Genomic DNA, 68,287 nt, shown 5'->3' with positions numbered 1-68,287 from the left:
CTTTCTAACCTGGTTCAATCATCGATTATCGAACCACTGAACCTGACTCCATAATTGAATCTGGCTCTGATACCACTTGTTAGGATCGCAAATAAGCATGTGTAAACGCGGAAGCTAGCAAAGAAACCTCAAAAGACCACGAGTAAGAAGACAACGAGAAATATATCAAAAGACACAAAGATTTAACGAGGTTCGGTCAATCGACCTATGCCCACAAAGGAGATGAGCAATCCACTATAAATATGAGAGTACAAAATACAAAGAGAAACAACCTCAACCAATTCACTCGGAATACATGGGAGGTTCACACAAGTGATAACGTATCAAGCTTGTGACCCACAAATTCTCCCCCTAACCAAAACTCTCAAAGTCGTTAAGACTATATTGTGAATGCTGATTAAGTTAGAAAAAACATTCCTCTATTTATAGAGTCCTAAACCTTTTCCTACAAGAAAAGAATTAGTCAATCCAAAAACTTTTCCTAAAAAGAAAACCTATTTATGGTAAGAAATCAGGGCAAATATAACCCAACAGTTTGTACAGTGGACAATAGCTTTTCATTGTTGATATATTTAACACTCAAACAACAAAATAATCATTTATTCAAAGGAGAGAAAATCAAGCTTCAAAATAGCAAGTCATCTGATAATTTGCGTTCGTGCTTGTTGTTTCATCTACTATTTTGAGTGTTTGTATTCATGTGTATATTGTAAGAATCATTTCGTGATGATTGAAACGTTTCATCCTTGTGTGAATTTTTGTAAGAACATAGTTAGGTGTAACTTGGTGTCTTACTTGTAAAGTCTATATTAATCAGTCTGGATTAGTATAGCGGACAGTGTTGTATCTACTTATGCTCCTTTTAAGTATAGGAGGTATTAGTTAGTGGAGAGTTTAGCATGTTAACCTCATATTGTAAACTGTGATTTACTGCTACTTGTGAAGTTGAGTAAATCAGTTTGAAAATTTCTGTTATGGCAGGTCGTGATTTTACTTTCGTGAGTAAGGAGGTTTTCACGTAAAGTTACTTGTTCAAACTTTACTTTCAGTATTTCTTTTTTTTGTTTGTTCAAACCGCATACAGGACCAGGTCCTAATGGATGCATACATTCAACATATGGGTATAAATTATTATTTTTTATTTTATAAAAGAACAAATAATATTTTCCCCAAAAACTATAATAAAATTCGTGATGAAACAATACCCAAAATATCAGTCAAAAATAACTTGCCAAAAATATTTATTAAATTGTGGTCAAACACTAGAAACACATTTAGCCGTTTTAGTTATAAGTGAAATACTCTTCATATATAGAGATCACTAACACATTTAACCATTTTTAATTATAAGTTTCACTTAATATAAGTTAAAACATCACCAATTACTAGTGGCTTCATATATATTTAAAAACACCAAATATTTTGAGACAAATTAAACTGTATATAACAATTATTTAGGGTGGAGGGATATTTGTTTTTCTTTTTGTCGATGAAAAATTATTTAGGGTGGAGGGATATAACATGCACATTAATTTTTTATTATTATTTTTAGTTCTGAAAGGTGTATAGGTAAAAAAAAAAACGTTTTTTTAAATAGATGTTCCATTGGTTTATTACTGACCTACCTGCCTGTGGACCCTTATCTGGAACCTACTTATACTAATATTTTTTGCCAAATCATACTTGGCTAAGGAAATTATTTATTTGACATTATAGTGTGGGGTTAACCCGTCATTAAATCGAACCAAATAAATGTTATAAGTTTATTGTCATTGAGTTAACATGATTTCGTTGATTTTATAAAAGGTTTATTTGATTATTGATTTGATTTCAGTTTTTTAATATTAAATTATGTGTAAAATTCATATATAACAAACATAAAAATTATATTTGTATGTTATAGTTATAGTTTGAATATTTACGCTCCATAGTAAACATAAATATATATATTTCGCTATACATATACAGAAAAAAATAGCTGCACAATTCTCTCTCTCTCTCTCTCTCTCTCTCTATATATATATATATATATATATATACATATACATATACAATTTCCTCTCGCTTTATGCAAACACAAACACATTTTATACATTTGTGTTTGTATAAAAGCAAGAGAGGCGAGCGAGACTGCCACCAAACGAGAGTGATGAGCGAGATTCCACCAGGGTGAGAGGAAAAAATAGGAATAGTTTGTTATAGGGTACAATTAAATCCAATTATATTTGACCTATAACATTTAATTTGAATTAATAGTTTGCTATTATATACAATTTTTTCTTAAATTATTGGTTAAATTGAAACCATTAAAATTCTAGTAATTTACTACTGTATCCCTTCATAAATATTAAATATAATCTAATACCTTACTAGTTATTGTATCTGCTCTTTAGCCTTCAATTCATACTTCAAAGTAGGGGTATACAAAATCGAACCAAATCGCAAATCAAGTCAACCCGGAAAAAAAATAGACTAGTAGTTGGTTTGACTTGATTTGGTGTTGAAAAACAAAACCCGACTAAATTTAGGTTGGTTTGATTTTAACTAAAGAAAATCAACCCAAGACCAAACCAACCCGACATTATTTATATAATTTCAAAATTTTATTTTACACATAAATATACCTACTTTGATACAATTTTTAAATATTTCTTATACTTTTTCATAGTTTTTTTCTTTTAATATATTATTTCAAGTTTTAACCTTAGAATTTTGGATGGTTCCATAGAGATTCTAGTCCACATGTATTGTTAATTATAATAAAACTTAAATCAAAATCAAATTAATACTAATGCAAAAAGAAAATCAATTTAACACTAAGAATGACAATATTATTGAATATTTGTTCTTTGATTTTACATTGGTTTAGACAATTGAAATACATAATCTAATTTTAATTTTCTTTAATATTTTAGTCATGTAGCTAATACTTATCAAACTTATTTTAGCATGATTTAGTACTTTTAAATTATGATCATTTTCATTATGACTTGTTATATATATATATATATATATATATATATATATATATATATATATATATATATATATATATATATATATATTAACCATATCATTATTTGTGTTATATTTTAAGAAACACCTTAGATAGTTGTATTTTGGTAGGACTGAAGAATATTTGAATTACAAGTAAATTATATGTTTGTATGAATACTTTCTCGAAAAAACCCGAAAATCCAAAAAAAATCCAAGTTTTATTGGTTTGGTTTGGTTTATAGCTAGATTTAAAAATTCGACATAAACAATTTAATTTGATATTTAAAAACTCGAACCAACCCAACCATGTAAACACCTACTTTAAAGTGACTTTGACTTCACAATTTTATGTTATATAAAATGTTAAATCCAAAAGTAAAGTTAAATTTACAGAAAAAAAAATCATATATTGTTTTATAAGTATTTCTTATTGGTTATATAAAAGATTGAATCGTTAAGGATCAAAACCGTTGAAAAATTGATTGATTTAACATATTTAAAAATAAAAAATTGATAAATCGAACTGATAAATACATAAACCAACCTCAAAACACAATTGCCCCTCAAAAACTTTTTCATATCCGTTCCATTATTTTTGTGAAGGATATTTTTATATATAAATATTTACTTCTTTTTTTTTAGAATGCAATATATATTTTTTTAATATAAAAAATGCATAAAACATAATTTCAAACATAACACCATTTTAATATTATTTTTGCGCACTCTATCGACTAAGCTAGTGCATTCAGTGCTCTTTATAGAGGGTGGGGAGGGTCTATTTGTTTTCTTTCTTTTGAGTATTAAATTTTGAAGTTTGTTTTTAGTCATGTTTCAGAAAGGTGTATAGGTCAAAAGAAAGTATTGTGTTAAAAAGATGGTCTAAGTCAATTAGTTAGAGTAGTTATTACTGAGCAACCGGCCTATCGACCCTCTCTGGAACCTACTTACATAATTTATTTTTATTTTATATGTATGAGAAATATGCCAAAACATAGTATTGGATAAAGGAATAATTATAAAAATTAGTAAATTTTATAATGTTAGGAGTTAATTACTTGATATTCTTATTTTTTTACAAAATTACAATAATTCTTTAAATTTGATAAAATTCAGATACATTTCAAATTATCCTGATTCATAGTGTCTCAACATATTGCTCCGACTAATACTATCACATTAAGTGATATAACAAGAATAAAAAAAAAAAAGAAGAATTTTTTAAGGTTTTTTTTCAAAAGGTAGAAAATTTAAAAAATTTAATAAAATAAATTGTATATTTAAGTCATTTCTTGAATGATTGATGTATTTCAAATATTTGACGTGGGAATCACCGCGTCATCTCACACCACTTGTTTTTTTTTCCTTCTAATTTTCTGTTTTCTTTATCAAATTTCTTTAAAGATGTTCTCCAACTCCACTTACCAATTTTTCAATTTCCAAATAAAATAAACAAAATATTAAACAAATAATGGTAAAATCAATTATTAATCACAAAAATTGGTTTAGATTTAGCAAACATAAAAATCATATTTATATTTTGTAGCTATACGTCGTATAATTGTGTTTTATAATAAACTTTATGTTTGCAAGGACTATCAATATGTATATTTAACTTTATGTTTGCAAAGACTATCAATATGTATATTTCAATATGCATATACAAAAGAAACAATTGTATAATATATTTCGGTATGCGTATTCAAAAGAATCAATTATATAATTGGTGTTAGTGTAAAGCAAGAAAGAGAGAAAGACAAAAGATAACGGGCAGGGAAGATCTGTATTTGTATAATTATAAGTGCATTGGATAAAAATATATGTTTTTGAATTTGCATTTGTATTTAATGTATTTGTATGTACAATTTCTCCCGCTTTATATAAACACAAACGTAATTTATACATTTATGTATGTATAAAGTGAGAGTGGCGAGCGAGACCTAGGAGAGTGGCGAGCGAGATTCTCTGGAGAGAGAGAAAAACGATCAGATATGTATATATATAGTTTTCTTTCGCTTTATCTAAATACAAACACATTTTATACATTTGTTTGTATAAAGAGAGAGAGAGAGGCGAGGGAGAGATAGCGAAATAAGAAAATGAGAGTGACGAGCGAGAAATTCAAGGAGAGAGGATCCTTCGGGCCGGGGTGGCCCAATGATTTGAGTTTGGGTCTTCCATATTGGCAGTCTCAAGTTCGAAACTCCTTGCTAGCGAAAGCAAGGGGTTCATGGATCGAGCTCATCGCCTGGTGCAGGTTACCTTTCCTATGTGATTTACGAACTATTAAATAGAAATGGAGGTTTCAGCCTGTGCGCACCCTCAAGTATAGTGACTGCGGATTTTCCTTGTCATAATAAAAAATTCAGAAAGAGACTAAACACAATAATTTTCTAGGTGTTTGAATTAATCAAATTATGATTATATTATTTAATTATAATTAATAATTTATTATTTTATACAATTTTTCCTTTGCTTCACCGGCAGATCCACAAAAGGATTCACCATTCTCATGTCTCCTACGTCAAAATGACATTTTTTTCACATCCAACAACTCAAAAGGGGTTAAAATCAAAGAACTTGTATCAAAAGAGGTTATAAAATTGTTTCTTATGAACAATTATTTTTTTCACAAACGTCTCATCAAGTCAAATTCTTATGTTTCAATATATGAATCAAACATTATGTAAGAAACAATTTTAAAATAACTAATATAAATGTGAAGTAACTAATATGAACATTACCAAAACACTATAGAAACGACCCCTTAATTCATTTACTGCCCTTAATTTGTGAAACCAACACCATAAAAACGATTTAAAAGTCATTTAAACATTTGAATTAATGATGTGCAGAGGGAAAACAGTTCATCAAATAACATTTTCTTCTTCTGCAGAGATCAAAGAAATAAAAATGACAGCTAATGTAAGACCTTCAAAGGGTAGTAGTAAATGCTTTTGTCAGTAAGTTGCTGGCTATTAACTAAGATAATACAATTGCATCCACTTAATTCCTCCCTTCTTGTGCAACATGAATCCTTTGCTAATTATAACACTCTTTCCTATTTATCATTATTATGCCCCAACCACACACACCAAATCAATTCAAAATCGAAACTCTTTTTTCATAAATCTAATGAGCTAACGTATTTACATATATGTACAAGTCAATTAGTTAGAGTAGTTATTACTTGTTAAAGTTGTGTTGGTTATTTTTCATATTTTAAAAAAGGGAGTTTGATATACCAACACAACTTTAACAAGTTGTATACCTACTTTATACAGGATATATAGACTTATTTCAATGATATGCTAAGCAGCTCAACCGGGCAGGAGGTCAATATCCCTGCCTGGCAGTTTCGAAGGTAACTTGATAATTTTAATTAATATGGAACAACATTGTAGGTCAGAAGAAATTTTATCGTTGGACTGTTGTATACTGTTGTTGAGTATTATGACTAAATTACCCTATCATTTCTCAAACAGCTTTTGCATCACCTCCTTTTACTTTTTCCCCCTTTCACTAATAAAATTATTATAAATTATAATAGTTACTCTTAAAATTATATTAATACTATAAATCTCAAAATTCTGTCAGTGCAACATAAATTGAAAAAGATGAAGCAACATACATTACTCAAAAATTACATAAAAATATTATAAATGACAAACAACTTAAAATATTTAAAAGACATACAAATATTTAATTGGCCCTCAAAAATTTATCAGTGTCATATAAATTGAGACAAAATAAATAACTATATTATTTGAAAATGATATAAAAAGTATTATAAATCATAATAATTAACAAATTTAAAATTTAAAAGACATATAAAACTAAGTTGACTCTTGAATGAGTATCATATAAAATGAGACATAGGGAGTATCATATATGATTTAAAAGTTACATAAGAACTACTACTCTCTCTCTTTCAATTTATGTATATTTTTCATTTTTCTAGAATCAAACAATTTAAGTTTAATCAGCAATTTGCATATGAAATCTTGAACGAAATTTATATATTTCTAAACTACGTAAAATTACTGTGAGTCATAATAATTGATAATTCAAAATGTGTAAAAGATCTATGAAAACTTATGGTTAAAAATAGACTTATTGAATTTCGAAATTCAAAAAATATCACTTAAAATGAAATGCATGAAATATAAATTATAATAATTAACAACTTAAAATATCTAAAAATTATATTAAAAATTTGATAACTCTTAAGATTCTATTATTATACATCACATAATTAAATAAATGAATAATATATATTAAGTATGTGCTAGCTCTCTCTCTCTATATATAAAATAAAAGACACAAATCACCTCATTGATTAACATTTTGGTCCTCATTTAATGATTCGATTTGTCGTTACTAATAAGCATCTTGTACGGTATCTCTAAATTTTGGAATACTATGCAAATATTAAAATTTGAGTACTCCATCTCTACTCTCAACCCAAAAATCGACTCCGACATCCAACTTGAAACTTCATCCTAATATTTGATTCAGGATCCGACTCTGACCTAAATCAAAATTTGAACTCTAATCGTATCAAGAGATCCCACTACGATTCAATCTAGAACTCAAGAGTTAGATCTTGAATAGAGGTTGCGAGTCGGGTTCAAGAGTCATATTGAATACTTGTATAGAAAATCGATACTCGAGAGTTGAGTTATGATGAAAAGTTGAGGTGTTAGGTTAAAAATGTGTTCTTAGAAAATGTTTCCTTACTTTTCTAAGGTAAGTCTTTTTTCTTAAATTTAAGGAAAATAAGTTAATTTTGAAAACATTTAAGACAACCAAACATGAGAAAATTGAAAAATATTTTCGTTATACCAAACACACCAGTATTAATTATTAGAACTCTTAGTATTTATTAATTAATTCGTACTTATCTTAGAGAAGAGACTAATAAGTGCTAAAATGCCCTGATATCAGTTCAGTGTCAACAATTACAATTGTAAATAAGTGCTAAAATGCCCTGATATCAGTTCAATGTCGACAATTACAATTGTAAACAAGTGATAAAATGCCCAACTCCCCAAAATGTAAAATCAGTTTGAAAGGTACATTATTTATGTATCTTCTTCTAGACAAATTAAAATTAAAAGGATTAATTTAATGAGTGGTAATGAAGAAGAGAGCGATCCGTTCATTTCTCTTGTAAGGTTTTAGTGAGTGGTAACTTCAAATTCGGAAAACAGGTAAGAAATTGTGGACTTTCACATCACTCTCTTCCTATTTATATAGTACATACAAACCCTTCCAATTAGTAGAACAAATTCAAAAGAAAAATCAAATCAATTTCGAGAAAAAAAAATATACAATAAATTAGAGAGAAATGGCAAGCATGATGAATCTAGCACCTACTCTTACAAAGCTCCAAAATGCAAGAGCTATCATAGGACATAACCCTTTAAGAACTAGGGTTTTTCTTGGTGTAACACCCAAACCTTTCCAGGTGATGATTACTTTCATTTTTGGAATGTTTAAAAAAGAATGATCATTTTCTTTTTTGGCACACTTTAGTTTCAACTTTTCATGTGACATGTTTAAGTCACAAGGTTAAATGACATTTTGGTGTATTTGATATATTTAGAACCAGACAACTATACGTCAACTCAAACTAGATCATTTTTTTTTGAAACGGAGGGAGTACTTGTTTTATGAAAGGTTACATTTCAAATGATCTAATAGTATAAACAACATTTATTGGCAATGTATGTTAAAACTCTATTTGAAGATTATAGTTTTAGAAATATTATGTATAATTAGATAAATGTGTGGTTAATCAACAGGTAGGTAAACGACACCTAGGGATGGCATTTAAAGATGAGGCACGTAACGCAGCTGAAAAAGGAGCCGATGCAGCGAAACAAGGCGCTGAGACGGCCAAAAAAGCCGCCCAAGAAGTCACAAATGAGACTGCCTCTGTTGCTGATGAGGTAATCATTTACACTCTAACATTTCTACCAGCATGTAGTAGAAACCAAAGGACGTACAATCTTGGGTATTTCTTACATTAGTCTCGTGGCATATGATGAGAATTACGTGCACCAATATGAATAAAATTACATATGATACACATACGTACATCAATCTGATATAAAAGTTTATGTGACAGGCGGTGAGGAAAACGAAGGTGATGGGAGAAAAGGTTGCAGATGCAGCACAAGATATGGCTGGAAAAGCAAAAGAAACAGCACAAGAAGCATGGGGATCAGTTAAAGACACAACCCAAAAAGTGAAAGACAGTGTGCTAGGCAAGGCTGAAGAATCTAAAGATGCTATTAAAAATAATGTGAACCGCACCATGAACAAGAATTGAAAAACTATTGATTATTGATATAGAGACATTATCTCTCAATATTCCTGCACTCTTTCTTTATTTGAATGTTTAAAGGTTTAATTTTCTTTTGTTGAAACCGCAGACACAAGTTTGCTGAGTTTACCATATTTCTGTAGTTAGATATATTACATATATACATACATACATTATCTTTTATAATTCAAGGTGTAACACACTGACACATCTAAAAGGTTGTGTCTATATAATATAAATATAATTATGGTTTTGTCAAAAAGAGTATGATTGAAATTGAAGATATTAAAATGATTTGAATTAGAAATTGGATCATGACTTGCTCAAGTTTATTTTGAGCTCAAATATGCTTAAAAATTGTATTGGGTCATTTGACCTTCTCAATCTCAATAATATTAACATGTTATTTATTTTTTATATCCACAATTTGAATTTTAGTTTAAGATCTTTTTTTTTAAAAAAAGTTATAAATGAATAAATAAATCTTAAAAGATACACAATAGATAACAATTCATATTTTTAATATAGAAATATATTGTAAGATCACGTACTTTTTCTCTATTCTCGCATAATATATGTGGCGTAGTGTGGCATGGGTATATGAGGTGTACATGACTTTGTATCGTATATTGGAGATTAAGATTACAAGTAGGTGACAATATCAAGGAAATAAACTAAAGTTTTAGGTCAAACGGACCCCTCAAACAAAGTCCATGATTAAAGAAATGACTCTCGGGTAGTACGTTGCACGTTTGAAATATTTAAATTGTTCCATACTTTCTGAATAAGCCTATGACCGTAAAACATTCTAAGAAGGGTTTGTTATGAGGTATTATAATAGCACAAGAGTCGTATGTGAAGTTTTGCTACTAGGAAAGTAAGAAACTTCTATTAGCGAAATCAAGAAAAGTAGAGAAACTAAGGTCGGCAAAAGTTTTCAAAGTTTCTCTAGTAATATTTTCTTAACTTTGGTCAAATATATTGGATGTTTTCTCCTAATCTATAAGGAGTTAGAAGGTCTACTAACCATTAAATCAAAGGCCTACGAGTCTATTTTCCAACGAACAAAACCTCGTATCAAACAGACATCGAAGTAAAGAGTTATGAGGGTTTTACTACAGACTGCCCGGGCAGAAATCGGGTTGCGATCCGAGTCGGATAAAAAATATGGTATGTCGGTCTAACTCAACGTTTTAAGCCATGAAAACATTTCATTTTTCCAAAACAGAAAAAAAGCTTAAGAGAGGTTCCTACGGAGTTCTTACATGATGCAGGTTAGTGTCTGACGATTTCTACCATTAAAAGTTGCACCGCCGTTTCCCCCTTTTATTAGCTGCATTTGGAGCTAGTTTTTGAAGATATAAATCTGTAGTTATTGGCGTTTCTTCAAGATTTACACTTGGTTAACTAAGGTAATCGTCCCAAAACTATTGTATGATTGTTTTTATGAATTTCTACGGACATTTCGTCAAGTTGAGACCATTTGGAAAATCTTCCAATTTAAGAAAATTATGAACTGTTTATAGGTACGTACCATATATATACATACACACATATATACATACATATATATATAAATATATACATATATACATATATGTATATATATATATATATGTATGTATGTATGTATGTATATATGTATGTATATATATACATACATACATACATACATACATACATACATATATACATACATACATACATACATACATACATATATATATATATATATATATATATATATATATATATATATATATATATATATATATATATATATGTTATATATATTATGCATACATATATATGTATTCACCACACACGATTATACGTCACACGATTATACGAGCATACTATGCATATATTAGTACTAGGTGGCCAAATGCCAACCATGGAGATTATTTGAGTTTCAGTTTCAGGTGGTATCTCTATTACCCTTTTTTAAGGTAAATATTTATGATTCTATTTTCCACTTTACATACCAGTACATTTTTATTCGTAATGACGTCCCTTTTCATGGAGACACTGCTTTTTGTTTTGTTCGAGCAGGTACAAACAGGGATTCTAATCGACCCACCCCCTAGGATTCAGGTGAGTTGGTAAGATCCATTTTATCTTGGGGTTGTCGGAGGATGTTTACTTTTGTTGTACAGTTGGGTATAGTCGGGGCCTTGTCCCGATAATTATGTCACTCATAGAGGCTATAGTGGACACAATATTCTGGGTTTTCTTTTGTATGTTTCAACCTCCCGCCAATAGTCTTGGCATGTATATATGTGTGTGTAAGTAGGCATGTCTTCAGTTGTGGCCTCGTCGGCTAGGTAGTATATCGTCATCTTTTTTACTTGTCTACCATTGTTGTATGGTTTGTTCTCTTTCAGGTCATAACCGTCAGTGGTCCAGGCTTCACTTTTTAGAGGTTGTGTTGCCCAATTTTTTTTGTCTCACTGTTTTATTTAGCTAGTATGTTTTAGTGGTAAATCGGTCTTATAGGATATTGAGTGTTAGTTACTCCTTTTTTTCTGAAGCGTGACATATACATTACATCAATGCAAATATTTTTTTAAAAAATAAGTTGAATTTGGTTATTAAATTATTCTCAATTGAGGATTAGCTTAAAATGATTTAAGACTTGATTAATTCCTATTGAACCTAATTCATTTTATTTTGATGTCCAACCCTTAGTTGATTGAATTATCTATATTTGGGCTTGTTTTCGACCCTTAATCAAAATAGACATGTACATCAAAGAGCAGAATTATACTACCGCAATATTAGAGGTATAATTATTATTTTACATTTAATTATATACTTTTAAAGTCTGCAATTTAATAAATTGTTGTTAATGGTGAAAATTAAATCAATCGATTATAAGTTGATATATCTAAACAAATGTGTGGGTTTATGGTGATTTTCCCTATATTCGTAAACATATGACAATATTAACATTATTTAGTTTGATTTTTTTTATTTTAAAAAATTAGCGCGCTCTCTCTCTCATCTGGTCAAAGCATACAACTATGTATAATTTGCATACAATTTCTTTTCCATATAATTTTGATAAAATTATATATAATGACAAACTAATAAATCAAATTAAATGCTATAACCACACTTTGATTCAATTGTGCCATGTAGCAAACTTGTTATTTGTAGTTTTGATGATTTGACAAACTTAGGGACCTCATAAAGGTACCGAGTTTTCTACTTGAGTATTGCAGGTGTATTGTTCGAAGTATTGCAGATGAAACAAAACTCAGGGACCTAATAGAGGTACCAGGCTCTCATGATGACGAGCCAGTCAACTGCCAGCTGGAGATGGTGCAGAAAGTAGGTGCACACTTCTCGATGACGTCAGAAAGTGTGACCCTTCCAGCCAATGCCAAAGAAGTTTAGGAAAGTGACTTGCCCGTATAAAAGGCACTTTCCTAAACATTTCTCTCTAGTTTTTGCAACTTGATAAACACTTTTCAAGAACTCTTGCAAAGGCTAATACAAAGCAAAGGCAGAATCGTTCCTAGGACAACAACAACATCTGGAGCTTTTCGTCTAGTTGTTTAGGAATTTATTCTCTTGTTCTTAAATTGTAAACCACTCCTAAATCTATAAAGGAATTGGTGTGTTGTGTTCAAAGTCTAGGTTGTCCAGGTGGGATAGCTTAGTGGGTAGATTGTTTTTCTACTTTGGCTTGTTGAGCAATAGAGGTCTATTGCTTAACGGTAAGATTGATAACTCTTTCTTACGTTTGGTGTAATCGTGTTTCGCTTTTGCTTTTGAATATTAGTGAAAACAATTGAAAATCCTGTGAGACAGGTCGTGGTTTTACTCCCTTAAGCAAGGAGGTTTCCACGTAAAATCATTGTGTTGATTTTACTGCATTTAAATCTCTGGTAATTTTCTGAAGTAAAGTAAGGGACCTGGTCCATTACTCGTTAAGTGAAGGCATACATTCCATCAAAACTGTTTGTCAGTCACCACTCTCCCTCATACTCTCGCTTTCTACTCTCCCTCTCTCGACCACTCCCTCTTGCTTTTATACAAACACAAATGTATAATGCGTTTGTGTTTGTATAAAGCGAATTTTTTTTGTATATATACATATATCTTCGTTCCCTCTCTCCATTATCCCAAATCTCGTTCGCCACTCTCCCAGATTTTTCTCGCCATCTCCGCCTCTATCCCTTATACAAACAGAAACGAAATGTATAAAATTGTGTTTCTGTTTGTATAAAGCGAGAGAAAATTGTATATACCCATGCAAATACATATATCTTCTTCCTATACACTTATAATTAGACAATACAAATATTCCCCTGTCCAGTTTTATTTTATCTTTCTCTCTCTTTCTCGTTTTATACATAAACAAAATATACTATTGATTTGTGTACAACTGCTTTCTTTTGTATATACTATAGTTTCTTTTGCATGCAACTAATTTATGTTTTCCTGTTAAAGTCTCAATATGAAGTTTCAATAATAGTTATATCTAATCATCGCCAAACTCCTTTAGATTGAGATATAAACCCCAAAGAATATTTTTAATGGATGGTACCAACTAACAACACTGAGTTTAAACAAATAAATAACAATTTCGAAAACACCAATTATTTCCCTTATTTGAATTCAAAGCTTTGAAACTTTTTGATGGTTGTTAACGGGTCTTTAATTGCAATACCTTCAATGTTTGTTCATGTGATTTTGTTCTAATTTCGCCATTCCTTTTAATCTACGTGATTTGAAAGTGAAAAAACGAACTCTCACTACGATTATAAGTCATCAAAGCTTTGAAGTTGGAATTTTTTCCCCATAAATAATGAACTTTTGAGTACAATTCACTTAATCATGTTCTTATTTAGAAGATAGGGGGAGAGAAAATGGAGGTGATTGGACCTAAAACGGAAAGACTAAAGCCTAATGACTTACTAATAAAGATGCTCATGGGGTGGCTCGATTTGATTTTATACATGTTCTAAATTGATATCAAACTAACAAGATATCAATTATATTTGATTCGACTTAACAACTATCCATTGGGTTATCCATTAATCAATTTATGTAATATAAAATTTAAAACAAAACAAGAATAACTTTTATGTATTCCATCGATAATTTTTAGTCCAATGACCTGGAACTATCGGATGCTATCGTTGCTTTCGGTGGAGAATATGACTAGTATTACAGAATGACAAAAGTCTCACATCGGTGGTTACTGATATGAGTGAACTTCTTATAAGGCTTGGACAATCCTCCTCTCTTTGAGTTAGGCCTAATACCTAATTTTACATGGTATCAGAGCGGAGGCAGTCTCACCTGATGTTGGGACCCCCAAAATCAAAACGGCCCACGCACCAGATGCTAAACATTGACGTGAGGTGGGGTGTTAAAGAATGATAAAGGTCCTACATCAGTCGTTAAAGATATGAGTGGACTCCTTATAAGGCTTGGTCAATTCTCTTCCTTTTGAGCTAGCTTTTGGAGTGTGAGTTAGACATAAGATCTAATTTCACATAGTCCACCCATCTCTTTAACCACCGATGTGATACTTTTGTTATTCTTTAACACCCCACCTCATGCCCAGTGGCCAGTGCTTAGCATTTGGTGCATCGACAATTTTGATTTTGGAGGCCCCAACAGCGGGTGAGATAGACCCTGTTCTGACACTATGTGAAATTAGGTGTTATACCTAACTCACACCCCAAAAGCTAGCTCAAAGGGAGGAGGATTGCCCAAGTCTTATAAGGAATCCACCCATTTCTTTAATCACCGATGTGGGACTTTTGTCATTTTTTAACAGTTAGTAGCCAAAGGCAATTTAGTTGGGGTGAGAAACAAATAGAGATAAATATGTTAGCGCAAAGGTATTAGAGTAAAATAGTATTATTTATCCGGGTTGCGCATTATCAAGTGTGTGGTCATCTCATCTAAAAGTTTAAACTGTTATAGATAATATACTTTTATTATTTAATTATATTCTCAACACATCCCTGACGTGCATCCATACCTGATTTTTTTCATGGGCCAAGCACGTGCAAATTCTTTTTAATTTGTGTGGTGATGAGATTATTATGCCGTAATTTTGCTATGTTTAGAAAAATCATTTATTGAAATGTTTTAAGTATAAAACAATTTGAGAAAAATACTTAGAAAAGAGTCGCCACTTAATCTTTTAAAGAAATTAAGAAACTTAGTTTAAAAAGATTTTAACAGATTAAATCTTCATAAGTTTAGAGAAAATGGGTAAGAGGTTCTTATTTACGCTTCAAGAAGGTTTTTAAGGAATTTGAAGCGCCCGCTACCATGCGGTTATCCTACGACTTAGGTTAAATACATTTTTGACTATTTTTTAAGAAAATGATTCAACATAATATAATAATTTACAATATTCGATTAATTGAAGAAAATAGATTAACAAAGAACAATTTTTATCTTTTATGAAAATGAGACCTTAATTGAACCATTTAAATTAAATTACAAGTAATGAAAATTTTAACATAACTAGATTAACTAATTTTTTTTGGAATTATTTTGATAATAATTTGAACCAATTTGATTAATTAAAGCTTGAAAACCATCTTAAATTAATTGAAGAATGAATAACAAGGGTTTTGACTAAATATAACTCATAGAAGTATAATAGTTGATAAAAATGAGATCTTATTTTTTAAAAAAATAAACATAAGGGGAATTTAGTTAGGCTAATTAACAATTTTAAAGTTAGTTTAACAAACAATAAACAATAAATAATCACAATTAAATAGTTTAAGAGAAAGGAAGATATTGAATTTCGGCCTTTCTTGGGCCATATTCCCTGCTACTTTTGAAATTTAATCAAAACCCCTTTTCTATATACTTTTTGTATATCAGTGTATATCAGATGTATACAACCCATTTTCTGCTTTCTGATACCTGTAAATCGTCTCCAAAGACTCTTTCATAGATTTATCAAAGTTAGCTTACTCGATAAAAGAATCTTGAACCTTTATGTCCCTGTGGAAATGCAAAAGGAGGAAATAGAGTCCAGGATGAACTCGAGTTGGTGTCACATGTATTGAAAGAAGAAGAAAAATGTTAATATGATCCAATAAAAATAAATAGCAAAGAGAGTATGCCAAATTATAAGAATATACATGTTGATTCAAGAAGATTAATGAAAAACCCAATAAGGAGAGATCATAAAGAGACATACTAGAAACCAATAAATTCCAACGAAATGTCTAATAGAGGCAACACACATTGAATACCAATACATCAATATGGTGGTTAGCAATATTCTTATAAATGGGGAAAAGAGAAGTGTTGAGTGAACTCATCCAATGATGCCATACAGAGGAAACAAAAACAAGAGTTAAACCCTAAAAATATAAAACTAGAGTTTAAAACATGTACAACAACAAAATTAAACAAGAAACATTATAATGGTCATAGTATAAATCCCATCGGGGAATAATGGTATTACTCGAGTATGCCATTCGGTTAATGACCAAGAGAAATCTGTCACACAAAACAAAAACAAAATAAAATTCCTCAACGAGATACTTTTTCATGATTATTAGTATATATATATATTCATGAGTATGCAGAAGTTTCCAGCAATGGAGGAAACACAGAACTTAACTCACATGAAGAGAGAGTTGTTAAGCTCAAAGAAGAGTAAAGTGAAAGGGAAAAAGTTCTGATTCCAATCATATGTCCTACAAAGTTGTATCTAGCTATTTATATGTACAACAACAAAAAGCATCTAACTAATCTAGATGAGCTGTACATTTCTTAACTAATTAATCTGCATCCACTGTACATCGCTAACCGTTTTAGTAATAATCAACTTAACGAACTAACTTGTGCTATGTCACTGATCCAGGTAAAACCTCAATGTCATCAATCCATGTGCTGCTCATTATCAACGCTCCCCCCTCAAGCTATGTGATGAAAAACCATTGATCAGCCCTAGATTGTCTACAATATAATCGTGTTGTCCTCTCCTTAGAGCATTGGTAAATAGATCAACTTCTTGATCCTTCGAAGGAACATATTCAGTCTTGACCACTTCTTCTTGAAATTTTTCCCTGATAAAATGTAAATCTATTTCTATATGCTTCGTCCTTTCATGAAAAATGGGATTTGCAGCAATTTGTATTGCTGATTTGCTATCACTCTGTATATTTACTCGCAGTTGAATCTTCATATTCAATTCTTAGCATAGCCCAACAACCCACAGTATTTTTGATACCTCTGATGCCATACTTTTATATTCTGTTTCTGCTGAACTTCTAGATATAGTAGTTTGCTTCTTAGACTTCCAAGAGACCAATGAATGCATGCTTCCCAGCACACATAAACCTCTAAGTTTGTTTGATCGCTTTGAACTCATAAAAACACTAAGTCCTGGAGCATTTTTAATATACCTCACAACTCTTAAGGCAGATTCCATGTGGAACTCTTTTGGACAGTGCATGAATTGGCTGAGTGTGTGAATGACATATGATATATCTGGCCTAGTCATGATTAATTACAGAAGCTTTCCAATCAACCTCTGATATGGTCCTGTATCCTCTAACTTGTCATCTCCCTTTACTCCTGTGAGATCATGTAATTCAACTGCTGTCAACTTCTGATTGAATTTCATAGGTGTAGTTGCTTGTTTAGATCCTGCTAGTCCCAATTATGTAATTAACTCCATAGCAAACATTCATTGATTCATCAATATCCCATGCTTTGATCTGGAAATCTCAATCCCAAGAAAGTACATCATTTCACCAAGATCCTTGATTTTGAACTTGCGTTGCAGTGTCCTCTTTGTTTCCAAAATGAGTTGGTGGTCATTTTATGTGATCAGGAGATCATCTACATAAACTAGTATCACCACCATCCTTGTATCCAATCTTTTTGTGAATAAGGAGTAATCATAATTAATTTGAGTAAAGCCAGAATCAAGTAATGCCTCAGTAAGCTTCAAATTCCGCTTTCTTGAAGATTGTTTGAGTCTATACAAGGATTTTTTAGCTTGCATATTTGGTTCTCCCCCGACTGGGAAATCCCTGTGGGACTTGCATACACACCTCTTCAAGCAAATCTCCATGCGGTATGCATTCATTTGGTGAAGACACCAATTTTGAGAAGCTGCAAGAGCTAGAACAACCCTCACTGTGACCATTCATATTTTAACCACTGGGGAAAAAGTTTCTTGATAATCTTTGCCCTCTTCTCTGGTTGTAACCTTTAGATACCAACCTTGCTTTTGTATATATAAACATCACCATTGACATTGTACTTGATTTTATACACCCATTTACATCCAATGGGTACCTTATGAGGAGGTAAATCAATCAAGGACCAAGTGTTGTTATTTTGAAGAGCCTGAAGTTCTTGATCCATAGCTAGAATCCATTTAGGATCCATAGTAGCATTATCATAATTTAGAGGCTCCTTGAGGGAAGTAAGCTTGGTGAAAAAAGTTTGATATGTACCAGACAAGCCTGCATTGGACATGTAGTTGGACATAAGATAGTGGCATTTATTTGAAGAACTAGTGTGAGGCTTATTACTGAATGGCCGAGTTATCAATCGAATAGATCTTCTAGGCTTCACACCAATTGAAGGGACATGGGGTACTGGAGCAGGAGAATTGTCATCAAGAACCACATTAAGAGGTTCAACAATGTCAGTAGGTGGATGATCCATAGGAGCTGGATTAGGAAAAACAACAGGATTGGGGCATGAGTCTATGTTCATAACCTAGATGTAAATAATTTCAGCTTGCCAGTTTTAGAAACTGAAACGAAAAAATAATAGATTCCCTAAATTGTACATCCCTGCTAGCAAAGAAAATGTTAGTCAACAAGCTATAGAGTCTGTATCCTTTCTGTGTGGCTGAGTATCCCGTGAGAACAATCCTCATAGACTTAGGCTCAAACTTGCCACCTTTGGTAAGAGTTTTTGCAAAACATAAACATCCAATAATTCTCATGTGTTGTAGAGAAGGACTTCTACCATACAATAACTCAAAAGCCGATTTACCATCCAGAACATACAGTGGCAATCTATTGATGATGCAAACAACATTATGAACACATTCTCCCCAAAATTTGAGAGGCAAATGACCTTGAAGTCTTATTGCTCTAGCAACCTCTAGAATATCTCTCTGTTTTCTCTCAACTAAGCCATTCTGTTGAGGTGTATGTACGCAAGAACTCTGATGGATCATTCCATAAGTTTGAAACAAAGCATTACATTCTGAGTTTAAAAAACTTTGTACCATTATCAATTATAAAAACTTTGATAGTTGCACCAAACTGAGTTTTTATTAATATAAAAAACTGTTTCAATATGACAATATCATCACTCTTCAATTTCAACAAAAAGTCCAAGTCATTCTACTATAATCATCAACCAAAGTAAGGAAGTATCTGCTCCTATCATGATGACACACTCTATAATGTCCCTATACATCAAGATGTATCCTCTATAGAGGTGTAGCGAGTCTATTGGTTCAGAAAACTTATCCTCGTTTACATCCCTACTCTACTCAAAGAGCGCGAAATGTCGTGGTGACTCGAAAATTAATCAATTAATTAAATTTTAAAAGAATTTTATGAATAGATGAATTTTAAAAAAGGAGTCGTCACCTAATTTTAGGAAAAACTAAGAAACCATTTAACTGATCTACGAAACCATTAGATTCTAGGAAAGGGTTCATGTTATTCTGAAGGGAAGGTGTTCGACACCCTTCGAAATCCACAAATGTGGATTCCGACTGAATTCATTTTTTCAAATTAAGGAGAAAATTAAAATAATATACAAGTATTATAAACGGGCAATATGTACAAATAATAAAATAAAAAAATAATAGAAGACACATCCTAAAATTTGCCTAACGTTGATAAGATACATAATAAATAATAAAACAATATAATTCGAACTTCGTTTGAATAGGTCCAATTGAAAGCATCTCTAGGTACCTGTAAAGACTCTTAGTAAAAGTGTTAGTACCAAATATATATGATAAAAATAAATGAATTAAATAATAATTTAAAAATAAACGTCGTCTCATTAACATGAAAGAGCATGGAAATCGATAGTAATTTCTTCATCGGCTATTTTAACAAGTAAATAATTTAAACTTAACTAAATGTCCGTCTTTTAAAATGAGGAGACCTCCAAAACCGACAGAGAGATTTTCTCATTGGCCAAATTTAATGTCACACCCCGAGCCTACACCCTGCACGAGACCGGAACTCGACTGACCCCCAAGCGAACCCTAGGCCTGGCTTACTTAGCTCAGCGGAAGACTAAACTCAACTTATTGAAGATGTAAAACATGTTCTAAACAAATACTTCATAACTCTGGCCAAAATGACACTTAAATTTCAACAAGGAAAACAAACTTCAACTAAAATACTACTGTCTACGAAGCCTCTATACTAACTGAAGACGGATGTTGGGACAGAACCTACAACATCCTAAAAGCTAAACTAGTAAAATAATGATGTCCTACGGAATGCAAAGAGGCTCACCACTGACTCTGGAGCTCGATCTAGATCAATGAAGCGCTGCATCCTAGGTACCTGGGTGTGCATCACAAAACGATGCAAGCCAACTGGCATCAGTACATTGAATGTACGAGTATGCGAGTTGGAATGCTAAGAACAACTCTAAGCTTGAAGTGGAGTAAGGATGAACTTACATTGACTCTGCTCAACTCATAAGATAACAACTCAACCTAAAGCAATAAGAATACATGCAATATATATATATATATATATATATATATATATATATATATATATATATATATATATATATAAACTGGTAAAACAGTGTAAAATCTTAGTTCATTAAAGATAAAACAATAATAAACTCAACTTTACTTATATATGAAAGTAATATAAGCTTGGTGGGAGATTGTCTAACTGAAAACCACCACTATGGGCCTAAGTTCTGATATAACGTCTTGCCCATGCTGCCAGAACTGTCCTTTACCTTGCCATCAGTATAGGACCTTACTTTGCTTAGTGGATCCACTAGATAAACTTACGTGATCATCTAAAAAGTATGATCCGTCAATTCCCATGATGACTTCATTATTTACATGAAGAATTGAGTTACATAGAGACTTGAGTTTATATGAACTCCCATCCCCACATCGGTGCTCAATACTACTCCCAAAACTTACTTTAGCTCATACTTTTAATAAAACTTTCTTTTCTTTGGGTTGAGATAATTTGTTGAACCCCTTTTAGCTTTAAAAGCTCCCTTTGGAATCAATATTCCCTTTTAGTACAAAACTCTTTTGGAACTCTTAGTTCCCTTTTTACTCATTGTGAAACATTTGTAAACCTTTAGGGAATACTTAGTTCCCTTATAGCTTTCGAGAACTGAACTCGAATCTTACTCTTTACTTAACTTGAAACTTAACTCTTACAAAATACTTAGTTCCCTTATAGCTTTTGAGAAATGAACTCGACTCTTGTTCTTTACTTAACTTGTAACTTGAGCCTTACAACAAAGTTAAAATAATTGTTTAAGACTCTTTGAAAACTTTAAGAACTCACTTTGACTTGCTTCTTAACTTTTAAACTTTGGATCTTAACTTCTTTGACTTGATTTTTAGTTCCCTTGAATTGGATTATGGATTCAAGGATCATGATATCATGTTTATGGATGATTTCATGATGTTTAGGTGTACTCTAGAGTGTTGGAAACAACTAAGAATGAATGATACATCACTTAGGAACTAGTACTAAAAGATAGGGAAAGAACGAGGTCTCCAGGGTCGGGGAGCTCTAAGAGGCGCGGAGCGCCAGAGCCTGACGGATGGACTCTGTCCTGAGGGTCTTTGGAGGCGCGACGCCCCAATGCCCAACAAACGGGTTTTCTGACTTTCTTCTTTATTTTTAATCTCTAAACCTTCCCAAACTCCCATGGGTCCCACCCCAAAGACTTAGGATCCCTAAATAACTTATCGCCCAATAGTTTAGACCCAAAAAAATTCTGTAAACATGTATTAAAACTAACAGAGATCAACAACAATTCAACCAACAAGAACTTCAAGCTTTTCGTCAAGAATTACAAGGTTTACTTTAAATTAACTCTAAATTTCGGTGAATAATCAAGTTAGAGGGTGAGTTAAAGAACCCACACTGAACAATCTCACATGCCTTATTAGTGATCACCCTCGACAAACTCCACAAAATAAAATCTTCGCGTTCTTGAGTCTTCTTCTTCCTTATCCGTTTTTATCTTTTCTTTCAAAGCCCTAGCCTATTTTCTAAATGGGAAAATTGATTGGTATACACTTAGACCCTTACTTAATACCCCAAACAAAATAAATAATTGATTTAGGAAAAGACAAAAACACCCTTAACAAATTCAGATTTGGAACTTTTCCCTACTCAACAAGCCAACTTCTGAAAGTCATATCTTCCTTATACGACCTCTGAAATTCACAAACTTGGCGTTGTTGGAAAGATCTTCTGACGAACCTACCATACATATAAAGAACTCACCCAAGATCTTCCAGAGCGGGAAGTTATGGTCGTTTAAAAATGACCATAACTCACTTTTGAAATCTGGAATTTTTTTAGATTTCCCAACTTCTTTCCAAATTTGTTTATTCTTGTTTTTTTTCTTAGCTTAACCTTAGTTAATTAAAGTTGCGAGATGTAATATTTAACAAGTATATAATATAAACTTAAACTAAATTTTCCGTATTTTAAATATTGCGGAGGCCTCCAAAATCGAAAGGGAGATTTTTTCATTGGCCAATTTAACAAACAAAATACTATAGAAAAGAAAAATTTTAAAAATAAAAGAAAAATCCTAAGCAATTGCACCGATACAAATAGTAAGATACGGTACTAAAATTCATTGATAACAAATGTATCTAATAAAACATTTATAAACGCTTAATTAAATTAAAATTGATAATAGAGATGATCCAATAAAATAAGAATAAAACTCTACTAAATGAATTTACTACGTTATTTTAAATGAATTTACTACATTATTAATGAAAAATATCAAAAAAAATTAAATAAAAAAATTACAACTACCAACTTTATTTGAGAAGAACCACTAAACAAGTCAAACGAAATATAAAAGACAAAATACCCAAAATAAAAACAAAGGTTGCAGGAAACATTTGGAAAAAAATGCAAACATAATTTAAATAAATTAAATGAAACTTGATAAGAACAAAAATAAAAATAATAACTATATTCGTGAAAATAATTAAAAAATAAAGATACTAATGACCGTACACAACTCAAAACAACACTAACCTAAATGATTTTGTGAACCATGACCATAAATGTATAGTATCAATTTAGCATCTAACAAATTTAGGGACCCTAGTGGAAAATACCTGACCCAAATATGATATAAGGATGATCAGAGTTACTGATTTTGAGAAAGCAACGGTGGTCCGACGAAAATTGGATGGCAGTGGCATTTCACCAATGTTTTGGAGCTTGAAGCTTAAGCTTCGAGGTGATTCTCGGTTACTGCTAGTTGTGTTGGGTCGTAGGATAGTTGAACTATGTAGTCGTTGGACCATGTACTCTGATACTACTTGTTGAGGTTATGAAGGGGTGAATATGACGTCATGCAGAAACTTACAAATTGTAAATTATACGGTTTATAAATCAGATAAGAAAAACTCGTACAAAAATCATAATATTATTACATGAAAACTAATATAAAAGAAAAATATTATAAATTGTTGAGAGAATAAATCTCTCCATAATCTAAAGTGTTAAACGTCTACATAGTAGAAGTTTGTGTTATTCTGCTATAAGAATAGGGATCTTCAATTTATATCCCCAAACTTTTCTTCTAAGGAAAGAATAACTCAATATGGAAGAATATTATATTTTCTTTCAAAAAGTAAAAACAATTATGGTAATGTTTTGTCTTTTCTTTTAGGAAAAAAATAAACTTTTAATAAGGTAAGAAAATTTGTGCAAAACCCTAACAAATCTCCCATTTTGGCTGAATTTTCTTGACAAAATTTGATCCACCTTCTTTTATGCTTAATAAATTTTATCATCGCCAAATCTTCAAAACTGTTGCTTGCCATGGTTAAAAATAAGGTTTAAAATATATGAGTTAAAAATGGTTTAAAAATATTTTATTTTTATTTTCAAAGATGCAGTAACACGAATGTTGAAAATATGGTTGAAAATTATTTTCTACATGTAGCTTGACAACAATCTTCTTTATAATCAAATTTGTTGCAAATTGATTTGAAGTCACTTGAGTCTGTCTTCAACCTCATTAAAACATTAGATTATTGGACCATCGGATTTTCGAACCATGTGCTCTGATATCACTTATTGGGCAATAGGATCGTTGAACCATGTGATTGTTGGATCATTGCTCTGATATCACTTGTTGGGGCTATGAAGGGGTGAATATGACATCAAGCGGAAGCTTAGAAATTACAAATTATACGGTTGATAAATTAGATAAGAAAAACTTGTACGAAAAACATAATATTATTATATGAAAACTAATATAGAAGAAAAATATTATAAAATCTTGAGAGAATAAATCTCCCCATAATCTAAACTCTTAAACGTCTACATTGTAGAAGTTTTTGTTGTTCTACTATAAGAATAGAGATCTTCAATTTATATCCCCAAACTTTTCTTCAAAAGAAAGAATTACTCAAATAAGAAAGAATACAATTTTTTTCCAGAAAAGTAAAAACATTGATGGTAATATTTTGTCTTTTCTTTTAGGAAAAAATAAACTTTTAATAAAGTAAGAAAATCAAAGCAAAATCCTAACAAATCTCCTCTTTTGGCTGAATTTTCTTGACAAAATTTGATTCACCTTCTTCTATGCTTGATAAATCTTATTATGCCAAACCTTCATTAGTGTTGCTTGCCATGGTTAAATATAAGGTTTAAAATATATGAATTAAAAATAGTTTAAAAATATTTTATTTTGAGTTTTACAGATGCATCAACAGGAATTTCGAGAATATGTTGAAAATTCTTTTCCACATGTAGTTTTGACAAAAGATCATCATCAAATTTGTTGCAAATTGGTTTCAAGCTAGTTGAGTCTATCTTCAACCTCATTAAAGAATTAGATTATTGGACCATTATATCTTCAAACCATGTGCTCTGATACCACTTGTTGGGTCATACGATCGTTGAACCATTGCTCTGATAGCACTTGTTGGGGCTATGAAGGGGTGAATATGACGTCGTGTGGAAGCTTACAAATTACAAATCATACGACTGATAATTCAGATAAGAAAAACTTATACGAAAAACATAATATTATTATATGAAAACTATTATAAAAGAAAATAATAATAAATTGTTGAGAGAATAAATCGTCCATAAACTAAACTCTTAAACGTCTATATTGTGGAAGTTTTTGTTATTCTGCTATAAGAATAGGGATCTTCAATTTATAGATCTCCAAAATTTTCTTCTAAGAAAAAAATAACTCAAATATGGAAGAATATTATATTTTTCTTTAAGAAAAGTAAAAACATTTATTTTAATGTTGTCTTTTTCTTTTAGGAAAAAATAAACTTCTAATAAGATAAGAAAATAAGGTCAAAACCCTAACAGATTGCAGTAGTTTTGTTTTGGCTTAGAGCCAGCCTGAATACATGCAAAATAAATAAAAATCATAAAGAGGGAAGAGGGAAAGGGATTGGCCATCTAGGTTGCTGTTCTGGGTCTCTTCCAGTGAGATTTGGGTCTTGTTTGCTGGCCGGAAAGTAGGTGATGGTGTCTAGTTAAAAACGGAAATAATGGGGTTGTATTTGGCCAAAGGGTAGTGATGTTTGTTGGGTAGGAACTGCTGGTTGCAACAGAGAAATCAAAAGGAATTTTGGGTCTGCTTGGTTGTTGATGTCTAATTGGTTTTTGTGTTGCCGAAACATTACCAGATTCCGGGTGGTGAGAGCCGAAAAACTTTGTACTAGTGAAATCCTTTTTGAGGATAAAAATATGAACATTTTTACAACCCTAAAATATATTTACCACCCTCATTTTTGACCTAATAAAAAACTTAAATAGGAAAACATAAAATGTGCTCAAATGATGGGTTTAACATTGTGGCCCAAAATTATATGAATAGAATCCCTAAATTATTTTCGTATTTGAATAAATTTTAGACTGTGCTAAATATCAACATGAATGTTAATAAATATAACAAATAAAATGAAAAGATATAAAAAAATATAATGAACGTAACTAATGACATGTAAAAATGCAATTTCAAAATTAATTGATAAAAAATCCAAAATTTTGATAAATAAACATAGTTATCTATAAACTTATGTAAAATTATATAAAAAAATTATTTTGAGCTATTAAATAAACAAAATTTAAATGTTACGAATTTTGAACATGTTAGGCCAAAATTGGGTGTCAACAATCCTTTGTGTACCTTCTATAAATAAAACCTAACTTGCTCTTTCCTACTAATCCAATTTTTATCGATCTACTCCACATCGCGTAGTTCTCCAGACAAGTTAGAAAGAAGGAAATCAAGTGTTACCTGGAGTATCAAAATCCTGCAAATACAATAAATGATGATGATATATAGTCACCACCGTGTTCAAATCATTTCCTGTAGCAACAACTCCTACAATCTCTATTGTTACTCTTTGAAGCTTCTAAAAATTAAAGAGCTCTGTCTATACAGTGGCAGATAACAGACAAGTGATCTTGATCACACTATGATCATGATCTATCTAGGTCTGATACCATGATGAAATTCATGAGTATTCAGAAGTTTCCAACAATGGAGGAAACACACAACTTAACTTAGATGAAGAGAGATTTGTTAAGCCTAATGAAGAGTAAAGTGAAAGGGTAAAATTCTCATTACAGTCGTATGTCCTACAAAGCTGTATCTAACTATCTATATATACAAAAATGAAAAGTATCTAGCTGATCTAGCTGAGTTGTACATTTCTTAACTAACTAATTTGCATCCACTACACATCACTAACCGTCTAATAGTTAACAACTTAACTAACTAACTTGTGCAATGTCACTGATCTAGGTGAAACCTCTATGTAATCAATTCATGTGCTGCTCAATATACATATATACATATATATATATATATATATATATATATATAGAGAGAGAGAGAGAGAGAGAGAGAGAGAGAAGACATAAAGTCACTACTAAATTTGTTTATATTTTCATAAAGACACCTTAACTTTGCAAGTGTCCTATCACCCCACAGAACTATATAATATCTCTGTAAAGGGGTCCTCTTGACCCATTTTCTCGTCAGGGTTGTTACCACGCAATGAGGTGAGTGACCCGATCTTTTCATTGCCATAACCAGTTATAAAGTGCAACATGTCTTTTTATTTCTTTATTATTAATTATTTAATTAATTTACATCATCTTTCCCATTATCTTCTTCATCCAAATTCAAAATTCCAATTACTTTTCTTCATATTCTTCAAATAAGAAGATTCATTTACTTCATCCATTTTATCACTTTTTTTGTCTCTTGCTTTTCTTTGTTTCTTTTTCTTCTTTTATCCTTTTTTAAAAAACAAAAACAAATGTGAACTCCATTGTTTAGCGAGTACTATGAAACTCCATCTTTATTTTGGTCCTATTTCCTTGCTTTAGTAACTTGACAGTTGCATAAATTTTATTTAGAGATGCTTTAGTGACGAAAATAGTGTTGTAACATGAAGCAACATGGAGGCTACGTTGAAGGTGACTATGACTGCTACTTTTGGAGGATTTACAACAAAGTACAAAGGATTCAAGTAATGAAGGTTTAAGAAGAATGAGGGAAAAATGAAAATAAAGTTAATAAAAATAGAAAGATAATAATGAAAATGAAATTAAAAATTAAAAATTAAAAGAATTCAATACGTGTCAAACAACTATTGGTGCGTGATTGTACCACTTTTCTTGCAATCGAGGTTGGGTGAAAAATGTAATATTTATAACACTATCAAATATCATATTAGCAGGAGTCATAATTTCATAATCATATGAACATCCATTTATAAAGATTAAAACATATTCAAACATATATAACAAAGTGATGAAATTCTGGGTAGAATTTAGACTGTAAGGATGTGTTGATATGCCAGACATGAAAAAACATAAGAATTTTGACAAATCACAAAGAAAATACTTAAATAACATTGTATAGTCATCAACAAATCTGACAAAGTGAAAGCAAGAAATAGCAGATCATATGTTCACAAATCTACTCGAAATTTAAATGATAAAATGGACAAGAAAATAAACTTGAACAAATTTGAAAATATGTGTCTATAACTTTAACTTCACCGAAATTCTTGTTGCTTTATTTTCCTTTATGGAGCTTGTTGGTTTCTTTGTCAAAGTTTTTTTGAGAACAGAAAGAGATGAGAAGAGCTTGTTTGTTGCTCTCCATTGTAGTTGGTGGTGGTTTGAATTGTTGTTGTCGTCCTCTCCTGTAACACTTCAAAAATTCAAGACGTGTCATAAAGCCTAAAATAGGTTTCATGAGGTCTAAGTAATATTTTAAAGTCCAATTTGATGAATGTAGGTCACTTAGGAGATACCAAAACGTCCAAGAATGTCCTTAACGTCCGAAAGTTGGTTCAAAGGGTACTAGTGTGCCTTAGCCTATTTTGACTAGCTTTTAGGAGTCAGAATTTTATGAAAAGTGGTGAAATGGTGGCTAATAGGTGTTTAAGTTTTTTCAAGGTGAAAAATTCTGGGTACGACTCCCCAAGGACCAATGAAGGGCCCTTGAAGAGGACCACTGCAGGTTGAGGCAACACTACATGTGCAGTGTGCATCGACGGGACGAACTACGATCCGTGTGTGGATTGAAGGCACGTAGATGCTACCGTCATCCCACACTTATCCAATTTGAGGAATCCATTGCCTTCCCAAGTCTCTGAACTTACCTACAAATGTGTAGGACGGAGGGGGGGGCCATTTCGTCGATTCATAGAAGGCCTATCGACGGGGTTCCGTTTGTGAGGGTCTTGATTTTTTCCTGCATGTTTTAATGTTAAATAATTTAATTAATTAAGTGGTTTATTTATTTTTAGGGATTAAGAGAAGACTAATTAACTAATTTAACTCCCATATAAAGGCCCCAACCCCAATTAATTTAATTACAACTGTCAATACAAACTCTCTTCCTTCTCTCCTATTTCTCTCTCTATTTGAAATCACCATTAAAGACTGGATAGGAAAGATTTGAGGGACAGAAAGGGATGAATTCACCATAAAAATCTTCATCAAACTTTAAGATATGGGATCTAATTCACCTTTCAAATTCTTTTCTCAAGGGGTTCCTTCAAAATGGATTTCAAAAGTTGAGTTTTCATGTGGGTTTCATCCAATTACGAAATTAATGTTGTGAATTGAGTTGTTTATGTTTTATTTAGGATATAATGGATATATTAACATGTATTTTAACTTTATTATGATCAATTGTGATGGTTTGGTTCAATTTGAAGATTATTATCTTGAACCCCTAACCCTAGGTTTGATCTTGATGTAAATTGGGCTGTGATTGATTCAATTGTATTGATTATGGGTTAAATCACTATTAGATGATGTTGTTACACCAATACTTAAATAATTGGAATGAATTGTAGTATTTTATACTAATCTTGAGAAGTGATCTAGGTGATGGAAATTAGCCTAAGCAATCTTGTTTTAAACATTGATTTGGTATTGAATTATGGTGTAATGACTCTTCTTGTATTTTTATCATGTTGATTATTAAATTACGATGTTGAACATCTAAATTGTATTGATTTTAGGTTTTATGGTAAGACCTTGCTGATGAACTACGAGGAAGACATGTTAAGTCTTGGAATATCTATCTTTACTTCCAATTGTGATTAATTGTGGTTAAGTCATGATGTTATTGGAGTATGCCTTATATTATGATGATAGGGTTGTATGATGTTTAATTGAAATGTCTTGATTATGGTTGTGAGGTTGATTAAGATGTAAATGCTATAAGGATGGTGATGTATACCAATGTGCCTTATTATGAATTGATATGTAATGTGTTGACCTCACCATAATGAATTGTGATGAAAGGATTTATACTCATACAATTCTTATTAAGATATTGATGATGATTATTATACAAGGGTTTGACCCTATAACCTAATCTAAGCTATGATTCATAAATAAAGGCTTAAAGATATTTGAAAAGGGCCTCTTGGTTAGCACCGAGTGAACTTGATTGAGGAGTGTCCCTTCCCACATTGGGAAAGTAGAAGCACTAAATTACTCTTGAGATTGGAGACTATAATGCATGGTGCATAAAGAAGGTCCAAACTATATCTCCTAGTTCCTGAACTATGTTTCCCCATTAGGAATATTAGCTAGTGGATCCACGAAGTGGCTAGTTTCATGTTATGGTACTAACTTGGCAAGTAGTCCCCCTTCTTTTGATGTAGGGTTTCATCACCAGATTTCACACTAGCTTATGTGGTCTATATCGGTTAGGTCAAGATGTTCCCAAAAGGTAAAATGAATTAAAGGATTTGAACACTAACTAGGATAATCTAAGGGGTCTAGCTTAGTCTAGGTAGAGGTATGAGACTCTACCTAAGCATTGCACTAGTTAGCCTTAAAAGGAGTCTTAGGTGGATGTTTTATATATATTTATGTTATAATGATATATGATATGTACAAGTTGAACTTGCACATTCTTGATATTATATGTTGGTAAGTTCACTTATGAGTATGCATTGGGTTATATTGTTAACTTAAGATGAAATATATATCTAAATGTTATATTATGTGAAGTTGGACACTGGTTATGTTTTCTTGTTGGGGCTACTTGATTGAGTAAGGTCATGGGGCTTTGCTTAGTCATTGCACTTGTTGACTTGATAAGGATTCATGATTAATTGTCTTGCTTATAATGATATGGTTATCGCTTATTCATGCTTGTGATGTTATTCCTTGATGATAGGGTTGTAATAAATTATGGGTTTATGTATGTTGGGATACATATTACTTGTTTGAGTTAGTATGCATATTTCGTGGGTATTGGTATGACTTGCTTGATTTTGCGTTAGACTTTTAATAGGGGTAAAATGGCATGTTTTGACTAAATTTCCTTTTTTAGCATATTTTGATATTATATGTGCATATGGTCTCATACTTAGTACATGTGAAGTAATATCCTCATTTTCTTCCCTTTTCCCAAACATTTTAGGTTCCGGTCGTTGAAGGTTCATCCGAGACGACTTGAAGAAGGCTTGGATATTCTCTATCATCTAAATGGGTAGGTCCTCACTTTCTGAGGCCGATGTCAATATCTTGCCTATGAATTTCCTTTGTTTTTCTAAGACTTCTATATTCATTCTACTTTCATTGTGTACGACTTGTATAAGCCTATATGTGGATTTTTTACATTTTACGTAGGGCTATGCCCAAATTTTGATGATCGTTTAGATGTATGAGATGAGACAATCTTTGAGACTATGCTATCTTATATATATGTAGGTACAATAAAAGTAGAAGGCTATGTAACCTTCCTTACGAAGGATCGATGTATACTCGATATGACTATATTATATGTATGTAGAGGTCTATGTAAACCTCCAACTAGATGTAATGAAATTTTTAAATTTCTCCGTACTTTGAACCTATGAATGTAATGAGATGAGACTAAGAGGCTAGTCTTAGTCCTTGAGAAAGGATGACGATGCTAGTTACATTTAGGGGGTAAACCCGGATGTGACAAACTTGGTATCAAAGCCAGGTTGAATATTGTTGAGTTAAGTCTCTCTCTCTACTCTATGTAGGTTTTTTGTATTCATAATTGTGAAACGCGTCACACTTATGAATAGGAACTTATGTGATGCCTAAGAATCGCTCTCTTTCTTTAAAATCCTATATCATGCCATTAGAGTATACTTATGGTGTGCTTTTGCATCTAATCCTATTGTTGTGCTTATAGGAAGAATGAACACTCGAAGGAATGTGGCTCGAAGACTCTAAGAGGAAATTGCTAATACAGGAGATCCTCCCCATGGTGATCAAGTGTCACACCCGGAGAGTATACCGCAAATGAGATTGGCGTTGTTGTCCTCTTAGAGGACTCATACAAGACCTTAGCATTTGTTATAACATGTGATCAGTAAAAATTGCGGAAAATTTAAAACTTTTACATTCTACTTGAAGTATACTTAGACTTCATACTTATCATTCATAAACCATACGATATTCTAAGAAATTGTCTCACATATATAAATCATCTAAGAGTGCAAATCTGGACTTATCCAATACATAGTCAATATGCCATATATGCCTTAATACAAAAGAATCCAAAGAAACATGATGGAAATAGGACATTCCTAATATCTATTAAAGTCTTCATAAGCTGGAATATAAATGACAGCGTCCCGAACATGAGGACCTACCAAGTCTTGGAGAAAGAGTTCCAAGCTTCTTCAAATAGACCTCCTTAAACTTCAGTGGTTGGAGAAAACATGCTAAGTCATATGAAAGCCTTCAATGCACATACCATATAACATATACAAGTTAAGGATTCTATCAACATAAAGCATGATATTAAGCAAAGACATTATCATAGAGTCATATTAACTTTTCATATACAATAGATCACATAACATAGCATACAAAACATTTACCAATGATCCCATCCCCAACCTACAAGTTCAATTTTCATGTGAAGCCCCATAACCCCACACAACCAAGTGGATAAGATAGGAGACCATGAGTAAAGCTTTAATTCATATAACTTGTAGCATAAGTAGTCATCAGTTCATTTAACAATATAACCCATTAACATATTCATCATAAAAACCAATATCATATAAGAGTAATATCATGTATCATAAACATATATCTTTCATGTTATCATATTACATAAGAAAAATCTCCTAGGTCTTCTCTTAGAGTCAACTGGTGCAATGTCTATGTAGAGTCCCATACCCCTACCTCTACTAAGTAGACTCCTCAAGTCACCTTAGTCAACATTCATTTACTTGTATTTCATTATACATGAGGGAACATTCTCCTTAACTTACATAGACCATGTGAGCTAAACATGGAATCCAGTGTAATAAAATCCCACACCGAAAAAAGGTGGTCTACCGACCAAAGTAGAACTTAACATGACATAGATTTCTAGGTGGATCCACTAGCTAGTATCCTATAGTGGCAACATAGTTCAAGAACTAAGAGATGTATTAGAGACCCATAGTTCCATATTACATGAAAGCCTCAATCTCATGAGAGTCATTGTGAACCTACCTTCCAACTAGGGTAGGGACACTTCTCATATCTAGTTCATCAGTGCTTAGCTCAAGTCCCTTTTTTTGAATAACCTTTAAGTTTTCCTTTTATCATAACTTATCATAGGTCATAGGAGATTAAATCCTTGTATAAACATGATCATGAGCTCTCTGGGATAAGATGAAAATTTCCTTTCATTCTAACCCTTCGTTTGTGAGATTAACATAACATAGTCATCTTGTGTAAATCATACAAGAGGATATCGTAACTTGCATTTTTCATGTTCTTTTCATGATCTCACAAATAACATGTTCGTATCCCAGCATATACACATAACAACATCATACATACATCCATAACATAGAATCATGATCTATGGGCTAATATAAATATTATAGAGTAATCACAACTTTAGAAGACTTACCTCATACATTCATCTTACAACATTCATAATCATAACATAGTGAAATACTCAATATCATAATCAAGTAAAGCTCTTAAAAATCATATACAAGATCAATGCATAATGTAGGCTAAAGCATAAGGGTCACTTAAGAGTTCATTCTAGTCTTAGTTCCAATCCCCATTTTTTTATATTGTCAAATAGTAGAAATAATCATACAAGACCATCATGTAGATAAGAACATGCTTCACAAGAAATTCAAACATAATAACAACATACTCATCAAATCGTGTGGAATAGACCATAGAAAACACTTGCTTTTCATTGAAAATCATAAATCTAGGGTTAGGGAGAAAATTTATTTCGTAGAGTAAAAGCCCTAGTATTTGAAGTTCTTGAAAACTTAAATTTGAAAGGACCTATTGGGGAAAGGAATACCAAGAGAGAAAAACACATACCTTATAGATGAAGAATCCAAAAAATTTGGATAAAAATCTCGAGGTCTTCGTCTTCTTCCTTAAGCTCTTCTTGTTCTTCAATGGAGTTTGGAGAAGAAAGTGCTCTTGGAAGAATGAGAAATATTTTGTTTGATCTGGTTTGGGACGTGTAAAATGGTCTAAAACTGACCTAATATCAATATATAGTCGTCCTATGAATTACCCAAATGACCCTCCACTTAAATGGGTCTTTTTAAAAAGTTAAATTACCAAAAATACGAACTTAACGATTTTGGGAAGTAGCTGCGCGTTGCGGGGCCAAATCCCGTCATTTTTATTGAATTTCGAGTTGAGGCAGTGAGGTGCATGTCAACCTCACGTAGAGAGTTTTCCTTTCAAATATTGATGCAGAACACTTCGTGTTTCTTACGCGTCGTGCACCACACCTCCACCTCTGGCCTGCTCGCAGGCTGCCAGGCAGCCTGCCCACCCATGTTTGGGTCCTCCCCAAGGACCGTTCGAGTTGTCCTTAGGGTGTCGTTACCTGACGTTTTGACCCTTTGTATTACATCCTACATATCCAAGGCCACTTTACAAGTGTATGACTTCATTTGACACTTCGAAACCTTCACCAAACATAGGGACATCAACTAGTTCAAATTAGCTTGTTTCCGGACGTCAAGGTCTTTCTTAGTCTTTTTAGTTCTAACCTTTTCCAAATGAGTTTATTACATTAATATAGGTCTGGAAACATCATTTTAAACATGATTTAATATATTAAGATCTATTTTAAGTCATGGAATTTCTGGAGTGTTACATCAAGTTCCTCCACTTGAAGAAGATGCTAACATGGAGCATGCACCGGTCAATCCTCCTCCTTTGACGGATGAGAATATAAGGATCACTCTTATACAAATGGAACAATCTATCACTACTCAAGTACCAGGGGCCACGACTCAAGTCCAAAATATTACGGCCCAAGAAACCCGGGAGGTTGTTCCCCGTCCTCATCAACAAGTCCCTACTATGGCTTCCCGTCTAAGGGACTTTACTCGGATGAACCCTCCTACTTTTTACGGGTCTAAGGTTGATGAAAAACCATAAGAATTCATCAATGAAGTCTCTAAAATACTTTTGTCTATGGGGTTGTCCACAAGTGAGAAGACCGAGTTGGTTGCCTATCAACTCAAGGACGTGGCACAAGCATAGTTTATGCAATAGAGGGATAATAGGACCTTGTGAGGTGGTCCTTTAACTTAGGAGATATTAAATAAGGATTTTCTTGATTGGTTCTGTCCTAGGGAGATGAGGGAGGCGAATGTGGTGGAGTTCATCAACCTTCACCAAAGAGGTATGGGTGTTCATGAATACTTCTTAAAGTTCACTAAGTTGTCGAAATATGCTCCTTCTTTGGTTTCCGATCCTAGAGACGAAATGAGTCGCGTTGTGACAGGGGTGTCAGATGATTTACAAGAGGAGCGTCATTCGGCTATGCTACACGAAAACATGAACATTTCTTGTTTTATGGTGCATGCAAAACATGTAGAAGAGGCAAGGGCTAGGAGGAAGAGTTATGATGCTAAGAGGTTAAGATCTTTTGATGGAAGTTTTTTAAGCTTGAGATACAAGACAAGCCTAGATTTAAGAAGTGGGTTTCAAGTCAATTCCCTTCCAACTTCCCAAAAGCTATTGGCTATAGGGTGTCTAACCCTCTATCCAAGAAGGGAAAAGATATTAATTCACAAACCGAGAAGCCAACTTGTGGAAAGTGTGGCAAGTAGCACTATGGTGATTTCTTTAAGGGGACAGATTATTGTTTTGGTTGTGGCAAGAGTGGGCACAAGGTAAGGGATTTCCCTAATGTGAAGAGTCAAGACATGGGTAGTGGTCAAACTCAAGTAAGTGGTTCTAATGAGGCACCAAAGAAGAACCGCTTTTATGATTTCTGCTCTAGGGGTGAGCAAGAGACTTCTTTCGACGTGGTGACCGGTATGTTGAAATCCTCCTCTATTGATGTATATGCCTTACTTGATCCCGGTGCTACTTTGTCCTTTGTTACTCCTCTAGCAGCCAAAAAGTTTTATATTTTACCCGATATTTTGCATGAAACTTTTATAGTGTCTACTCCGGTGGTTGAGTCTGTTTTTGCAAAAAGTGTAAGAAAAATTGTCCTAAAATATTGCCCAATAGAGTTTCTTATGTTGACCTAGTAGAGCTTGTTATGTTTGATTTTGATATTATATTGGGTATGGATTGGTTGCATGATTGCTCTGCTTCTATTGATTATAGGACAAGGGTGGTGAAGTTTAACTTCCCATATGAACCCGTTGTTGCAAGGAAAGGGGGAAATTCTATTCCTAGAGGTCGTATTATCTCTTATCTAAAAGTCTGCAAAATGATCTCAAAGGGTTGTCTATATCACATAGTAAGAGTCCAAGATTTAGACTCTGAAATTTCTTCCATTGAGTCGGTACCCGTAGTGAGTGAGTTTCCGGAGGTCTTTCCTGATGACCTTCCTAGTATTCCCTAAGAATGGGAAACTGACTTTGGCATAGATTTTCTACCGGATACAAATCCCATTTCAATTCCTCCTTATCAGATGGCTCCGGCCGAATTGAAGGAGTTGAAAGCCAACTCAAGGATTTAGTAGATAAGGTTTTTATAAGTCCTAGTATTTCTCCGTAGGGTTCTTCGGTTTTGTTTGTAAAGAAGAAGGATGGATCCTTGAGAATGTGTACTGATTACCGCCAACTCAACAAGGTCACCATCAAGAATAAGTACCTTCTCCCTCGAATTGACGAATTTTTTGATCAACTCAAAGGGGCGAGTTACTTTTTGAAAATTGACTTAAGATCGAGGTATCAACAACTTAGGGTGAGAGATGAGGATGTAATAAAGATGATCTTTTGGACTAGGTATGGGCATTATGAGTTCTTGGTAATGTCTGTCGGTCTCACTAATGCTCCGGCGACATTTATGGACCTAATGAATAGGATGTTTTGAAATTACCTAGAATCATTTGTCGTTGTCTTCATTGACGATATGTTGGTACATTCAAAGAACGAGAGTGATCATATGAGTCATTTGAGGGTAGTATTGCAAACCCTTAAGGATCATCTATTGTTTACCAACTACAACAAGTGTGAGTTTAGGTGAATGCACCCAGTTAATGCATTTTTCTTGAAAACTCCAATATCTTCTCGAAGATAGCACAACTTTTCTCTTGGAAGTTTGATCTTAGGCATATTTATGCACCCAGTAACCAATTTATTCCAAATACATAACTAAGTATGAGAGTATTTTCGTTCTGAAATTAAGATTTGAGAGTTTGATGTCAATTCCTCCAATAAATATGATTAGATGTTTCAAGATGAAAAACAAAGAAGAACGAGCCGAAATAGGGCACTTGGACAGAGGTAGTCAAATAGAAGATGATGTTGCGGAGAATAAAGGCCAATAAGCTGGAGAATACATTATGAGGGGAGCATCTCCGTATTGTAGAGATAATACGCATATGCAGAAGAGGCATTCCACTTAATAGTGGAGTGCGTGATAGGACCGTGTCGTAGAGAGGTTTCAGTTGTATGCAAATTTAGGCGAGGGAGCAATCTGAGTCGCGGACATGGACACTATAATTCGGCCATGTTATATGAGACTATAAATAGTTTAAGTGAGTTATTTTATTTTTATAAAATTCCAAAAATATGAGAGCATTTGGGAGTTGGGCGATTTTGCTACACAATCTAGGTTTTTTTCTATTTATTCATCTTGGTAAACCCTTGTATGATCGAAAAATATTATTTCTTGATATTTTATGGTATGAGTAACTAAAGTCCCTATTTCTAGGATTTTAGCTACCGTTAATGGTTTAATATAATCTCTTGCTAGTATGAGAATGGTTATATTTTGTATGTTCTTGCATTCTTGTTGAACTATTTCAATGCATGATCAAAATTAAAATAAACTTGTTGTCCGCTCTTGAACTCAGAAGATGAATAGAGTGATAGACCAAAGAATATGGGGAGTATGTTCATTCTAGGGTAAAGTCCAGAATGTTTTGTATATAGGATAGCCTGTCACTTATATACCATGCTTGGTTAATGAGAAATATTAATGCTTAATGCTCCGTCATTAGTTCATACCTAACCCCTCTCAACGATATAATTAGGCTGTCAATTGTGGTAGGCAATTAGTGGTCGGGAGATCATGATCGTAAAATCAAACCTTGCAAATCCATAATAAGGATAACCCATCAAATTCTAGGATAAATCAATGTTATACCCATGATCGATCTATGCTACAACCCTGGAATACTTCCCAAATTGTGAATTTGTCTTGTTTGAAATCGTTTGATTATAGTAATTAATTTTCGAAAATGTCTAGTAGTAGTTATAATCAAACTTCTAAAATTGTTGTCACCTGAGTAAATTTAGTTAGACATAGGAGAATTGTTATTTGTTGATTGAAAGTCCTTAGGGTTCGACAATCCAACTCGAAAAGAGTGATTTTACAACTTGAGTGATCACATGCACTTGCGTGTTCTTTTAGACGTAATAAGTTTTTGGTGACGCTATCGGGGACTTCTAAATCGGTAGATATCTAATTTTTGAGTGTCTAAATTATTTATACATGTTTTGACAATTTGATCTTGGCTCTTCTCTTTGCAAGTTATGTCATGTTTTTGCACTGGAAGACGACCAAAATTTGGTAGAGCATTTATGTGAACTAAAGAGATTTGTTAATTACCAGAGAAAGAAAAGAAGATGTAATCATCATGTTCCTCTTGTGGCGAGTGAACCACAAACTTCAGAAGAAAGGAAGGATAAGGAACCATCGGCAGTGATGGCAGAAATGAAAGTGAAAGATGTGCCATTCCCACGAACCACCAATGTTACCTCAAGTATTTAGAAACCTACACGTGGTAGGAGATTTGAATTGAAGCAGAACATGGTGCAACTAGTGAACACAAAACGAGCATTTCACCGGTCTATCTCATGAGGACCATAAGTGCATATTCGGAATTTTCTCGAGATCAATGACACATGCACTCAAACTGGAGTGACCTCTAATTATGTGAGGCTCACATTATTCCCCTTTTATTTGCTGGGGGAAGCAAAAAGATGGTTAAACTTTCAGCCCGCAAATTCCATAAAAACTTGGGTTGATCTTGCCCGAAAGCAATTGATAAGGTTATTTCCATCCGGTAAAAATGCCAAGCTGATAAACGACATATTAAGGTTTTGAAGGAAAGGAGGGAAAACTTGTACCAAGCTTGGGATATGTTTAAGTACCTACAACTAACTTGTCCGCATAATCATCAAGCTAACGAAGTGTTGGTCCATACTTTTATTGAAGGGTTGAAACCAACCACAAAAATTTTACTTAATTCTGCTGCAGGTGAACAAGCTCTGAACAAGACAAATGTTGACTTGTTTACATTTCTTAATATACTTTCGTAGGGTAACCCCAAGTGAAATGACAGAGGAGCTAAACCCATCGTACATAAGACTTTGGAATATGAGAAATGGATGTAGTGACAACTTTGTTTACACAGATCGCATCCATGCAGAATATGATGACTACTTATTTCATCAAGATGTCACTAGGACAACATAAAACTCAAGTTAGTATGGTAAATCAACCACAAACTTGGTGTAAAGTATGTGGAAGTGAAGATGACACTATCGAGGTATGAGGAGAAAACCCAGAATTTTTTCATTTTATAGGTAATGCTTAGCGAGGAGGAAATCACCAGATCTATGGAAATACATACAACTCAAGATGGAGAAACCACCCAAACTTTTCATGGGGTGGCAATCAAAACAAACATTAAGGACAGAACAAATACATACCACAAAGTAGAGGACAACAGTACCATCAACAAAGCTACAGAAATCAACAAAACCATGGTAATTCAGCAGGCTGCCAAGCAAGGTGATATGAGCATGTAGGATAAGCAAAAAAAAATCACGGAAAATAAAGCTAAATTGGTAGTAGATGTTTGAAACAATCAATTGGCGACTTAGAATTTGGACAAGTAGTTTAGACAGTTGCTAGTGCCCAAAATTCCCGACCACAAAGAGGTTTGCCTAGAAATACTGACCCAAACTCGAAGCAAGTAAATGTTGTGAGTAGTCAGAGTGGTCTTCCATTGGAAGAGTTGAATCCAGAGGCAGAAGTGGATGAAGAAAAAGGAAAACATGTAGGTGAAACAGAACCAAGTGAACAAAGGGAGAATGATGAACCAAAAGCAAAACTACCTCCCCCATTCACACAGAAATTCAAAAAGCAAGGGAAGGGGAATGTTTTGATAAGTTTATTGAATTAGTCAAATATGTACATGTTAACTTACCTTTGATTGTTGTGTTGTAGGGAACCCAAGTATGTCACATATGTGTAAGATATGGTAGCAAACTAGAGTATATTGGTTGAGTATGCAACAGTAGCACTCACAAAGGAGTGCAGTTCTATTATCCAGAATTGGCTCCTAACTAAGTTGAAAGATCTAGGGAGTTTCACTGTTCAGATAAAAATTGGCAAGGGTGTTGAGGCAAGAGGTTTTTGCAATTTGGGCTCAAGTATCAATTTGATGACTACTTCCATGTTTCTAAAAATGGGACTAGGAAGGACCATGTCCACAACCATTATGTTGCAGTTAGCGAAATGTTCGGTATCAAGGCTAGATGACATTATTAAAGATGTCTTGGTTGAAGTGAGAACTCTTATTTTCCCTATGGACTTTGTCATTTTGGATTTTGAGCCTGATCGAAAGGTCCCATTTATTTTGGGATGCCCATTCCTAGAAACTGGAGGTGCATCAATTAATGTGGCGACCGATAGACTAACAAGGAGGACTCATGATAAGGTCAAGGTATTTGATGTTCACAGGGCAATGAAGTTGCCTACTATATATCAAGATTTTCCAGCAATTACAGTCATCGATGAGGCAATGAAAGCTAAATATGTTGAAGCCCAAGACCCTTTAGAGAGAGTGATTATTGGGCAAGACATTGAAAGAGATGTTGAAGCCTAAAAGTTGGCTAACGTCCTAAATGTCCTGAAAATATGTATGCTTTCAAAGTTTCTAGAGCCATAAAACAAAGTCCTGGGACCACTCCCAAGCCTTCAATTGAGAAATTACCAAAGTTGGAGTTAAAGTCTCTCCCTTCTCATCTCAAGTATATATTCTTAGGTGCTAATAAATCTTTACCTGTAATCCTTTCTTCTACTTTGTCAAAATTACAGGTTGAGGTATTTCAGAAAATATTGAGGAAGAGAAAAAGGCGATAGGCTGGTAAATAAATGACATACATGTCATCAACCCAAATTTATGCATGCACCGAATATTCATGGAGGAAGGGCACAAACCAATTGTGCAACCTCAGCGCAGGATAGACTTAGTGAAAATAACAGGTTGTATGCAAAGAGGTGATTAAATGAATAGATGCAAGTATTGTATATTAAATTTCAGACATCAAGTGGGTCAGCCCAGTTCAGTATATGCCTAAAAAAGGAGACATGACAGTGATCACCAATGAATAAATGAGTTGATTCTAACTTGGACAGTGATAGGATGGCGAATATGAATGGATTACAAGAAATTGAATGAAGTCACCAGAAAGGATCACTACCCAGTTTCTTTTATTGATTAGATAATGGAAAGGTTAGCTGGGAAAAATGATATTATTGTTTCCTGCATGGCTATTCAGGAGACAACCAAATTGTGATTGCACTAGAGGACCATGAAAAAGCCACATTAATTTTCCCGATGGGACATATAATTTCAAGAGAATGTTGTTTGGGCTATGCAATGCTTCGACTACCTTCCAAAGATTGATGATGACTATATTTCATGACATGGTTGAATATTTTATGGAGATATTCATGGATGACTTCTCAGTCATTGGGAAGTCTTTTGACAGGTGCTTGGAGAATTTACAAAGAGTGTTAGCTAGATGAGAGGAAACTAATCTCGTCCTAAACTAGAAAAAATGTAATTTCCTACTCAAGGAAAGGATTGTGTTGGTACATAAGGTAGAGAGGGCTGGAAGTTGATCGCGCCAAAGTGGATGTAATTGAAAAACTGGCACCCCTAATCTCTGTTAAAGGGGTACAAAGTTTTTTGGGTTACGCTGGTTTCTATAAGAGATTCATCAAAGATTTTTCTAAGATTGCAAGACCCATGTGCAGTCTCCTAGAGGAGGATATAAAATTTTTATTTGATGAGTACTGCACGCAAGCTTTTGAAGCTTTGAAGAAGAAGTTGATGGAAGCTAAAAATTGTAACTTTCCCAAATTGGGAGCTTCTTTATGCGCTAATGTGTGATGCAAATGCTGTGACTATGGGAGCAGTGTGGGGCAGAGGAAAGAGAGGGCATTCACTCATTATGCAAGAAAAACACTGAATGCGGCCCAAACCAACTACACAGTGACTAGAAAAGAAATTCTAGCCTTGGTCTATGCTTTTGACAAGTTTAGATGTTACCTGATAGGTAATAAAGTTGTTGTTTATATTAAAGATGAAACTATCAGGTACTTTTTCAACAAAAAGGATGCAAAGCCACAATTAGTTAGATGGATTCTATTGATGTAAGAGTTTGACATTGAGATCAAGGACCGAAGAGGTTCTAAAAACTAGATTGCAGACCACCTTTCAAGATTAGAGAGTTCGTCACATGTGGGAGAGCAAGGTCAGATTCGGGAGGAATTCCCAAATGAATAACTATTGGCGCTAGAGGTGACCGAACTACCATGGTATGTAGACATTATTAAGTATTTGGTTAGCTTATTGTTCCCAATAGGTGTAACAACACACCAAAATAAGAGGTTGAGTTATGATGCTCGCTTCTATATATAGGATGAGCTATCTCTTCAAGCAAAGGCTGGACAAGATGATGAGGAAGTGAGTGCCAGAGTATGAGAAGAAATAAGTGATGAATAGTTACCACTCGTATGAATATGAGGGTCATCATAGAGGTGAGAACATTGTGCATAAGGTGCTCCAATCAGGTTTTTTTGGCCTACGATGATGTAGGTTATGTGAAAAGTTTCGATCAATATCAAAGAATTGGGTAAATTTTGAGATGACATGAGATGTCTTTACACAACATCTTGGAGGTTAAAATATTTGAAGTTTGGGGGATGTGATTCATGGGGCCATTCTTTCCATCAAATGGAAATCAGTACATATTTGTGGCTATGGAAAATGTGTCAAAGTGGCTTGAGGCAGTAGCTTTGCCGACTAATGATGCTCGAGTGGTGCTGAAATTTCTAAATAAAAACATCTTCACTCGGTTTGGAACTCCTAGAGCAATAATCAGTGATGGAGGGATGCTCTTCATAAATCAATTGGTGAATAATACCTTAGTTAAAGATGGAGTCAGACACAAGGTGGCTACAACTTACCACCCTCAAACCAGTGGTCAGGTGGAAGTGTCAAATCATTAAGTGAAGTAAATTCTATAGAAAATGGTGAATGCCCAAAGGAAAGATTGGGCAATAAATCTTTATATTACATTATGGGCGTACATGACCACTTATAAGACACCAATAGGGACTTCGCCCTATGACTTGGTGTTTGGCAAAGCGTTTCACCTTCCACTCGAATAGGAACATCAAGTTTACAGTATAGAGATGAAGTTGAACCTGGATCCGAAACTAGCTGGAAGAAAAAAATGGGTAAGTTACATGAATTGAAGGAATTTCAACTCCATGCCTATGAAAATGCCAAGCTCTATAAGAAGAAGACCAAACGATGGAATGATGAGCATATTGTCTGTTGACTTTTTGAGACTTGGCAAAAGGTATTATTGTTTAACTCTTGATTGAGGTTATTTCGGACAAGAGGTGGATTGAGAAGCATAAAATCTGGAGTAGAACAATGAATGAAGAGGAGCTGACTCGTACTGCGACGTTAAATTAGATGCTACTCGGGAGGCAACCCAATACTTTATAATGAAAAAGATATTTGCATTATATTTTCTTTTAATAGGCTAGTTTAGTTTACTTTTAGTTATAGGATATTTCTTTTTTCTTATAATTTGTAATTTATAATTGAAAAAAAAAAGATGAAATGAGGGTGAATATTCGGTGAGTACACCAGTGGAGTCCACAATAAGAGCGCGTCGCAGACTTGATATTGCCAAGTGATGGGTGCCCAAGAGAAAAATGCGATGCAAAAATTGTCAAGGAAAATTTTTGACAACTCCGTATCACGATCTGAGTTCATTTGGAATTAAATCAACATGGGTTGTCAAGTGGATTCTGCGACCTCACAGCATCACGGTCCTATTCGTCTTATGAATTATTTCTCCCGAATTTCGATGCAAAGAATCGTAAGGCATGTCCGAGACATCTCTACGTCATGGACCTGGTATATTTTTCAGGCCATTTTCATTAAGAGTCAGGTTTTACCCCACCAATATGGTAAAACCTGACCCCATCCCCTTTCAAACCCTACTCCCTCCATAAATCAAATCCATGTTACGAAGGTGAAAGATCTTGCTTAAATTTTTTATTCTTTCGTCCATCTAAAACTCAAGGTATGTTTCCCACATCTTTTCTTCTCTCTTTATGGTGACATTTTTATGTGAGTTCATGAATGTGTGGTAATTGTTTGTAAATGGAATGAAATTGATTGATTCTTTGTATAAATTGTGTTAATAGGTCAAATACTTTATGTATTTAGCCTAAGTTTGCGACAATGTGTGTGGGTGTCTTGGGGGGTTGTGAAGTCTTGAGTTGGAATCAGGTGATGGTGAATATTGTTTCTTAGAATCAAAATTGTTTGGATTTGTATGTTTAGGCTGGGTTGAATCGTGTGAATCACATGCTGAAAATGACATTGGAAAGTCTGAGCATCATCTTGTTTGTGGAGTTCTGCTCGAGAGTAAGTATGGGGTGACCCTTCATTGTCAAGTCTCGTTAAAGGTTATGATTTTTGTCTGATTGTAGGTTACCATGTCTAACACACGAATGTCGGGAAAAGAGGTGGCGCTTTGTAGCAGTAAGAGAGTAAGGACGGGCACCACTATTCCCCTGGCACCTGCAATCCTAAGAGGACAGACTCAATGCTATGGGTCCAAGATAGTCACATCTGAGGGCAAAAGGTCGTACAAATCACGCACGAATGCCAAGTACTTATCGAATATAATACTTGATGATGTCGATTTGGAGAGGGAGTTCCCACACATTATGCATTGCCGACAAGAGTTGCACATAGTTTTCATCTTGTAAGATCCATCAGAGTGCAATGTTAGTATGGTGCAGGAATTATATGCAAATTAGAAGCCCAATGTAGTTCTTACTTTGTGACAGTGCGGGGAGTGGAGGTCCCTCTAACATCTTCAGTGATAAATCAAATATTTGGGACTACAAATACTCTTTCTGATGTTTACAGGGGGATCAATATTAGTCCTCCGTATCAGCAAATTTGACATGCTCTGTGTGGGGTATAATGCACTGCAAAGTGTCTTCGACATGGGCACCCTGGCTATCACAAGTCATATCCTTACACTCATATGAATCAGGAAGCCTGGGTGTGGTTAAAAATTGTCATGGATTGTTTAATACTAGGGTTGCATTTTAACGAGGTGATGAGAGACCGAGTTTACTTGTTATATGCATTAATGAAGGACCAAACCATTAATGTAGGAGTGGTGCTAAAGTTGTCTATGCGCTAAACTAGAGTTCATCGAGGTAGAAGGCATGCTTTTGGGGAACTAATAACTATTTTGTGTAGGAAAGCTGGCGTTCCAGAGAAGAGAGTGGATTACATGGCACCCTTTTTCACCACGCACCTTGACGTAACAAAGACAAAGGGGTCGGAGAATATGCATGGACCCACCATTACTGTAGCAAAGTGAAGCAAGAGGGATGATATGATCACGATGCGCATGTTTGGATTGGAAATGTTGCATCGCAGAAATGGATGTCGAGCTTTGACTTAGGAGGAACAAGATGAAGTGGTGTTGAAGTACTCCAATAATGAACATGCTAAGGCCTTCCTTCGACTCAGACCTACAATTCTAGAGCAAGTTTGGGATGATGTCCCAACTGATGAGGACAAGAGGCATACCATATCGGATAATGAATTTGATTCTGATGTAGAAGTGGGTGACCTATTGACTTTTAAGGGCATCGATGGTGAACCCAACATGGATGAATGATCAGGGAAGTTTACCCGCCCTACTTGGCTTTCCTTTTGCATTATGTCACACTACATAAGTGTTGTGTTTTAAATGTGGAATGGGAGACTATATCTGTGTAAATAGTTTTTTTATTGTGTTTGCTATTTTATTTTGGGTTCCTTGGTAGTTGTTTTGGTTATTTAGACAAGGACAATCCCATTGAACCATGTTTTAAAAAATATTTTTTTATTTTTTAGGATTGAGTCAGTGTCATAGTTAAGTCAAGCCAACCTATGATATATGGATGACGACCGTCATAGGGAAGGTTTCATCATTTGGGTTTGTGGGGTTGAATTTCGGCTAAGTCTACACAACTTCTTTAAATTACACTGAAATTTGTAAATATTGGATGACTTTGCGCTGAGCCATATAGGCTCTTTGATGTGACTATAATTGACGTGTGCTTAAAATGAATTTGTATCAGTGATTGGGAAGTACTATATGGTGACCAGTTCTGAGTTGAATATGTTCCAGGTGTTTAAGATATGTGCATTCCTTGCTATTAATTGAGGTCCAGAACTTGCCCGATGTGTCTTTATAGCGAAGTAAGAGGATAAGGAATTTGGAAAGTGATATAGGTAATTCTTTGATAGCCCTGATTATGCCTTCCTATATCCACCTTTATGTATATCCCTAATTAAACCCTCGAGCCTTGAACTTATTCATTGGTAGCCTATTTTGAAGATAATACTTATTCCTTCTCTTGCCTATAAATTTGATCCAAAAGATCCTAAACACTTTGTGCGAACAATACTGAAGGAAGCGAAAGTTGAATGGCAAGCCCTAACATAAGTTTGGCAAATATATGTTTGAAAATAAAAATAAAATAAAATATGGGCACATATAATAAATAAATAAATAAATAAACTTTGATGAATGAATTTAGAATGAAAATGGTGGGAAGAGGTGAATGTAATGCTTTGCAACAAGCGGTCAAATGGTTCCAAGAAAAGGAGCGTAAAAAGGAGGTTATTGAAAGAAGGTCCAAACATAAAAATTTTTTTTGCATTAAAGCGCTTGGGAATGCAGTCACTATTTATATCCTAAAAATAGCTTGTACCTGTCTCGTAGCCTTCATTACAACCCTTAAATGGTCTAAGTGATCCTAAACTTCCATATTCTCAAAAGTAGTGAGGCTATACATAAGGGCAAGCCTATGGTTCGTTGGTTGTGGCATGTGAATTCTTCAAGAGTGTGAGCAAAATTTGATTCCCGCACCCATTTGGTTTGAAATGTTATGTGTGAGTATATTATTGTGTTCATTTGCAGTGTTGATCTGATATATCTTTGGATCCAAAAGTTATGCATGAGTTTGTTGTGTTATAAGAGTCTAATCTTGAGGCTAGATTGTCTTTCTCGAGTTGTCCGAATCAATGCATGGTATTTGTCGTGTTGTTTGTTGTGATATTATGGTAATTGTCGTGGCCCAAGCTGAAATGCTATCAGGGGAAGTGTAGTAGAGTCATGGTATGCTTGAAGTGTGGTAGTGTTTGAGGACGAACAAAAATGTAAGTGTGGGATGGTGATCTTAGACGTATTTATGCGCCTAATAACCAATTTATCTAATATATATAGCTAAGTTTGAGAGTATTTTTGTTGTCGAAATTGGAATTTGAGAGTCTTTTGATGTTGCTTCTTCTAACCAATATGATTATATATTTTAGGATAAAAAGCAAAGTTGAACGATCCAAAATAAGACACCTTGATAGGGGTCAAAACAAGAAGATAAAGTTGCCGGAAAAAAGGGCCAAAAATATAGAGAATACACTACAAGGGAGCATCTCTGCGTCGCAGAGCTAATACGTGTATGTACAAGAGGCATTCCACTTAACAGTGGAGTGTGAGATGGGAGCGTGTTGTAAAGAGGTTTCGGTTGTGTGCAAGTTTAGGCGAGGAACAGGTCCGCATCGTGGACCTGGGCACCATAATTTGTCCATGTGTTTTTATTTTAGACGATAAATGGTTTAGGTGGGTTATTTTATTTTTATCAAGTTCCAAAAAGACGGGAGCATTTGGAAGTTGGGCGATTTTGCTACACTCTCTAGAGTTTTTCTTCTATTTTTTCATCTTGGTAAGCCCTTGTATGATCCAAATACATAATTTCATGATATTTTGTGCTATGAGTAGCTAAAGTCCCTATTTCTAGGGTTGTAACTACGGCTAATGATTTAATTTCTAGTATGAGAAGGGTTATATTATGATTTGTACTTGCCTTATTGTTTAACTATTTTAATGCATGATCAATATTAAAATAAACTTGTTGTTCGCTCTTGAACTCGAAAGATGAATAAAGCGATAGACCAAAGAATGTGGGGAGTGGGTTCATTCTAAGGTAAAGTCTAAAATATTTTGTATATAGGATAGTTTTATACTTATATACCACACGTGGTTAATGAGAAAGATGAATGCTTGATGCTCCATCACTTGTTCATGCCTAACCTCTCTCAAAGATGTAGTTAGGTTGTCACTGGTGGTAGGCGATTAGAGGTCAGGAGAATATGATCGTAAAATAAACTTTGCGAATTTATAATAAGGATAACCCGTCGAATGATAGGATATATTATTATTATACCAAAGATCGATCTATGCTACAACCCTGGAATACTTCCCAAATTGTGAACTTCTCTTGTTTGAAACTGTTTGATTGTAAGTACTTAATTTTTGAGATTGTATAGTTAGTAGTTATAAACAACTTCTAAAATTGTTGTCACCTCAGTAAATTTAGTTATACATAAGAAAATTGGTATTTGTTGATTGGAAGTCCTTTGAGTTAGACAATTCGGCTTGAAAGAGTCGATGTACTACTTGAGTGACCATGTACACTTGCGTGTGCTTTTGGACGCAACAACGTTCTTTGGTGAAAATAGCAAGTTGTTCTCCTGCTTGACAATAATTGCAAATGAATTTTGTATTTCTTTTGTGTTTTTTAATATCTCTTTCTTGACTGAGTTTGGTTGTAAATCCATTTTAGATTTACAACTTCTCTTTCTTTGGTTGTAGTAACACACTATCAAGCATTAATTTTGTCAATCATCCAAATTATTTTCCTGTGGATTTCTTCCAAAAATCATGCTTTATTGTCTCATCATAATTTTATAGCTCAACACCGGTGAGGTTGCATCTTTGATAAATGTCACTCAACATTTTTTTTCCCTTGGAAGTGGTCCTTCGTAAATCTGAATTTGAGATTTCTCCTCATTGAGGGACATCTTCCTCGTTCTATTCCTCGTCCTCTTTTTTCTTTGACACATATAAAAATATGATAGAAATATTCTCTATCTTAATCCCAGTTTGTATCTCAGGATGACCTGCACCATGTATTTTTTCTTGAGAAGCTTCAAACCATGAAAATGCAAGTGAAAATCTTTTGTACCAAAACCATGACTATAACTTTATTTTTGAATGCATTGTAATGAAAGTGTAAAGGAAAATTTCTTTTTATCATCTCTACTTCAATAATGACTTGATTAGGCTCAATTTATAATAAATCTTGCGATAATTGTCTCTAAGCACAAGAGAATAACCATTTTGCACGAGTTGACCAACATTAAGCAAATTTTCTTTCAAGTCAGGAACATAAAGAACATCATGAATTTTCTTGTCGCTACCTTTTGTATTTGATCGAAATGGTACCTTTACCTTTTGAATCAACTAAGGCTCTATCCCCATCCTCATTTTAATAGTGATTCTACCATTATTGAGCGGAAAGTCATTTCATCTCCAGTCATGTGACTGCTACAATCGCTATCAACATACTATTCATTACTTTTTGCTGAAGCATTAGATTGAGAAGAAAAGAAATTTCTTCCTTTTCATCCTCCTGTTCTTCATAAAAAAATTGCTTGTTGTCGTTGCTTTGGCACAAACCTTCTCAATATGGATAAACTTTTTACAAAAGTTACATTGAGGCTTGCCTTTGTGTCAACATTTCTACATTGTAATAATTAGTCTTTTTTCAAATTATACAAAAAAGACTATAATTTTTTTCTCATTTTTCTTCAACCTTCTTAGATGAATCATCGTGATCCTGCTTCTTTTTTGGATTGTAATAAATTTTGAGAACTCTCATTGGTTCTGGACTGAAAAGTCGTATCTTTGAGTTGATCTTCATGAATTTTGTTTTGCTTCTGTGTGCACAAAATAATCTAACTATCTCTTCATGGAAAGCTTAGAAAAATCTTTCGTCTCCTAAGTGATAGCAACAATGTACTCAACAATGACACTTATTAGAATCTTTCACAGCTTGTTGGTCAGAAATTGTATCATCGTAATTTCTTATTTCCTTGACAATATTCATGACTCTTGTGCAATATTCATCTATCAGATTCTATCATCTTTTAATATAAAACTCTCTTATAAGAGTTTGAATTTTTATATTGCTTACTTTTTCGTCACCATACACCTCTGTTTCTAGAGACTACCAAGCTTGCTTTGCATTCGTAGAAGTAGCGATTTTTACAAGATATGATCTTGAGACTCCCATTTAGATTTTGATCAAGGCTTTTGCATCTTGAAGATATTTATCCACAAAATTTTTCATCTCTCTGTTCAACATTGTTTTCTGGCTCTTCATAGCCATTTACAATAATAGTCCATAATTTTTCAGCTTTATGATGTATTTTTCAATCTAATCCTCTAGTATTTGTACCCCCTTTCCATGTATATCAATTTATATGACTCACTTTTCTTCTTAGTCACTAAAAAGAATGATAGATTTCTTTATGTAGATTTTTAAATATTAAAATACTCATGTTACTCTTAATGAAATAATTTGAAGCCACATAAATATTTATAACTTATTATAGACAACACTCAAAAATCTTTTTTTCCTTTAACTCCGTGTCAAGTCAATTAACTTATATAAATTGAGATAGAGAAAGTGTAATGTTGAACCTTTAGAAATGATTCTTGGACGAGTACTTCTTTAAAGTTTACTATATTATTATTGCCAAATTTGTTTGTACAAATTTCGACAATTACATATATATATATATATATATATATATATATATATATATAAATTGATCACTTCAACAATGTTACTAGTTAAATAAAAATTTCAAATGATTTACCAATTTAGGAAACACAAAGCATCATTAAAGATAAACGATGAAAAAAAACATACTTAATAACATAAGAACTACATAACCTATTATGTTGCAAGCTAAAACCTCATAAAATAAGTGATTTAATTAAAAAAAAAGCAAAAATTGACCATAATAGAAGACTCGATCACTGGTAAAGTCTTCTCGTATCAAAGCTTGAATTTCAATGACTTCAATTATCAACTCCATTATAATTTGAGTTCAAGATCCCTCCTACTCTTCTGGATCAGGAACGACATTTAGGTCAAACTTTAGATGCTCAGTCGTAATAGCACTTTGTATTTCATTTTTAAATTTCTCTACCTTCAACTTCAATGCTAGCTTCTGCTCCTCCATGTGTTTATCTGAAGGTATTTCTAAGCTAGGGTGCATAATCTTATGCATTAGTTTTCGTTTTTTCTCTTTGTCGTTCCATGCTTGTAATTCTTTATGGAGATCTTTCAATGCCTCGAAACCATTTGATTCTCCCTCAGCATAATCACGTTTGTGATCCTCCTGTTTCACTTTGAGAAATCTATCAATTATATCTGCTATGGTTGCGGAATCATTAGAATATGGTTTTCCACTTGGTGAAAATAGCATAACACCAACATCTGCTCCAGTCCGAGTTGCAAACTTATGTGCATCCTCGAACAAAGTTTTTTTTCTTTTTGAGAAACTCACCATACGTGCTCTCTCATTCTCAATCAACTTCATTTCAATTTTTTGCTTGCCTTTTTTGTTCTCATTCTCCATTGGAAAGAAAAATGTAGAATAAAGTAAAATGTTTTTGTTGAATAAGACTGGGCAATTTTAAGAGGAACATTTGTGTAATTTATAGTAGGTGAGTGAGTGTACTCTCACGAGTATTGTAATGTCTTCTTGTTATTAGTCTAGCTAGCTATCACATGTATTGTGATGTTTATTTTAATGTTTTTATATTATGATCGAATCTTTATATCACGTGTATTATAACATTTGTTTAATGTATTCACATTATGAGTCTATTATCATATTTATTTAGTATTTTCATATTATGTGATTTAATTACAAGATTACCTTGTAACTCGACAAAATTATGAAGTTACAAGGAAATAGTGTTGAATTGAATTTAAAGACAAATCAAAAATCAACAATGCTTACATATATAATATTAATTCAAAAAGTGGAAAAATTGGAAGAATAGTAGAGTTTTCTCTTTGTGACCTATATGTCACAAATTTGACTTGTAAGAGCAATCACTAATGGTAGTGTCAATTGTAAATCACAAATCAAATCCTTACAGAAAGGTGATTATACTAATCTAAATAAAATGATTCATGTCTTATGACTCTATGACAAATCTCATCCCAAGAATACTACTTCTTACAAATACATTCAACACATCGAGTCCTAATAAAAAAGTACCTATTGAATCTTGCATTCATCATCATGTTATAAAAACCACATTCAAGCCTAGAACTATAACCACTCAATGGAATCCTACTAACTAATTCTTCTAAAGTATCTCATTCTCTCACCATCTCTACCAGTATGTTATAAACACCACATTAGCGCCTAGAACTATAACCACTCAGTGGAATCGTATTAACTAATCCTTCTAAAGTTTCTCATTCTCTCACCATCTCTGCCAATTGAAATTTCACACATAACTACCTAGAAGGATCACTGAGTAAGTTTAGCGAAAGACCATAAGCATGATTCATTTGAAAAATATGATATAAGACTATGAATGACTTAACATTATGTTTGTAACCATTGAAAGTAAATCAAGAATTCATGAGAATGAAGTGCTTATATGAATGGGTTCAAAGCGTAAAGTTGATATATAACTTTATGGAGTAAGATTGATATAGTGGGCTAAAGTTTTTGCTTCTCATTTTCAAAACTAAGCATAGATACGAATCTATCTAAAGTCTGTCAGCATAGGTCATGGACACAAAATTATGATATTAGAAACATCAATAGGACGTAGTACTGACTGAACTTTGAGGAACATGCTAGAGTATGAATGTATTGATACAGCACTATGACTTATTATGAGCACAACACAGTTTGATTCTTGACACTTGACTTGATTTCTCATCTTATCATCTCCCCCTTAGGTCTAAAGCTGATACTTTGAGGTTATGGCTCTATTCAATCTTTCCTAAACTAGTCTATATTCAATTTACTCTAATACTTAGGAAAGACTAATTTCATGGTTTTTAAACTTTCTATGCGCAGGTACTAAGATTCCTTCTAAGACCTCTTACTCTTTCCTCATTAGCTTATAAAGTTGTTTAGTCTATTAATATTGCCTCTCTAAGTTCATATTTACCCAACTAGAGGAAACATGAATTATATTTAAGAGGCTCATCATTATCTAGGCCACATAAAATCTCTTTTACCTAATTTGTAAGGATATGAGATAATGCTTACATCAATCTACTCCACATTGACAACACAACTATACTATCTAGGTACACATGAAAAAAATATAAACTTAATTAGAACCTCATGTGACTACATACAATTTCGTGCACACATCTTAATATGCTTGCTAATCTAATGACTTAGCCCCACTTTATTGATCTAGTCTAAAAGTTAATACCATACTTGTACCACTCACATTCACTGCAAACTAAAACCTTAATTCTCCACCTACTCCATGTTAAATCTACCTGATCAAATTTCAAAACTAACATAATCACCTTATGTTGTCATGCTTTTTATGGTGAACTCGTCTCAAATTCAAGCTTAGTGTCTATAGTACTAAACATGGATATCATTATAATTACTCACATACTATACTAATCATGACTACTACATAAAATTTAAAAACAACTGTCTACTAAAACCTCATGACAAGTATTCAATGTTTATCTTTAGTCTACCTATTTACACATTACTATCACATTTCTTTGTATAACAGATGTACTATTTACTCATTCACTATACACCATTTTATAATTAGTTTTATAACCCTGTAAATATCATAGGGTTCTTCTTTCAACATTATAAGCACAACTTAGATTTGTCAAATCATGAATACTCTGCTATTTACTCAACACTTATACTTGATCTTCACTAACACATTGACACATCGACTTAAATTCTTTTCAAGTTGAAGTATACATAACTCATCCATAGTAGTATCTTTTACTCTGCCTTAATTCTATCATGAAATTGACACAAAATGATTACTATTTAATACACACATAAAGGAAAAACTCCTCATTAATGACTAACTAGATACACATGTACAACTTATATACTCTACTCAATAACTATCCAAATCTTTAAGCTACTACACCTCTAAATTCACACTTCTGACTATGAGCCCATCTACTACTACTACTTATAACATCGTAATTCATACTATCTTTTAAGTAAAAATATTATCCAAGCTCTATAACATACTTCTCTCTTAAATGGTATCACATGAAACTAAGTCCGGGTACCAAAACGGTTTTGTCATGCCCCGAGCCTACACCCTAGGAGGGATTAGCACTCGAGAACCATTGTTGGCCCCGAGTGAACCATTGGCATGACTTACTTACTCAACGAAAGACTATATACATGTTTACAATGATCAAATACCACACTCATTCGAATAATAAGATAACTTAAGAATGTTTGAAAGTTAAACATTCAACTTGGCTAAAATGGCAACTCAAGTCTCAACATATGAAATTATAATGTAAAGACAATTCAACTACTAACTGTCTTTGAAGCCTCTATAAAAAAGAGGGATATCTAGACAAGACCCCCGACCATCCTAATAATGAAAAATACTGAAAGTAAAGTAAAGGAATCCTGGGAAATCCCAAGAAGCTCACCATCAGACTCTAAACTGCTCATTGGATCAATGTTGCGCTGGATGTCAATCCTAGTTAGTTGTGTCTGCATCATAAGATGATGCAGATCAACTAGCATCAGTACATTGAATGTACGAGTATATGAGTTGGAATGATAAAAACAACACAGGCTTTAAAAAAAATCTAACGAACTTACTTGGTTCATCTGAACTCAACTCATCTCAATATAAAGTAGTTTAAAACAAGTCAACTCAAAGAAAAGTTGTTTAAAACATGATGTCAACTCTATGTGTATGCAAAGATATACTATAACTCTTAAAATGTATGTAAAAATACAATAAAATGTGTATATGAGAATATAATTACTTCTGAGGCAGTAACTCTAACCGACAACCATCACGTAAGAGATATCGTGATGATACAACATTTTACCTCACACTGCCTGGGACATCCTATACCTTGCTGAGGATAAAGAATCTGAACTACTAAGTGGATCCACTAGTCTATGCTAAAAAACACTAAAGTAAATCATCTAAAATGTATGATCCCTTTATATCCATGGTGGTTATATGGTTTATGGGGGCTGTGAATTGTCTGAACTCTCCCCCATATTGGTTCTCAATACTTCTCCCAAAATATGTTACTAGCTCTTATATTTATGTGATTTGAGATTAATGCTCAAAAACTTATCTCAAAGGCTATCTTGGAAATCAAAGTTTCCTCTCCTTCTTCATTTAGAAATCATTACTCTTTTTTGAAAACTATCCCGAAGGCTCTTTGAAAATCAAAGTTTCCTTTCTTGTTTAAATGTGAAAACATTTAAAAACCTTTGGGGATACATAGTCCCGATATACTTTTGGAGAAATGAACTTCAAAACTTTACTCAGCTTGGACTTTAAGTCTTAAAACAAAGTTAAAACATTTGGAAAAGACTTTTTGAAAACTTCAAAGAACTTCACTTGACTTGCTTCGTAACTTCTAACTTGATTCTTAACTTTCATTGAATTAAATTATGGATTCAAGGATTGTTATTTGTGAAAGGAAACATATCATGATGTTTAGGGTTGATTATAGATAGCTAAACATAAGAAAAGATCAAGAAATCGTTGTCTGAGGGTGGATCGGCGACGCGGAGAAACATTTAAATTTTTTGTTCGAAAATTTTTTTTCAGGCAGAATGGTCCATGACCGCTCCGCGACGTGAAACGATTTTCCCCAAATTTGTAAAGTAGATCCGCGATACATAGGGACGTCCCAGATTCGCCCGATGAAAATTCTTTTTTGCTTTCTAGATCTAAACCCTTTAAACTCCATTGGTTCTTTCCCAAACACTTAAATCATCTATACCCTCAATATATGATAGATTCTATACACCAGAAAACATGAAACAAATCTCAAGAAACTTCAACAACACAACTCATAGAAATTCAAATGAATATCATCAAGAATTCAAAGGATTTACTTTCAAAATCAAACATATTTCGTTGAATTGAATCATGATTGGTCCGTGGGTGAACTAACCCAACGCTATGTCTCACATACCTTGTAGGTATCACCCTGACGAAGTACACAAGCTAAACTTGACGATCTTAAATGTTCTTCTCTTTTCTCCTTTTTTTCCTCTTCTTTTCACTTCTCTAAAAAACGCTAAATGTTTTTTTTTAAAAAAAAAACGTAAACTAACAAAGTTCAGTTTAGACCCCTAATTAACTATCAAAAATGAATTAAAATAAAATGATAAGGAAAAGACGAAACTACCCTTCAAAAATCCGGCTTGGACTTTTCTTATTCCAAGATTAATCCAACTTTCAAAGAGCATAACTCACTCATACAAACGCGGAATTGCGCAAACTCAGCGGCGTTGGAAAGATCATTCCAAGAGACTTCCCACCATCTCTGGAAGTAGCTCTAACTCATCCTGAGCTAGAAGTTATGGCCGTTTGAAATTGACAAAAAGAAACTTTTTTTTTCGAACTTAAAACAAATTTCCAAATTTTCATTATTTCCAATTCTTAGCTTCTTCCTAGCTATTTCAAATTGCGAGATGTTACAGGGTTGTACTAATATCGGTCCGCTACCATTCTGATTCTACAATCTTCGGGACGGAATGGGACACCATGAATCGATACTCGGAAAGAAACAATATCACAATTTGATACCAATTTATCCCAAATCTATTCCGATCTGATCTGATTCCAATCGGTTAATTATTTTTAATCATTAATTTATAATTTATATATAGACATATTTTCAATTAAAAAAAAAAAAAGTAAATATGTGGGCACGCCCTACAGCACAGCGAGCCTATAAGTCTGTTGTTAAAGCTGCTAAGTGCAGCAGCTGTCCACTCCAAGCCAAGTTAATTTGTGTCATTATTCATTATTTTATACTTAATTATTAACTAATAAACTTAGCTCCGCTGTGCACATTTGATAGGAGATGAATAAAATAACGATTTAGACATTTTCGTAAGGATTAGCTGAAACTTTTTTTTCCCATTAAAATCATGTTATTTCCTAATGATAATGTGTTATATGTAGAACTAACATCCATAGTAGCATAAAAATAGTAGATCCATGAAGAAGAAGAAAAATGATAATTTCATAGACATTCTCTCAAATTTGATTATTTTCGTTTTTTGTTTCTCATTTTCATTGAAGAGACTTAATAATGCTTACCCCACTTAAAATTTATGATATTAAGACACTTTGATATATTAAAAATAAAATAAAGAAAGAAAGAAATGGTTTAAAATGGTAGAAAAGGGATAAATATGAATGGATGAGATCTTTTATTAATTAAATTGATGAATAAAAGAAAATCAAGGTCACAACACATTTAAAGTTCAGATAAAAGAGGTTTAATATACTACCACAATTCATTTTTAATTCCCGCTATCCTTTTTAATTTGGGTCAGTAAATGTAAATTGTTAAATTGTCATAGCCTAAAAATGAGAGGCTAAATTTAATGAGCGGACTTTCTTGATTCTTATAAGAAAAATGTTAATCTTTTAAAAGTTAAGCAGTTAGAATTTTCTCTCCACTTTTATTGTTGTTTAAGGTGAATTTTTTATTTACGATTTAGTAAAATATTATCATGTGAGTAAATTTATTATTTGTATATTACTAATTACATTATACAAACTAATGGAATTTACCGATGAAATTAGCTTCTAGAAAGATGACGAGATGTGAATTACAAATAATTCGAAGGGAAGTATGTCTGTTTGAAATGTCATGCATTTGAACTCAATTCATACATTAATTCCCAACATTTTTATTATTAACAAATGATTAAAGGGAAGTATGTCCGTTTGAAATGAAAAATTGAAAGAAAATGGTATAAATTTCATTTTTTAGGAACTTCTATGAAAATCCATAGCCTACACATGAGATACACTCACTTCTATAAATTTTATAATATAAAAATTGCATTTTTCTAATTTTGTGACTTTCCCATCTTCTTATTTAAAAGATCAAAAACAGAAATATATGTAAAGGAGAAAACCATATATTTATATTATAATTATTTACGTTAATTGTTTAGACACGAGCATTGTGATATAAAGCTGAATGAGATACGATCTTTGATTCGTCTAATTTTGAAATTAATAACTATTTCTGTTCTACTTTCCCCTTCTTTAGTTTTCTAAGTGAAATGATCCTTAATTATGACAATTCTCAGTCTTCCTTTTATTTTCATCTTAATTAAATACAGTATCAATTCATGGCTTCATGTGACTAAATAATATATTTTATTGTTAGTGTTTGTAATCGAAAAATTCTCAAAATTTTACTCTACAATTAGAAATCAGAAATTCACATATGCAATAAGAAAATAGATACATAAGCTAATCATACTCAATGAAATAATGGATTTTACTATTTAATTTAGCAAATGAACACTTGTTGTCATCTCAAAAATTTATAGGTGACTATATAATAATCAATTTTTTTTTTTTAATATCACTTTGATATGAATTGAAATTTGGAGCAAAAGAAGAATTATTCAACCAATATTGCATCATAAATATCTCCAAATGTATTAACAGTGAGAAGTAAAACAATAACAAAACAACAAAGAACGATCATTATAAGTAAAATGACACAAAACTAATTAGTTCAAGAAGATGCCCAACTAATCGATCCATCACATATGAATAAGACACAACCTATTTCAAAAGAAAACTATAGTCATACTAAAGATTTACAGGAAAGAATTCAAATCACCATTACATTTATTTAAATTAAACAAAATTAAAAGTGGTTTCTACTATATATTCTTGGATCAGGATGTGGTTTCTACTGGATCAGGATGTATCAATAATTGCATAAAATTTCTTCCAATACTTCTAAAATCCTTACAGAGGCTAAGAGTAGTTTGGATTGAAGATTTTAAGGTTGTAGATGTTCTGGACACAACGGGTGCAATACAACTTTGATTAGTTACAAATGACCACTGAACTTATCAACTACTTGTTGCTTGGAAGCTCGTTATTTAATTTTATACTATTCGTCCAAATTTCTATATGAATATGTATAATTTGATACGGAATTAATGGGTGTTTGAGCACCCCAAAAGCTTCGATGAAGGTCAGCCCCTGGCTAAGAGCAATAAATTAGTCTCGCTAACTGTAGACACACAAATTTTATTGAATTTCATACAAAATTTGAATTAAATCCATGTTTATTTGAGTTGAATGATTAATTTGGAATTTAGAAATAAATAAGTCCATTTTTATTAAATTCAAGTCCAAGGTACAGTTCACCTTGAAATCCAAACTCATGTCACATGTCACAGTGACTAGACATCGAAGACCAACCAGGGGACGCCACGTATCCAAATGAGGTGGTAGTCTCAGTCAAATGCATGAACGAATCACAATGCGCCAAGTGTCAAAATGACATCCTTTGACCAATCACAAGTAACCTTGTCCACCCCCTGCAACTATAAATAGGGGATGAACATGACATTCAAAGAAAAAGAAGAAACACTTCAATAAGCATTCTGCAATTGGAGAAAGCTACAACATCAACTACATACCTCTTCGAAGAAGTGATCAACGAAGTTCTTCCCGGAAATCGACTTGCAACGACGAAGTTCTTTCCATCATCCTTGGAGATCAAATACATCTCAAGGGGGTTTACATAAGTTACAACATCAACTACATAGCTCTGCAAAGGATTGATCAACGAAGTTCTTTTCGGATATCGACTTGCAACGACGAAGTGCTTTCGGACATTTTCGGAGATCAAATACATCACAAGGAGGTCTACATGATCCTACATTCGAGAAATACGCTTATGAAGGCCCTCGAATCACGGAGAAACTTAGGAGAGAAGAATCAAGAGGACAACAGAATTGTACTCACACAATTCATTAATAAAATCACTTTTTCTTTATTTTTTTTGGCTTGCAGTTAATTTTCTGTGCTTATGTAAGTTTGTTGCTAAAAAATTTGGCATGCCCATTGGGACCAAGTTTGATCTTCATCTCTTCCTCCTACAAATAAAAAAATAACAAGTTCAACTTTGCAATGGCCTTCAAGAAGATCAATGATGTTTTATGCAAGGACTCTACTGTTGCCATATTTGTTGATTTTAATGATGTTGATCCAATCACTCGACGCGAGTTCAAGAAGAGTGTCTTGAATGGATCTGAATATTTCACCTCCTTATAGATGCCAAGAAAGATCAAGTCTCGAATGACACTCAAAACTGCAATCCCTGGGGGCAACATAGCATCAAAATTATTTGATGAACTTTCTTACTCTGGCTTCAACTTTGGTGAATCTAAAAGTTCAACAGATTCTTCAATTTCAACAAAGGTTAACTCATTTATGGTTGACGCAACTGGCATGGACGAGAAGTTTGCAATGATGAAGCAAACCATTAAAGCCTTGAAGAAGTCTATTGATGACAAAAATCTTCAAATCACGCAACTTATGAGCAAGTTGGATATCTACAACTCTAGAAAGTCACATCACAATCTAAAAACTCAAGAAAAAGTTGATATTGATTCTCTCAACAAGTCAGTTGACTCTCAAAGCGCTAAATAATCTGCTTCAGTTGCCACTCTAACAATTCAACAACTACAAGATATGATCATAAACACAATTAAATCTCAATATGGTGGTCCGTCACAAAGTTCCTTAGGATATTCAAAGTTGTATTCTAAGCAAATCGAGGGTCTACTAATGTCAATTGGATATCAACCACAAAAATTGCAGTAAGTTGATAGAAGGGGAAATCCAAGGCAACATATTGCCCATTTCGTCGAGACTTGTAGCAGTGCCAGTACACATGATGATCTTCTCATGAAGTAGTTTGTCCGTTCTTTGAAACAAAACGCCTTTGATTGGTATATGGAATTGGAACCTTAATCAATGGATAGTTGAGAACAACTAGAAAATCAATTTCTCAATCGTTTCTATAGTACCCGTCGTACAGTGAGCATGATGGAATTGAAAAACACAAAACAAAGTAAGGTTGAAATCGTTGTGGACTCAATCATTAGCGAATGATGAGCTTAGATTGCAAGAATCAATTTTCTGAAATCTCTGCAGTCAAAATTTGTATACAAGAAATGCATTGGGGCATTGTATATATCCTTCAAGGGATTAAGCCTCGAACTTTTGAAGAATTAGCTACGCGCGCTCATGACATGGAGTTGAGCATTGCAAGTCATGGAAAGACATCGCATGTCTTTGATCCAAAAAAAGATATACAATTCAAAGAGTCATTAGACTACACAACCAATGAGTCCATAGGGGTAGCCGCAACTTCTATGAAAGCCTTTAGGAGACAAAAGTTCAAAGAGATCGTAGCATATCAGCAAATACGAGAACTGAAAAATCAATCTACCTTGAAGGAGTTAAAAGCAAAAATGTATCCCTTTCCGGACTCTGATGATCCTGCGATTCATGACGAGCTGCTAACCAAGAAATTCATTGCACTCCCAGAATCAAAGCGACCCGAAGAATCTAATAAAGTCGATGATCCTATGTATTGAAAATTTCACCACATAATCGGTCATCACACCACAAAATGCTTGACTCTGAAGGAAAAGATCATGATAGTGGTATGAGAGGGAAAGATCATCATTTACGATGGTAAGATAGTTGAGACAAATTATGCTAGTATATAACTAGATTATGATTCAATTTCAGAAAATCTACATCCTGAGGCATCGCTAAAAATTGAAGAAGATGTCATCATACTGCAGTTTTGGAGCTTTCAACCAGTTGAGGTTTCTGTCTTAAAGAAAACAACAAATACATCCAAGGTAGATTCCTTATTCAATGAAGAGAGTGATGACAATTGGACTTTGGTCGCTCGCAAAAGGCAGAATCATCAAGGTACTTCTAAACTCCGACTTTCAAAAATTGACACAAAATCAATTATGAATCAACTTCGGCAATGTGAAAGCATGAAATCCAACTCCAAAGTGAAGTACATTAATGTTTCATCACAAAAGGTTAGAAGGTCAGTTACATTTTATGAGCATAAACTGCATGTTACTCCTGGCCAGCATGAATATAAACTGTGTACAGCCTAAAATACAAAACAAAAAAACAAAAAAAAATCTCATCATCTTGAACTACGATATGACTTGATCCTCTTCACCGAGATACGTAGGCGCTTGGAGTAATCACTCTAAGTTCAGTCAAATGAGTAAAAAAATTGGTGACATTGCGAGATCATCACTCTAGCTCTTTAAAATCACATAGCTAGCATATGAGTTCAAATGTGTCACAAATGAGCAAAGGAGAAGAGTTGAGCAAGACATCTTAGCTGACTTCAAAGGCGTATGTAAAAAATCACAAAGGTTTTGACCATGGTTTTCACACATATTGCAGTTCTTGGAGTCTACTTCGCAACGTAAATATCGGCTTGTCATCAAGAGGTTTCTTTGCCAAGTTATGAAGTTTCTACCACGACCGCTCAAAGCTGAAAAATAGACCATCAAATTTCAAAATTAAACTGAGCAGATATATATATATATATATATATATATATATCCGTACAGGTTCTAGCCATGATTTTTACATATATTGTACTTCTATGAGTTATGCTTCCAATAAAAATAAGAATCGCATCATTTAGAGACCCCTATGACGAGTTATTGATTTTCTCCCAAAGTTGCTCAAAACTGAAGAGTTGTGCGAGGCAGAATCATGAGCTGAGTTTGATGCGATATCCGTGACAATCCACAAATTCTTTGGCCGTAACTTTTTACATATGTTGTAATTCTATGAATTATGCTTCCAATTAAACAAGAATCACATCATTTCAAGGTCCCTACACCAAGTTATTGATTTTTCTTCCACAATTGCTCAAAGTTAAAGATTTGAGCGAGGCATAATCGTGAGGTAACTTTGAAGCGATATCTGAACCAATGTATAAAGTCTTTGGGTATGATTCTTACACATAGTGTATTTCTTTAAGTCAACTTTCCATCGGAAAAAGAAAATCGCAATTTCAATACTCATACTTTGAGTTATGAATTTTATACTAAAGACGCGCCAAGATGAAAAGTCGAGAAGGATAAAATTGTGAGCTAATTTCAAAGTGACAAGTTGATTCCACCAATGCCGCAAGAAAGGTGAATTATCCAAGTAGTGTCTCGCCAAGTCTCTAATGAAATCTAAAGGGGTCTATTGTCTCAACCAACTCTATGATGAAGGTTTAAGCTGAAACACTAAATGATTGTTTGTCAAATCCTCTTTTGAAAAGGTAGATCCCGCATTAAATTGTAATATTCAAAATCTACAATCAGAAGTGTAGGTACATCACATGTTTCTTTGCAATTATGGATGTTATTTACATCTTCTTGATAAGATGTTGAGATTGGTGATGCTCCTTTGTGAACCTAGAAAATAAAACAAAAAGTGATGAAGCACGTGGTAGTAACTACCGAAGCTTTTCGATTCGACATGATTGATCGCTTGGTTGGCCTCAATAACATGAAGGTTCAAATCAATGGTATGTCGTAGTTTCTAAAAACACAATGCTTCATTTTGGATATTTCTTTAGATTGATCATAATCGTGAGGAGAATTTCCAGATTTTGGGACCAACACAAAAAAAAATTAATCCTTGTCAATAAAAAAGGTTGTTGACGTTGATTTTTGGATATGTTGTAGTACTAAGAGTCTGTTTCTCCACAAGCATCATTTGAATCTCCTACTCCAAGAAAATGACATTTTAGCGAGAAGACACAAATCTGGAGAAGAACTACCAGATCTGGGGTCCAACTTCAAAATTTGATTCTCATCAATACATAAGATGTTTAACATTGATTTTTGGATATGTTTTATTTATAAGAGTCTTGTTTCTCCAGAATCAAGTCTCTCATCATTTGAATGCTCCTGTTCCAAGAAAATGACATTTTAGCGAGAAGACACAAAGATGTGAGAAGAACAACCATATTTTGAGTCCAACTTCAAAATTTGATTTCCGTCTATAAAGAAGGTGTTTAAAGTTGATTTTTGAATATGTCGTATTAACAAAAGTCTAGTTTCTCTAGAATCAATACGCTTATCGTTTGAATGCTCCTACATAGATCAAAAAATATTTTGACGAGATTGATCATAAATGTGAGGGGAACTTCCAAGTTTGATGACCAACTTCAAAATTTGATTTATGTCGATTCAGAAGGATTTTAAAGTTGATTTTTTGATATGTCGTATAATCAAAATTCTAGTTTCACCAGAATTAAGTGGCTTTTTGTTTGAATTTTCCTACATCAGAAAAATGATATTTTGGCGGCACTGTGCGAAATCAAGAAAAGAACACACCAAATTTGAAGTTCCACCTTGATTTGGTTAGAAGAATTATTTTTCAAATGATTCTTTTATGAATCCTTTGTACATGGGCGATTCTTATATAGAAGTTCCTTTGAATAATTTTTATTTCTTGTACAAGGAAAGTTTTGGTAAAAATTGGAAGAAGCAAATCATATCAATTCCTACCATCTAAATAGAAGTTGCTAGCATTCAAAAGGAAAGCAATAAGTCTTGAGATGTCAAGAACTATTCTTACAAAATCAACCAAAGGAAAATCAATATTCCTTTTATTTGATTTAATATCCAATCAATCTTCTTGTTCTTCTCACACCTTGCAAGGACGATCACACAATGTTACTACTCATTAGACTCATCTATTTGAAATCAATATAGTGAGGCCACATGGTTGTCAAGCAAGAATGTTTAAACAAAAAAAAATTGATATCACTATAAACAAATCATTTGTAGTGACCTAGTTAGAATGTGATGACAAGAACTCTTGAAGTTTCAACATGCCTTCATATAGACTTCAACTTTCGTCGTCAAATTCGATAGTGTCAAAAAACCTACACTTCAACAAGGCTTGAAGTAGGGGGCATCTGTAGACACACAAATTTTATTAGATTTAAATCATAAAAAATTTGGATTAAATTCATATTTGTTTGGGTTGGATGATTAATTTGGGCTTTACAAATAAATAAGTCCATTTTTATTAAATTCAAGGCCAATATTCATTTCACCTTTAAGCCCAAACTCGTACCACATGTCACAGTGACTAGACATCGATAACCAACAAGGTGACACCAAGTGTCCAAATGAGGTGGTAGTCTCAGTCAAGTTCAAGAATGAACACAATGCACCAAGTGTCAAAATGACATCCTTTGGTCAATCAGAAGCAACCTTGTTCACTCCCTACAACTATAAATTGGGGATGAACACTATTCAAAGAAAATGAAGAAACACTTCAAGAAGCATTTTGCAATTGGAGAAAGCTACAACATCAACTACATAGCTCTTCGAAGAATGATCAACGGAGTTCGTGCCGGAGATCGACTTGCAACGATGAAGTGCTTTCCAACGTTCTCGAAGATCAAATACATCTCAAAGAGGTCTACATAAACTACAACATCAACTGCATAGCTCTTCAAAAGATTAATCAACGGAGTTCTTTCAAGAGATCAATTTGCAATGACGAAGTGCATCCCGACGTTCTCGGATACCAAATGCATCTCAAGAAGATCTACATCATCCTACATTCAAGAAATACGCTACTGAAGGCCCTCGAATTGCGGAGAAACTTAGGAAAGAAGAATCAAGAGGACAACAGAATTGTACTCACACGTTTCAATAATAAAATCACATATTTATTTTATTTATTTTGCTTGCAGTTAACTTTTCACGCTTACAAAGAATTGTCACATAAGCTCGGTCAATGGTCAGAGGGGTTTAAAAATCTCATTTTTGTTAGGTTCAGGGGTCAAGATGACAAAAGGGTAAGTAGGAGTATCCATAATACAATCCTATACAAGTAAAAGGATCCACCAGACCATTCCGCCTATATACTAATGTTGCCTTTAGTTTTAAACAATTACATATATTACCACTTTTAGTATTTATACAATATGTTAATATAGAAGATACAATTGATACCTACATCCCTTGAAACTAGGATTGATTAATTGTCTGCTTAATTAACTCTTTCACTCCAAATCAAACACTATCTATTAATTCTCCACTCCCATATTTTATAACTCAACTATGTCTCCTACTTTCTGATTCAAGAATTTCACCGTATAATTTCATTCCAACTATAGATCTACTCTCTTCTTCTCAAGATATCATCATCATGACCGACAAATTCCCCTAAATCCAAATATTATTTTGTATTATTCATTTATAACAAAATCAAATCAAAAATAATTTTACAATAGAACGCTTTCAATTCAACGTGGGTCTTGATTGTTTGTCTTTAAAAGAAATGAATCTTAGTTTCGATTATGTCAGTCGACAGCACAAAAGGATGAAACGGGGTATTGTAGATACTTTTTGTTTGTTGGTGTTCTTCTAAGGCTTTCTCTAATTACTATTACATGGATGTGTTAGTACCAATATTACTTTGATATATCCCTTAAAATATGTGTATACAATAAGTAGTAATCTTAATTAAGATATGAGTTGTATTTTAGTAATGGGTACCCGAACATGTATATGTATCCACCATTAAATTTTATATACATGATTTTTAACAACACGATGATATTAGTGATATGACAAATACTTTAGAGTTGTTATTTGTTCCTAAATTCAGGTGTTCCAGTTACTTTTCGTATTTAGATAAATATAGTTAAATTTATATGCTTATTATGTATTTGATATACATGTTATTGGCTATAAAATATAAAATTTAGATACACATAATTCGATGTATATGGTTCTTTTTTTTGTATATTACATATTTAGATACTACTCCGTATACGAAATACATATTTTCGGATATAACATATGCCATTGAAATTTGATACATCAAATTATTACTAGATACATATAAAAGATACATGAAGTTAATGCTAGATTAAATAAATAGATACATAAAATTAATACAAGATACATATACAAATACATGAAATTAATACTAGCTACTTCTATGATACATATATATAAATGTACTTGTATGACACTCATGTATCTAAGTGTTTAGTTTGTTGGATACATCATATATCGATAATAGATACATCAAATTAATGAATTTATTATATTAAGAGTATAATTTAAATTAATTAAGTTACATTACCAAGATATATATATATATTTTTATATCTTATTGATAATATTAATAATTTTTTATTTCAGTGAATAATATAATGAACTTAACTAGACATAAATACACTCTTGAATTTCATCTTATTTTAAGGGATTTGATTAATTTAAGTTTTCAGTTTTAATTGTCTATATATTCTGAAAATCCTCAATTACTCCTCGAATTAAGGAAATTGGTTACAAACAATTAATTTA

General features: G+C 33.1%; 3 protein-coding genes across 3 annotated transcripts; 2 read left to right on the top strand and 1 right to left on the bottom strand.

Annotated features, from left to right (window-relative positions):
* The first annotated feature begins 8,271 nt into the window (after positions 1 to 8,271).
* Positions 8,272 to 9,590, top strand: LOC101264060 (uncharacterized protein At4g13230-like). The gene is made up of 3 exons (XM_004247059.5): positions 8,272 to 8,467; positions 8,805 to 8,951; positions 9,131 to 9,590. Exons 1-3 carry the CDS (start codon positions 8,348 to 8,350, stop codon positions 9,332 to 9,334), a joined length of 471 nt encoding a protein of 156 aa, XP_004247107.1. The 5' UTR covers positions 8,272 to 8,347; the 3' UTR covers positions 9,335 to 9,590.
* A 26,131-nt stretch (positions 9,591 to 35,721) lies between these two features.
* On the top strand, positions 35,722 to 36,726 carry LOC138338611 (uncharacterized). Its single transcript, XM_069289590.1, has 3 exons — positions 35,722 to 36,022; positions 36,226 to 36,572; positions 36,706 to 36,726. Exons 1-3 carry the CDS (start codon positions 35,722 to 35,724, stop codon positions 36,724 to 36,726), a joined length of 669 nt encoding a protein of 222 aa, XP_069145691.1.
* A 15,196-nt stretch (positions 36,727 to 51,922) lies between these two features.
* LOC101251029 (agamous-like MADS-box protein AGL29) lies at positions 51,923 to 52,444 on the bottom strand. The gene has a single exon (XM_004247255.1). The coding sequence runs from the start codon at positions 52,442 to 52,444 to the stop codon at positions 51,923 to 51,925; it is 522 nt and encodes a 173-aa protein (XP_004247303.1).
* Positions 52,445 to 68,287: the final 15,843 nt, after the last annotated feature.

The sequence above is a fragment of the Solanum lycopersicum genome, chromosome 9, assembly GCF_036512215.1.
Source record: "Solanum lycopersicum chromosome 9, SLM_r2.1".
Classification (NCBI taxonomy): Eukaryota; Viridiplantae; Streptophyta; class Magnoliopsida; order Solanales; family Solanaceae; genus Solanum; species Solanum lycopersicum.
This window is presented reverse-complemented; position numbering and strand designations above follow the sequence as displayed.

What these genes read in the sequence shown, in the direction of transcription:
- LOC138338611 (XM_069289590.1), top strand. Translation starts at nt 35,722, where the DNA reads ATGAGGGAGGCGAATGTGGTGGAGTTCATCAACCTTCACCAAAGAGGT. An exon ending in GTTAAGATCTTTTGATGGAA is followed by an intron (nt 36,023 to 36,225) that starts GTTTTTTAAGCT and finishes TTAAGGGGACAG; the next exon opens with ATTATTGTTTTGGTTGTGGC. An exon ending in AGTCTGTTTTTGCAAAAAGT is followed by an intron (nt 36,573 to 36,705) that starts GTAAGAAAAATT and finishes TATTGATTATAG; the next exon opens with GACAAGGGTGGTGAAGTTTA.
- LOC101264060 (XM_004247059.5), top strand. Translation starts at nt 8,348, where the DNA reads ATGGCAAGCATGATGAATCTAGCACCTACTCTTACAAAGCTCCAAAAT. An exon ending in TAACACCCAAACCTTTCCAG is followed by an intron (nt 8,468 to 8,804) that starts GTGATGATTACT and finishes GTTAATCAACAG; the next exon opens with GTAGGTAAACGACACCTAGG. An exon ending in CTGCCTCTGTTGCTGATGAG is followed by an intron (nt 8,952 to 9,130) that starts GTAATCATTTAC and finishes TTTATGTGACAG; the next exon opens with GCGGTGAGGAAAACGAAGGT.
- LOC101251029 (XM_004247255.1), bottom strand. Translation starts at nt 52,444, where the DNA reads ATGGAGAATGAGAACAAAAAAGGCAAGCAAAAAATTGAAATGAAGTTG.